This window comes from Cannabis sativa, chromosome 3 (assembly GCF_029168945.1).
Source record: "Cannabis sativa cultivar Pink pepper isolate KNU-18-1 chromosome 3, ASM2916894v1, whole genome shotgun sequence".
Taxonomy (NCBI): domain Eukaryota; kingdom Viridiplantae; phylum Streptophyta; class Magnoliopsida; order Rosales; family Cannabaceae; genus Cannabis; species Cannabis sativa.
The window spans coordinates 45,395,472-45,467,560 of record NC_083603.1 but is presented as its reverse complement, the minus strand read 5'-3'; the positions used below and the strand labels follow the sequence as shown (position 1 = coordinate 45,467,560).

Genomic DNA, 72,089 nt, shown 5'->3' with positions numbered 1-72,089 from the left:
GTTTGTGTGAGGATATCACTTATAGGATAGGTTTTCTACTGCTGGTGTGAGCATAGCACTGCAGGATATATTTTTGGCTGCTTGTATGGGTTTACTTGCAGGTTATCCTTTCATGGGTGAGTACAACTTGTGAAAAGGGATTGCCCTATTGGATGCCGAGTGTGAGAACAGCACAAGGCAGGGCAAGTTACACTTCATGTCTGATCAACATGAGTGGGAGTAGATTATCGTATGTGAGGACAATGTGCGATAAGATACTATGTGTTATGTGTGTGAGTATAGCATGCGTTAAGATTACACTGTGATATGATGTTGTATTGTATGTAAGAATAATATGTGATATGACATGTTGTTATATGTATGCAAGTATGGTATGAATTGATTTGATGTTGTGATATTGTTATACTTATGACTATGTTATCTGGTTGGGGGGTTTATGTCCTACATAGCTCTTCTTACTGGGCGTTAGCTCACGGGTACTCTGTGTGCAGGTAAAGGCAAAACTATATAGTGAGGGTGGCGAGCTCGAGGCGTGGATTACATGTTAGGGGATTGTCAAGATGTTTTGTTTTAAAAATAATGAGATCTCATGCTTAGTTATTTTTCATTAAAGAAGTCTTTTATTGTCTTTATCTTAAATGGTTTTAAACGGACTAGCTAGTGTGACGTCTCGGGAAATCGGGGCGTTACAATATGGTATCAGAGCAATACGGTCCTAAAGGATGTGGTTGACCCTAACATGTAAAGTTCATTGCCACAAGACGAGCTCGACTCACTGTACTGTAAGTTTTAGTTAATCTGTTCATGTTAGTCTTACATATTTTATGTTGCGTTACATCTTTAGTGTAACTAGAAGTTTTCTTTGTGTTTAGAAGAATATGTCTTAAAATTTTATGGGTAGGATTCGATCTATGAGAAATTTTTGGAAAAAAAAAAAAAAAGAATTTAGTTGTTATATTAGTATTTCTAACGAGAGTGTATGTTTCAGGTTTAATAAATTAGACATATATAACTATTGGTACGTTCTTAAGTTTGTTTTTTTTTAAGTGTTAATGGATAGATAATTTTAAGCTCTACTCTTTTATTAGAAATAATTAAGTTGAATTCTCGTTAAGGGTGAAATCTAATCATTAAGGTTATAATAGAAGAATAGATTGTGACAGTCAGTAGCCCCGTGATTCGTAAGGAAATTAGATAGTTTTGTTTGTGTTTATTTGCATAAATTTAAACTCTTTATGTATTGGAATATGGTTTATGCTTTGTTATTATGAATATGTATGTGGTACTGAGAATGTGTGGTATGGACACAATATGAGTTTATGAATTGATATATTGATTAGGGTTGTTTTGACTTGTATATGTTGTATGTTGCATTCATATATTGTGTGTTGTATGCTGCAAGTTGTATGCTAACATCTCAGGTAAAGTGAGGGACCATGGTGGGGTATGATACGGGTAAGGCCGTTGAATGTAGAGATACCCTACCCTGCATTTTTCTGAGTCGTGTTTGAAATTATTATGGTGGGGTATGATACGGGATAAGGCCATTGAATGTAGAGATACCCTACCCTACATTTGTCTGATTCGTGTATGACATTGTTATAGTGGGGTATGATACAGTGATGTTACTGTTGAATATAGAGATACCCTATCTTATAACAATGGTAGGGCTACATAGGCCCAGGTTATTATATGGGCGATTAGGCCCGGGATATTGTAAGGCTGTGCTAGGCCCAGGTTATGTAAAGAATGGCTATGACATGCCAATGTTATGGTAAAGACATGATATGATTGAAATAATTTTTATATGTTATTGCTATGATTGTGCTATGAGTATGATGTTAGGGTTGTGATCCCTACATATATGTAATGGTTTCGTTTAGTACAAATAAATGGTATATGATTAAGCGAGTAAAGAAAAATATATATGAGAATTGGATTAAGCGATTTTCGTTCTCGAGTTATTCTTAGAAAGAGTGATTTTGATAGAAAATTTTATTCATATTTCATTAGTTGGATGGATTAGTAAATGTTTCTTTTATAGTGATATGCATGTAGCTCATTCCTGAGAGTATGTTAACTTGTATGCTTCTAAGCCTATATATTGGCTAGCTCGCATGTGTAAGAAGACCTTTAACGATCTTTAGCTTACATGTAGTTCATGTAATTTATAGAAGACATGTGGTCTCGTTTGAATGACATCGGTTTGTTGATGATATATTGGATCGTTATGTGTAGGGCAACATTCTTAATAATTATGCTACGTAACTATAATAACGGAATTGTAGCTTTATGGAGGAAATTAAGTTAAAAAAAAAATTAACATTCAATGAAAGAATGGGAACAATTAAAGAGAAGTTTGCATAAGTTCTTCTACCCTACTCCTTGTTGTTTGTTATTTTTGTATTGTATAATGTGTTCTCAAGTGGCATATAAGGATGTTCATAAGAGAAGAGTTTTTTTTTATATAAAATTGCGAGCATGTTATTGCAAAATTTATGTATTTAAAGCACGTATATGTAAGTATTGTGATGGAGTATGTTTGTTATTTAAGTAATGTATAAAGGAATAACAATACTTAAATTAGACTGTATATGTTATATGTGTTGTAGTTTGACCAATAAGATAAAAGTTAAGTACATATTTGTTGGGTCCATAAGGTTGATAAGGAGGTCATGTAATAAGTGGTGACAAACATGAAGTCCCTCGTGTATTTGGTAGTTAAATTTCGAGGACGAAATTTCTTTAAGGAGGGTAGAATGTAATACCCGGTAAAAATATACATATATTTTAAATTTTATTTGTTATACAATTTGTGTGAGAATAAATATTCATTTATTTCTACTAATAGTGAATAGAGACTATTGCTTAGAATAGTATTGATAGATTTCTAAACATAGTTGAAATTATAGTAAGTGTCAAGGTAAAATTATGGTGTTTTTACGAATTAGGATAATTACTCAATTAAAGCCCAATATGAAAGTCTATTAGAGTTTTATAAATTATTTAGTGGGTTTAATCTATTGTATGAAGTGCATTAAATAACATTATAATGGAATTAATGTCACAAAAATTCGTAGGTTTTGATAAATTCGCAGGATTAAAAACTGTTTTACTAAAATGATCATATCTAGAGTTTTAGAGCTCCGATTGAGGTGATTCCAGTGGCGTTGGAAAGATAATTCAAAGATCTATAAATTTTATAGAAATAGTTATATCATAATTCGGAATTTTTCTAGGTGAAAACTGAGCCTAAAGTTACGAGATAAAGGGCTTACTTTTAAAATTTAAAAATTAGATATTTGTTGATTTAATAATATTTTAGCATTTTATTATATATTATTATTTTTTTAGTTAACCTAAACCTATCAGAATACGATATCTCATAATCTTTTTATCAAACCCTAAACTATCATAGTTTTATTTTTCCTCTCCAAACCAATTAGTCAAAGCCTCATTCTTCTTCATGTTTGCTCCTCTCAAACCTTCCACAATTCTTCTTATTTTCTACCTTCATTCTTAAAGTTTTGGATTTATAATCAAGGCTTGCGGGCTTAAGACATCGAATAGAAATATGTGAAGAGGTATGAAATATTTTCTTGCTCTATAATGCTAAATGTTATCTAGGGTTCGGATCTATTATATTTTTTTCGTTTTCAGAAAAACAAGTTTCAGTAAAGTGATGATATCTCTCTTGATATTGATCCGTTTTTAGAGATTTTTATATCGTTGGAAAGCTTATTCGATTTCCCATAAGTTTTATGAAGAAACTTTTTGTTAATTCGAAGTCATACTATGTCAAAAAGTTAGTTTTATTCAATATCATGTGATTCGTTTCTTGAATCTTGTTCTTGCAAAACTGTTTTGGTAAAATTGTAATATCTCTTTGAATATAATTCCAATTTCAAAGATGTTGGTATCATTGGAAAGGGAATTTAATTTCCTAAAACTTTGATGAAGATGTTATCTTCTAGTTCTGAACCATTCAATGTCAAAAGTTTGTATTTTTGCTAAGTTGTGTAATTCGTTACTCCATATTCTTTCTCAGAAATAGTTTCAGTAAAACAATCATAACTCCCTCAGTTTTAATCCATTTTTAATGATCTTTATATCATTGGAAAGATAATGAAATTTTCTATAATTTTTATGAAGACAGCTTTCACTGAATTAGTATATTTGTTGGTCAAAAATAGTGATCTTTCTGCTGTACTGTAAGAGTACGAATTTTGATGTTAGGGCCTTGAACCATGTGTTGTTATAGGTAGTAGTGACGAGATAACAAGTCTTAAGCAGTGGGATTTGACGATCTTGTCCTCAACAAGAAAATTTATTGAGGTGCTTGGAGTAGCAAGAAGGTGTTCTTAACAACTGAGGTAAGAAGAGTGGACATCTCAGGCAATGTGGTGTATGTTGAAACATACAACTGTATTATGGGTTTGTATTTACATGTTTTATTCTATGGTAGATTGTTGTTTTATGCTAATGTTATTAGTGTGTGATAGTGATAAGGCTTTTGACTGTTTGTGTGAGGATATCACTTATAGGATAGGTTTTCTACTGCTGGTGTGAGCATAGCACTGCAGGATATATTTTTGGCTGCTTGTATGGGTTTACTTGCAGGTTATCCTTTCATGGGTGAGTACAACTTGTGAAAAGGGATTGCCCTATTGGATGCCGAGTGTGAGAACAGCACAAGGCAGGGCAAGTTACACTTCATGTCTGATCAACATGAGTGGGAGTAGATTATCGTATGTGAGGACAATGTGCGATAAGATACTATGTGTTATGTGTGTGAGTATAGCATGCGTTAAGATTACACTGTGATATGATGTTGTATTGTATGTAAGAATAATATGTGATATGACATGTTGTTATATGTATGCAAGTATGGTATGAATTGATTTGATGTTGTGATATTGTTATACTTATGACTATGTTATCTGGTTGGGGGGTTTATGTCCTACATAGCTCTTCTTACTGGGCGTTAGCTCACGGGTACTCTGTGTGCAGGTAAAGGCAAAACTATATAGTGAGGGTGGCGAGCTCGAGGCGTGGATTACATGTTAGGGGATTGTCAAGATGTTTTGTTTTAAAAATAATGAGATCTCATGCTTAGTTATTTTTCATTAAAGAAGTCTTTTATTGTCTTTATCTTAAATGGTTTTAAACGGACTAGCTAGTGTGACGTCTCGGGAAATCGGGGCGTTACAATATGGTATCAGAGCAATACGGTCCTAAAGGATGTGGTTGACCCTAACATGTAAAGTTCATTGCCACAAGACGAGCTCGACTCACTGTACTGTAAGTTTTAGTTAATCTGTTCATGTTAGTCTTACATATTTTATGTTGCGTTACATCTTTAGTGTAACTAGAAGTTTTCTTTGTGTTTAGAAGAATATGTCTTAAAATTTTATGGGTAGGATTCGATCTATGAGAAATTTTTGGAAAAAAAAAAAAAAAAGAATTTAGTTGTTATATTAGTATTTCTAACGAGAGTGTATGTTTCAGGTTTAATAAATTAGACATATATAACTATTGGTACGTTCTTAAGTTTGTTTTTTTTTTTAAGTGTTAATGGATAGATAATTTTAAGCTCTACTCTTTTATTAGAAATAATTAAGTTGAATTCTCGTTAAGGGTGAAATCTAATCATTAAGGTTATAATAGAAGAATAGATTGTGACAGTCAGTAGCCCCGTGATTCGTAAGGAAATTAGATAGTTTTGTTTGTGTTTATTTGCATAAATTTAAACTCTTTATGTATTGGAATATGGTTTATGCTTTGTTATTATGAATATGTATGTGGTACTGAGAATGTGTGGTATGGACACAATATGAGTTTATGAATTGATATATTGATTAGGGTTGTTTTGACTTGTATATGTTGTATGTTGCATTCATATATTGTGTGTTGTATGCTGCAAGTTGTATGCTAACATCTCAGGTAAAGTGAGGGACCATGGTGGGGTATGATACGGGTAAGGCCGTTGAATGTAGAGATACCCTACCCTGCATTTTTCTGAGTCGTGTTTGAAATTATTATGGTGGGGTATGATACGGGATAAGGCCATTGAATGTAGAGATACCCTACCCTACATTTGTCTGATTCGTGTATGACATTGTTATAGTGGGGTATGATACAGTGATGTTACTGTTGAATATAGAGATACCCTATCTTATAACAATGGTAGGGCTACATAGGCCCAGGTTATTATATGGGCAGATTAGGCCCAGGATATTGTAAGGCCAGGCTAGGCCCAGGTTATGTAAAGAATGGCTATGACATGCCAATGTTATGGTAAAGACATGATATGATTGAAATAATTTTTATATGTTATTGCTATGATTGTGCTATGAGTATGATGTTAGGGTTGTGATCCCTACATATATGTAATGGTTTCGTTTAGTACAAATAAATGGTATATGATTAAGCGAGTAAAGAAAAATATATATGAGAATTGGATTAAGCGATTTTCGTTCTCGAGTTATTCTTAGAAAGAGTGATTTTGATAGAAAATTTTATTCATATTTCATTAGTTGGATGGATTAGTAAATGTTTCTTTTATAGTGATATGCATGTAGCTCATTCCTGAGAGTATGTTAACTTGTATGCTTCTAAGCCTATATATTGGCTAGCTCGCATGTGTAAGAAGACCTTTAACGATCTTTAGCTTACATGTAGTTCATGTAATTTATAGAAGACATGTGGTCTGTTTGAATGACATCGGTTTGTTGATGATATATTGGATCGTTATGTGTAGGGCAACATTCTTAATAATTATGCTACGTAACTATAATAACGGAATTGTAGCTTTATGGAGGAAATTAAGTTAAAAAAAAAAATTAACATTCAATGAAAGAATGGGAACAATTAAAGAGAAGTTTGCATAAGTTCTTCTACCCTACTCCTTGTTGTTTGTTATTTTTGTATTGTATAATGTGTTCTCAAGTGGCATATAAGGATGTTCATAAGAGAAGAGTTTTTTTTTATATAAAATTGCGAGCATGTTATTGCAAAATTTATGTATTTAAAGCACGTATATGTAAGTATTGTGATGGAGTATGTTTGTTATTTAAGTAATGTATAAAGGAATAACAATACTTAAATTAGACTGTATATGTTATATGTGTTGTAGTTTGACCAATAAGATAAAAGTTAAGTACATATTTGTTGGGTCCATAAGGTTGATAAGGAGGTCATGTAATAAGTGGTGACAAACATGAAGTCCCTCGTGTATTTGGTAGTTAAATTTCGAGGACGAAATTTCTTTAAGGAGGGTAGAATGTAATACCCGGTAAAAATATACATATATTTTAAATTTTATTTGTTATACAATTTGTGTGAGAATAAATATTCATTTATTTCTACTAATAGTGAATAGAGACTATTGCTTAGAATAGTATTGATAGATTTCTAAACATAGTTGAAATTATAGTAAGTGTCAAGGTAAAATTATGGTGTTTTTACGAATTAGGATAATTACTCAATTAAAGCCCAATATGAAAGTCTATTAGAGTTTTATAAATTATTTAGTGGGTTTAATCTATTGTATGAAGTGCATTAAATAACATTATAATGGAATTAATGTCACAAAAATTCGTAGGTTTTGATAAATTCGCAGGATTAAAAACTGTTTTACTAAAATGATCATATCTAGAGTTTTAGAGCTCCGATTGAGGTGATTCCAGTGGCGTTGGAAAGATAATTCAAAGATCTATAAATTTTATAGAAATAGTTATATCATAATTCGGAATTTTTCTAGGTGAAAACTGAGCCTAAAGTTACGAGATAAAGGGCTTACTTTTAAAATTTAAAAATTAGATATTTGTTGATTTAATAATATTTTAGCATTTTATTATATATTATTATTTTTTTAGTTAACCTAAACCTATCAGAATACGATATCTCATAATCTTTTTATCAAACCCTAAACTATCATAGTTTTATTTTTCCTCTCCAAACCAATTAGTCAAAGCCTCATTCTTCTTCATGTTTGCTCCTCTCAAACCTTCCACAATTCTTCTTATTTTCTACCTTCATTCTTAAAGTTTTGGATTTATAATCAAGGCTTGCGGGCTTAAGACATCGAATAGAAATATGTGAAGAGGTATGAAATATTTTCTTGCTCTATAATGCTAAATGTTATCTAGGGTTCGGATCTATTATATTTTTTTCGTTTTCAGAAAAACAAGTTTCAGTAAAGTGATGATATCTCTCTTGATATTGATCCGTTTTTAGAGATTTTTATATCGTTGGAAAGCTTATTCGATTTCCCATAAGTTTTATGAAGAAACTTTTTGTTAATTCGAAGTCATACTATGTCAAAAAGTTAGTTTTATTCAATATCATGTGATTCGTTTCTTGAATCTTGTTCTTGCAAAACTGTTTTGGTAAAATTGTAATATCTCTTTGAATATAATTCCAATTTCAAAGATGTTGGTATCATTGGAAAGGGAATTTAATTTCCTAAAACTTTGATGAAGATGTTATCTTCTAGTTCTGAACCATTCAATGTCAAAAGTTTGTATTTTTGCTAAGTTGTGTAATTCGTTACTCCATATTCTTTCTCAGAAATAGTTTCAGTAAAACAATCATAACTCCCTCAGTTTTAATCCATTTTTAATGATCTTTATATCATTGGAAAGATAATGAAATTTTCTATAATTTTTATGAAGACAGCTTTCACTGAATTAGTATATTTGTTGGTCAAAAATAGTGATCTTTCTGCTGTACTGTAAGAGTACGAATTTTGATGTTAGGGCCTTGAACCATGTGTTGTTATAGGTAGTAGTGACGAGATAACAAGTCTTAAGCAGTGGGATTTGACGATCTTGTCCTCAACAAGAAAATTTATTGAGGTGCTTGGAGTAGCAAGAAGGTGTTCTTAACAACTGAGGTAAGAAGAGTGGACATCTGTGCACAGGGTGTATGTTGAAACATACAACTGTATTATGGGTTTGTATTTACATGTTTTATTCTATGGTAGATTGTTGTTTTATGCTAATGTTATTAGTGTGTGATAGTGATAAGGCTTTTGACTGTTTGTGTGAGGATATCACTTATAGGATAGGTTTTCTACTGCTGGTGTGAGCATAGCACTGCAGGATATATTTTTGGCTGCTTGTATGGGTTTACTTGCAGGTTATCCTTTCATGGGTGAGTACAACTTGTGAAAAGGGATTGCCCTATTGGATGCCGAGTGTGAGAACAGCACAAGGCAGGGCAAGTTACACTTCATGTCTGATCAACATGAGTGGGAGTAGATTATCGTATGTGAGGACAATGTGCGATAAGATACTATGTGTTATGTGTGTGAGTATAGCATGCGTTAAGATTACACTGTGATATGATGTTGTATTGTATGTAAGAATAATATGTGATATGACATGTTGTTATATGTATGCAAGTATGGTATGAATTGATTTGATGTTGTGATATTGTTATACTTATGACTATGTTATCTGGTTGGGGGGTTTATGTCCTACATAGCTCTTCTTACTGGGCGTTAGCTCACGGGTACTCTGTGTGCAGGTAAAGGCAAAACTATATAGTGAGGGTGGCGAGCTCGAGGCGTGGATTACATGTTAGGGGATTGTCACGATGTTTTGTTTTAAAAATAATGAGATCTCATGCTTAGTTATTTTTCATTAAAGAAGTCTTTTATTGTCTTTATCTTAAATGGTTTTAAACGGACTAGCTAGTGTGACGTCTCGGGAAATCGGGGCGTTACAGTTAAGCCTAATTTTTAGTCTGGGCAATACATACATTTTGGGAACACGGTAGTGCAATTGAGTGGGGGAGCGCTAACATAAATATGGAATCTATAGCTTCTATTTGGCAAATAGAAGTAAAGGATGATTTCCTTCGAGCTTAACCAAACGAAGATAAATGGTGGAGATCTCATTTCACTTAGGTGAAATATCATTTATACAGGGTTAAGTGTTTTAAGGATAAAATACATTGTAGGGTGTTACGGTAATTTAATCCATTTACAGTGTAAATCATCTATATAGAGGATCATTGATCACATTAGGGTTATAACAATGGATAACTAATGACGTGTCTATATCGTGGAACATATAGAGCGTTTCAATATGACTGAGAGTGCAGTTCCAAGTTCTAAGTGTGGATTCAATGAGGAATTAATAAGTTAGGGAATTTACTTAGTAAATTCGGTTCGACTTATTGGAAGCTCGGTTATATAGACCCATGGTCCCCATACTAGTTGAGGCCATACTGCTTGTAAGACTCAGTTAATTGATTTTAATTAATCAATTATAATTCTAAAAGTTAGACTATGTCTACTTTATGAATTCTCACAGTTTAAGGATGAAATCGTAAATAAAAGGGTTTCTAGGTTTAATTATTAATTAAGAGACTTTGTATGTCTAATTAATCATTATTTTAAATGACAATATTATTTAATAATCTATTTTAGTTATTAAATAATTAGTTTTGGCATTTAAATGATTAGAATTGGAAAAATGACATTTTTGGAGAAATTGAAATAAAATTGAGGAAACTGCAAAATCCAAGTGAGGCCCATATTCCCTCTATGGCCGAGCACTCCCTTTGTGTTTCCCAATTATTATTTTTATTTTTTAATTGTCATGTAATTGTTAATCAAAGCCTAGCTATAATAGGAAAGTGGTGGATCACACTAAATAAGGCAGTTAATCAATTACACAGTAAAAGAGGAAACTGTTTTATTTGGAAAGTTGTGCTCTCCCTTCTCCCTATATAAAGCAACCTTTGTGTCTCTTCTCTTGCATGCTATCAGCCACGAAATTAAGAGAGAAAAGAGAGAGAATTTTCGAAATCCTTGTGAGATGAGTAGTGCCCACACACATCAAGTGGTATCTCAATCATAGTATGGAAGACTATGGAATTTCTGCATCAAAGAAGGAGAAAAGAAGATCCAGGTTCAGATCTTGGTGATGCTCTGCTACAGAAAGGAATCAAGGGCTAGAGATCTGAACGGAAGGAGTCATATTATTCCGCTGCACCCACTGTAAGGTTTTCTAACTTTATATGTGTTTCTTTTCATTGTTTTAGAATTCATATTAGGTTGTTAATCCAACATACTTGTTAGTAAATCTAGATCCTGGTAAAATAATTTCCAACATAAACACCATTTACAGGTAGCTAAGTGTTTTAAGGGGCAAAATACATTGAGGGGTGAGAACGGTTCAGAAATCCCATCTCGATGTAGATCATCTATATAGAGGATCTTTAAATCACAATAAGATTATAACAATGGTTAAATGAGATAGCATATTGATATCGTGAAACATATAATATGCTCTATATAAGTCCGAGAGTGGAATTTTAAGTTCTAAGAGTGGATTCAACGAAGAATTAATAAGTAGGAATTTACTTGGTAAATTTGGTTCACTTATTGGAAGCTCAGCATATAGATCCATGGTCCCCATTCTAGTTGAGAACATTCTGCTTGTAAGACTCATTAATTGATTCGTGATTGATCAATTATAATTCTAAAGTTAGACTATGTCTAATTTTATGAATTTTCACTAAGCAGGGATGAAATTGTAAAGAAAAGAGTTTCTAGGTTTATTTATTTATTAATGGACTTTATATGTCTACTTAATAATTAAATTAAATGAAAATATTATTTAATAATCTATTTATTAAATAATTAGTTTTGGCATTTAAAAGGTTAGAATTGGAAAATTGGCGTTTTTGAGAAAATAGAAATAAAATTTGATAAAACTGCAAAATCAAGTGGGGCCCACTATAACACCATGGCCGGCCAGTAAATGAGGTTTTTTCAAATTAATATTTTCATTATTTTAATGCCAAATAATTCCTAACCTAAACCTAGTAGTTGCCTATAAATAGAAAGTGATGGCTCAGTCAAATCACAAGTTTTCACAAGCCTTTCTGACAGAAATTTCTCTCTTCTGAAAAATTGAGTCTTCCTCACTTTCTGTACCTGGCCGAAACCCTCTCTCTTCTTTTCCCTTCATAAATTTCGACCCTAGTGAAAGAGTAAGTGCCCACACACAGCAAGCAGTAATTCAATCATAGATTGGAAGACTGTGAAGGATCAAACTTGAAGAAGAAGGACATTCGGGCTCAGATCTTGATTATACTCTGCTACAGAAAGGATACTAGTGTTAGAGATCTGAGTGGAAGGAGACATTAATTCCGCTGCATCAATGTAAGGTTTTCTTAACTTTATATGTGTTTAATTTATCGTTTTAGAAAGTTCATATTTAGGGTGTTTAAACAACATACTTGTGAGTAGATCTAAGATCCTGGTAAAATAAATTCCAACACATTTACTAACTTAATTTCTAAATGTCTAATTAGGATTTTTGCCCCCTGAACTTTGACATGTACCAAATCATGCCCCCTGAACTTTTAAGGCCGTTAAAAATACCCCTGAACTATTGAGATTGTTAGATTTAAGGACTTTTTTTTTTTCTAATTTTAGTAAAAAAGTCTGACAGGGATGAAAGTTCAGGGGCCATAATTTAGTACATGTCAAAGTTCGAGGGGCATGATTTGGTAGATATCAAAATCCGGGAAACATGATTTAGTACATAAGCAATCACTGAAATAGTAAAATTGAATGAAATTAGACAAAAGTCCTTAAATCCAACAATGTCTATAGTTCAGGGGGCATTTTCAACAACCTTAAAAGTTCAGGGGACATGATTTGGTACATGTTAAAGTTCAAGGGGTAACAATCCTAATTAGCCTTTCTAAATTAGAGTTATTTTGCATCTCAGCCCATTTTAGCACTACACAGGGCCCTTTCTAAGTATAGGACACATGTTCGGGTTACACTCGGGGGTTACAAATATATGTTTTCGGTAGAAAAAACTAATAAACAACATAAATTCTTGATTTCATATTAATAATAAATAATAATATGAATCTTAACTTTATTGAGTGCTACGAGTGATCTCACTTCAGAACAAGTTAAGAAAATATAACCCATCTATAATAATACAGTTCACCCAACCATATAGAAAATCCTTTATTGTTACCATAAGCAATTTTCAAGAAAAACGAGGCTTGGCAAGGACTTCCAAGCCAACTTTCCTATGCATTGTGATACCAAAAACTTCAGTCATATCTAAATCTTTAGGAGTAACACCAGGAGGAAGTTCCCAATGAAAACTATGGAGAAGCTGAGCAAGAGCAATCTCAATAGAAGCAATCCCAAATGTAATAGCAGGGCATACTCTTCTCCCAGCTCCAAAAGGTATGAGCTCATAATCTTGGCCTTTGAAATCAATGCTGCTATTCAAAAATCTTTCTGGTTTAAATATTTCTGGATCTTCCCAAGTTTCTGGGTCTCTTCCAATTGCCCAAGCATTGACAATGATCCTTGTCTTGGCTGGAATATCATATCCCTCTATGGTGACATGCTCTAGAGATTCTCTAGGGACTAACACTGGTGCAGGAGGGTGTAGTCTAAAAGTCTCTTTAATGACTGCTCTCATATAGTTCAATTGAGGCAAATCACTCTCTAAAACCACTTTTCTTTCTCCCAAAACACTTTGAAGTTCAGCTTGTGCTTCTTCTAATGCTTTGGGGTTAGTGATCAACTCTATCATTGCCCAGTCAAGGACTATGAAGGTTGTATCAGTTCCTGCGGCAAACATGTCCTGCATATGCATTTACAATATTAATTACATGCATTACTTGGTATAATATCTTTTTAAGACATACGCAATCATGCTTAATTAAAAAAAATATACATAAAGATCTTCTTACACAAAACAAAAATGTATAAATATATTTTTAATATTATATATAAATAAAGGATAACAAGTCATGAGTATAAATAACAAGACTGTTGTTACAGATGCACTTATTTACCCTTAAGTTGAATTAATATCACTCACAGGGTTTGACAAATATACCCTTACATCAGATACAACAAAGATCAAGACTAAAGAACATAAAGACAGTTACAAAGACAGTTACAACTAAAGCAGTTACAAAATCAGTTACAAATATTACTCTAGGGCTCTGCCCTAGATCAGAATCACAGATTAGTATAAAAGGAGGTATTTTTCTCAGATACAAAAACAAGAGATGCAAGCAATAATATACAGAGCAAAAATAGAGAGCCACAGCCAGAGAGAACAACAACACAAAATAACAACAGAGAAAAAGTCAGCCTTTTGGCTGAGAGTTGTCATCTCCATGTGAGCTCCTCCTAGAGATGTTCATGTAAAAGAAAAGAGAGTTTTGTTAGTATCAAAAGTGAGAAAAACAGAGAGAAATATAAAGTTGTAAATCAAAGATTGTAACCTATTTTTGAGATGAATGGATTCAAGCTTTGAGGGCTTGACGGAGAAGTAGCCGGTTGTTTTGGGCGAACTCCGAGATCAAAGTTTTGGTGTCATCTACTTTAATCACTGTTTGCATTCTCTCATCTCACTCTTATTATTTTCTGGTATTTGTATTTGTGTGTGTATTGAGTGTTCTTGCTATATTTCGGGTTGTGTTTTTCGGTTTGGGTTTTGGCCGTGAGTGTGTAGTGTTTTTGGGGTTTGTATTTTCGGGTAGAAGCTTAAGTTTTTCTGGGTTCGGTTTTTGAGTGAGTGAGTGTTCTAGGCATAGTTTCGGGTAGAAGCTTTGTTAGTTGTTTGGGTTGTTCTTGGTTCGGGTAGAGGCTACAAAGAAGAAAAGAAATATTTTTGAAGAACCCTAACCTTAGAACCTGTAGCAAGAAAAAAAAAAGGAAAAAAATATTAGAACCCATAGAATCTTAGTTGCTGTAAGAAAAAGAAGAGATAGAAATCTTTACCATTTCGTGGCTGCCATTAGTAGAGATAAGAAGAAGCTTGAAGAAATTAGAACCCCATAAAACTCTAGTTGTTGCTGTAAAGAAAAGAAGAAGAAGAGAAAAGAAAAACATTTAGAACCCTAAAACCCTAGCTGCTGCCGTTTGAGAGAAAGAGAGAATATATTTGAAAAGGTTTGAATTTTTTTTGGTGAAGGAATATTGTGGCTGCCGTAGGTAGTGAATAATAGGGTTAGAAAAGATATCTTTTATATTGAGTTTCTTAGGGTTTTATCTAGGTGGGCTACTTCTCTTGTTGGGCCAAATTATTGAGTGAAATGGAGAGTCTTGTTTGACTCTTCACTCTGACCGAAGTAATTAAATAAACAAAGTGTGAAAAAAGGTTAACCTTTGATTGGAGAGAATATGGAATTGGGTTGCTTTCTCTTGGGCTGATCTTTATTCTTGCTGGGCCGAAATAAAGAGTCTTTGTGACTCTTGTTGCATTGATAGAAATTGGCAAGAGAATATTGACTTGATTGGTTGTTGGGCTCCTTGTTTTTGGGCCTGAAACAAAGTGTGCAAATTGTATTAGTTATAAAATTGACACTATTATTTTGTGGATACATAAAATAATAATTTTAGAAAAATACCAATTTGCATATAATATTAATTTTGCTTCTTAAAGTGTGTTGGTTAGAACAAATAATTTCCAACAGTGGTATCAGAGCCAAATTATTTCCGCAAAGAGATTCAAAATAATACAATCAAGAAGCAAGTTTGAAAGACATTGAAAATCAAGGACACAAGGATGGACATCAAGAGGAGGAATTAGATATTGGAGATTTGGAGAACATTCTAAACCTTTATCTAATTTGATTTTTAACAAATACAATATGAGTAATTTTAAAGTTGATGTTGATAAGTTTGATGGATCAGGTGACTACAGAATATGGAGAAGGAAAATAAGATCTCTACTGGCACAACAGAAGCTGTTGAGGGTCCTTGAAGAACCCATTGAATGGCCTGAAGGAACAACTAAGATACAGCAAGAAGAGTATTTTGAAACAGCTACTGGGATTATCATATTCAACCTAAGTGATGCAATCATTAGGTTGGTTGATAAGGAAGAAACTCCAGCAAAGATATGGAGGAAGTTGGAAGTGCAATTCCAACAAAAGTCACTAACAAACAAGATCTTTCTCAAAGAAAGGATCTTTGGCTACAAGATGAATAGATCTAAAAGTCTTGAAGAGAACTTAGATGAATTTCTGAAGATGCATATAGAGTTGGCTAACTCGGGAGAAGGAGAAGCTTTGAGTGATGAAAACCAGGCAATCATCATTCTCAACTCATTACCGGAATCCTAAAAGGATGTAAAGATAGCAATAAAGTATGGAAGAACTTCGATTACCCTAGATGAAGTCATCTCTGCACTAAAGTCTATGGACTTAGAGATGAAGAATGACAAGTTGGGGAGCTCTAATGGTGAGCTGAACTTGAGTAGAGGAAGGCCTCATGAGAAGAAGCCTTGGAACAATAGGGGAAGGAGTAACAGTAAAGATTCTTCCAAGGGTGGAAGATATGGAAATGGGAAGTCTCCATCAAGAGGACAGAAAGATCCTAAAGGCTGCTATCACTGTGGTAAACCGGGGCATATTAGAAGGGACTGTTATTTTTGGAAGAGAAGTAACAAAGGAAGAACAGATGGTAGCAATGGTGACTCAAATCAGGGAGAAAATCATTTCTCAAAGGAAAAGGGATATAAGCATGAAGCCAATCTAACTGATGTCTATGAAAGTGGAGAAGTTTACATTGCTGCATCTAAATTCAAAGATGAATGGATTTTAGATTCAGGATGTACTTTTCACATGACTAATAATAGATCTTTACTTTTTGATTTCAGGGAATCTAAAGGAGGAAAAGTCATCTTAGGCAACAACCAAACATGCCAAATTGAAGGCTCAGGTAATGTGAGCTTTAAAATGTATGATGGTATTGTAAGAACTCTTACAGGGGTAAGATTTGTGCCTAACTTAGCAAGAAATTTAATTTCTATAAGTATGCTAGATGACATTGGTGTTGTGAGTAAGATTGAAACATGTACAATGAAACTAAGCAAAGGTTCAATGACCATAATGAAAGGCTACAAGGAAGGAGGTCTATACTACCTAAAGGGAGAACCAGTTTCACATTGTCACAACACAAAGGAAACTCTTGAAGATTCTAAGGCAATCTTATGGCATAGAAGGCTTGGGCACATGAGTGAGAAAGGTTTGCAAATCATGAGTGAACAAAATCTTTTGTGCAAAGATAAAGTAAGTAAAGTTGATTTTTGTGAGCATTGCATATTGGGTAAGCATCATAGGCTTAAATTTAAAATTGGGACACATAATTCTAAAGAAATTTTAGAATATATACATGCTGATTTATGGGGTCCAGAAAATACAGCTACTCTTGGGGGGAGTAGTTATTTTCTATCCATTGTGGATGACTACTCTAGGAAAGTATGGGTTTTTCTTTTGAAACATAAAAATGATGCCTTTGATAAATTTCAAGGATGGAAAATTTCAATAGAAAAGTTGACTAACAAAAGAGTTAAGACTCTTAGGGCCGATAACGGTCTAGAATTCTGCAACAATTTGTTTAACATGTATTGCAGGAATAATGACATTCAAAGGCATAGGACTGTAAGATTAAACCCACAACAAACCGGAGTAGCTGAGAGGATGAACAAGACTATTTTAAATAAAGCCAAGTGCATCCTATTCCAAGCAGGGTTAGCTACGGGATTTCGGGGAGAAGTAGTACTCACAGCAGCTTATTTGATAAACCAAAGTCCATCAAGTGCTGTGGAGTTAAAGACCCCTGAAGAGAGATGGTCCGGCAAACCACCAGATTTATCCCACTTAAAAGTTTTTGGGTGTGCAGCATATGCACACCAAGGAGATGGAAAGTTAGAGCCTAGAGTTCTAAAGTGTGTATTTTTGGGATATTCAGAAGGAACAAAAGGGTATAGACTTTGGGTAAGAGAAAAAGGTTTTAAAACTATTAATAGTAGAGATGCAATATTTAATGAAAATATTTTTCCATGCATTGCTACTAACCCAAATGTTTTAGGTTCTTGCCCTAGTACTAACCGTGCAGATAACTCAATCAACGTTGATCTAAGACCTACTACTCCAAGTGATGAACAAGGAGAGAACACTGTTCAGGTGGAACAGGGAGAAGATACTGTTCAGGTGGAACAGGGAGAAGACACTGTTCAGGTGGAACAGGGAGAAAACACTGTTCAGGTGGAACAAGGAGAAGACACTATTCATGTGGAACAGGGAGAAGATATTGTTCAGGTGGAATAGGGAGAAGACACTGTTCAGGTGGAACAGGGAGAAAACACTATTCAAGTGGAACATGGAGAAAATACTGTTCAGGTGGAACAGGGAGAGAACATCGTTCATGTGGAACAAGGAAACCTAAGGGAAAGTCAAGCAGAGGAGTTGGAAGACTACCAGTTCACTAGAGACAAAGTTAAAAGAGCACCTAGATAGAATCCTAAGTATAGCTTCAACATTTGGAATGAAGACATTTCCTATGCACTGTTAAGTGCTTTGCAAGGACAGAAGAACAAACCAGAAAGTTGTGGTGAACCTATGAAGAGCAAAAATGCTAAGAAGTGGAACTGTGCTATGGATGAAGAGACAGACTCTTTAAGTAAAGAGAAGACTTGGGTTTGTGTTCCAGAACCCAAGGGAAAGAGTGTTGTGAAACATATGTGGCCCTTTAGACATAAAGAAAAATGCAGTAAGACAAATAAAGAGTTGGAGGATATGAGTAAGATCCTCAACTCTAATGAGATCGGTTCAAAGATGTATTACATGTTGAGTACCATACCAGATACAACATATACTATAGTTGCTGTTAGCAAGTATATGGTATTGACTGGGAAGATACATAAGTTGATTATCATATGGATTTTAAGATACTTAAAGAAGACAACATGTGTTATACTTGCGTTTAGAAAGTCACAAAACCAAATGGAAGGGCTTTGTGACTTGATCTATGCAAGGGAGAAAAACAAGGTGACACAAGGAGCTGTCACAAGCATGAAGAACAATGTGTTTATCCTAGCTAAGCTCAAACTGAACTTGCTAGGGATAAACAAATGGTACTGACCCTTGGGGTCATTCAAGCCCTCATAGCATCATCAACTATCCTTGGGTAAATAAAAGAATCTGGGTGGAATTTGTTGTTACAGATTCACTTATTTACCCTTAAGTTGAATTAATACCACTCACAGGGTTTGACAAATATACCCTTTTATCAGATACAGCAAAGATCAAGACTAAAGAATATAAAGACAGTTACAAAGACAGTTACAACTGAAGCAGTTACAAAATCAGTTACAAATATTACTCTAGGGCTCTGCCCTAGATCAGAATCACAGATTAGTATAAAAGGAGGTATTTTTCTCATATACAAAAACAAGAGATACAAGCAATAATATACAGAGCAAAAATAGAGAGGGACAGCCAGAGAGAACAACAACAGAAAATAACAACAGAGAAAAAGTCAGCCTTTTGGCTGAAAGTTGTCATCTCCATGTGAGCTCCTCCTAGAGATGTTCATGTAAAAGAAAAGAGAGTTTTGTTAGTATCAAAAGTGAGAAAAACAGAGAGAAATATAAGGTTGTAAATCAATGATTGTAACCTATTTTTTAGATGAATGGATTCAAGCTTTGAGGGCTTGACGGAGAAGTAGCCGGTTGTTTTGGGCGAACTCCGAGATCAAAGTTTTGGTGTCATCTACTTTAATCACTGTTTGCATTCTCTCATCTCACTCTTATTATTTTCTGGTATTTGTATTTGTGTGTGTATTGAGTGTTCTTGCTATATTTCGGGGTGTGTTTTTCGGTTTGGGTTTTGGTCGTGAGTGTGTAGTGTTTTTGGGGTTTGTATTTTCGGGTAGAAGCTTAAGTTTTTCTGGGTTCGGTTTTTGAGTGAGTGAGTGTTCTAGGCATAGTTTCGGGTAGAAGCTTTGTGGGTTGTTTGGGTTATTCTTGGTTCGGGTAGAGGCTGCAAAGAAGAAAAGAAATATTTTTGAAGAACCCTAACCTTAGAACCCGTAGCAAGAAAAAAAAAAGGAAAAAATATTAGAACCCATAGAATCTTAGTTGCTGTAACAAAAAGAAGAGATAGAAAGCTTTACCATTTTGTGGCTGCCATTAGTAGAGATAAGAAGAAGCTTGAAGAAATTAGAACACCATAAAACCCTAGTTGTTGCTGTAAAGAAAAGAAGAAGAAGAGAAAAGAAAAACATTTAGAACCCTAGAACCCTAGCTGCTGCCGTTTGAGAGAAAGAGAGAATATATTTGAAAAGGTTTGAATTTTTTTTGGTGAAGGAATATTGTGGCTGCCGTAGGTAGTGAATACTAGGGTTAGAAAAGATATCTTTTATATTGAGTTTCTTAGGGTTTTATCTAGGTGGGCTGCTTCTCTTGTTGGGCCAAATTATTGAGTGAAATGGAGAGTCTTGTTTGACTCTTCACTCTGACCGAAGTAATTAAATAAACAAAGTGTGAAAAAGGTTAACCTTTGATTGGAGAGAGAATATGGAATTGGGTTGCTTTCTCTTGGGCTGATCTTTATTCTTGCTGGGCTGAAATAAAGAGTCTTTGTGACTCTTGTTGCATTGATAGAAATTGGCAAGAGAATATTGACTTGATTGGTTGTTGGGCTCCTTGTTTTTGGGCCTGAAACAAAGTGTGCAAGTTGTATTAGTTATAAAACTGACACTATTATTTTGTGGATACATAAAATAATAATTTTAGAAAAATATCAATTTACATATAATATTAATTTTGCTTCTTAAAGTGTGTTGGTTAGAACAAATAATTTCCATCAAAGACAAATCTTTAAAGGCATTGGTGCTTGTGAGATCTTCAGAGTATGAAGAAAAGAAGAAACAGAAAAATGCAGAGTATGCAGGAGAGAGAGTAAACCCAGAACACAGTTCTTTATTCACTGAAGGTCTGTTTATATACACAAGAGACAACTAAAATGAAAGAAACAGTTACAAACAAATAACAGAAATTAGTTAGAAGAACTAACTGAAATTACAGAATTAACCATCTATACTAACATCCCCCCTCAAACTAAATGGTGTGGACACCATTTGAAGTTTGGTTTTTAGATACAAAAATCGTTCAGTAGACAAGGCCTTTGTCAAAATATCGGCAGCCTGATCTAAAGATGGAACATATCTAACAGAAACTTTGTTGTCTAAAATCTGTTCTCTAACGAAATGGAGGTCGATTTCAATGTGTTTAGACCTCGCGTGAAAGACTGGGTTGGCAGCGAGAGTGGAAGCGCTTTGGTTATCTACCCAAATGACTGGAGTATGCACCATAGAAACTTGAAGTTCTTGCAGCAGCGACCGAATCCATTTGAGTTCAGCAGCTGCATTAGCCAAAGCTGTGAACTCACTTTCCGTGCTGGAACGAGCAACAACGTGTTGCTTCTTTGCTGACCAGCTGATGAGATTGTCTCCAAGGAATACCAAGTAACCACCAGTGGACCTGCGATCATCAATACAGCTGGCCCAATCAGCATCAGAGTAGGCTTGAAGAGATGTGGAAGAGGATGGCCGCAACCATAGGCCATGTTTGACAGTCCCTTTTAAGTATCGTAGTAACTTTTTACAAGCTTCCCAGTGTACTGTAGTCGGTGCATGAAGAAATTGGCTCAGTTTGTTTATGATAAATGCCACATCAGGACAAGTAAGTGACAAATATTGAAGAGCACCAAGTGTGCTTCTGTATAGAGTGATGTCTGAAAACGGTTCGCCATTAGTTAAAGACAATTTTACACTGGAGCTTGTGGGATTCGGACAAGATTTTGCACCTTCCATATGTAACTTCACAAGAAGGTCAGTTACATATTTAGTTTGAGACAAGTACATTCCAGTATTGTCTCTATAAATTTCTACTCCCAAGAAATAATGCACCTGTCCCAAATCTTTAAGAGAAAAGGACTTGTTCAAATCTGAAACAAGTTTCGAAACCAAGGCTGAATTTGGTCCAGTGATGAGTATGTCATCTACATACACAAGGAGAATGACAAGAATTGAACCTGTGCCATATATGAACAATGAACTGTCTGCACGAGAGCCTTGAAAACCCCAGGACACCAATGTTTGTCTCAGCCGATCATTCCAAGCCCTTGGGGCTTGTTTGAGACCATATAGAGCTTTTTGTAACTTACAAACATGAGTTGGGTGAGTTGAATCTTCAAAGCCAGGGGGCTGGCGCATATAAACTGTTTCATTCAAAGGCCCATTGAGGAATGCATTTGTGACATCCAACTGAGACACATTCCAATTATGAGTAACAGCCAAGGATAAAACAGTGCGAACCGTTGTTGGTTTAACCACTGGACTGTAGGTTTCATCAAATTCAATCCCAGCTTCTTGTAGATATCCTTTTGCCACCAATCGTGATTTTTATCTATTGAGAGAACCATCTTTGTTAAGCTTTACTCTATGTACCCATTTACACCCAATAACATTCATGGAAGAGTCATATGGAACAAGTGTCCATGTTCTTGCTTTCTTAAGTGCACTCATCTCAGTATCCATTGCATTGTGCCACTTTGGATCAGCTAAGGCAGCCTTGAGTGATCTTGGTTCAGAAGGGAGAAGAGATTCGGGCAATGGGTGTTTAGTAGCAATATAAGACTTTGGTTTGTATATCCCACTTTGAGATCTTGTGACCATGTTATGAGTTCTGGTGGTAGTTGGTGGAAGGATATGGTCATTGTTAAGGTGTTGAGTGGAGGTAGTTGGTGGTATGGGTAGGATTGTATTGGTTGTGGAAGGACAAGTCGTATGAGGTGTAACAGGGGTAGGTTGATGAGAGGTATGGGTGGATAATGGTGGGAAAATGTTGTCAGGATGTGGTATGGGGTTAAGTGTGGGTGGGGCAGCTGGAACCGTGTTTTCTGGTATAGGATGGGCAATAGGTGATGTATGTGGGATAGTGACATGTCCTTCATTGTTTAATGGAGTAGGGTGTTGAGTGGGGTGCACAGGAACACGTGAATAATGTCCTTGAATAATAGGTATAGGTTGTATAACAGTGGACTGTGTGGGGTATTGAGATATATTTTCAGTAGTAACAAATGTGGCAGATGGGACAAGAGAGGGAATAGATGAGTGTACCTTTGTTGGCTGATTTTGGGATGTGGCAGGGAACACTTGCTCATTGAAAATTACATGGCGTGCAATAAAGATTCTTCCTTCCATACTTTCACACAAATAACCTTTGTGAGATGATGAGTACCCAAGAAAGACACATTGTTGTGTCCGAAATTCCATTTTGTGTCTGTTGTACGGTCTGAGGTGAGGGTAACATGCACAACCAAAGGGTTTTAGTATTGTGTAATCTGGTACCTGACCAAGAAGACTTTCAGTAGGATTTGAATAGTTGAGAACAGGAGTAGGTAACCTATTTATTAGGAATACAGCTGTGTGAAAAGCATGCCACCAGTAAGAGAAGTCGAGGCCAGAATGAGCAAGTAAAGTGAGTCCCATTTCTGTGATATGACGATGTTTGCGCTCAGCTCTTCCATTTTGTTCACTTGTTTTGGGACAAGGATGTTGAAAGTGAATCCCTTGATCACTAAGAAATGTAGAGAAAGGTCTATACTCCCCTCCCCAATCGGCTTGAACTTTCTTGATAGGTAGATTAAATTGTTTTTCTACCATGGCCTTGAACTTAACAAACATGTCAAGAGCTTGAGACTTTTGAGTTAAAGGATAAATCCATGTGTAGCGGCTATAATCATCAAGGAAGTGAATGTAGTAAAAGTACCCATCTTTGGATTTGATGTGAGAAGGACCCCAAAAATCTGTGTGTATGAGCTCAAGGGGTTGTGAGGCTTTGGAATTTGTGCTAGAGAATGGTTGTTTATGGCTTTTGCCAAGTTGGCAGGCATGACAAAATTGGAGTTGTTGGGTGGTGCCACTGTGGGAAACATGAGACAGGATTTTGTGTAATATGGTAGATGAAGGGTGTCCTAGCCTATGGTGTCAAGTGTTAATATCAGTTTTGACACTAGTTTGCAAGGCAATGGGGTGATAAAGAGATAGTTGAGCAAAATTGTCTTTATTGATATGTATTGAATTACAGGAATCAGTATTCATTACATTTGGAAATTGGAAAGAAGTAGAACAATTAATAGCAGTAGGTTTGTAACTAGTGGACACACTTGTCTTTAAGCCTTCTTTGTGTGATGGGTTTGAACATTCTTCTAGCACATATAAGCCATCTTTAAGTCTTCTTGAGCAACACTGTCCCGGTTTGCTTGTCCTTGACGAAGCAACATGTTTTGTGAAATTCAAGAAACACAAGATTATCATTAGTGAGTTGAGAAACACTAACTAAATTCTTGGTCATTGCAGGAACATGAAGGACATATTGTAAATTTAGATGAGTATTTTTACTAGTAGGTAAGGTAGCTAAACCAATGTTAGAGATAAGAAGCTTCTTACCGTCTCTAACAGCTAGGCCTTCTGAACCAGGATAGGCAACAACAGAGTCAAGATTTTCAAGGCCATTTGTGACATGATTGGTGGCGCCAGTGTCAACAAACCATCCTGAGTCATCGCCAAAATCAGGAATGAAGGAAGTGGCAAAGGCTTGAGGATCATAATCAAATTCATGTTCAGCCATGTAAGCACGGGGAGGATTATTGATATTAGTGGCAGATGAATTATTGGATCCTTGTTTGGGGGTAACCCAGTTTCTGTCATAACGATAATGGCATACTGGTGCGGTATGACCATACCGAAGACATAGTTGACACAAAGGACGGCTTTGTGAAGTAGGACCACGATAGTTGCATCTGCCTCCAGGTTTGGACATTTGAGGAGGACGATAAGTGTTGTTCCTAGGACCAGTGAAGGCAACATTGGCTTGAAGTTTCATAGTGTGATCTGTGACAGAGGAGTGATGTTCTAGCCGACTTTCATGGGAGAGTAACAAGGCTTGAACTTCTTCAAAGGAAAGAACATCACTTCTTGCTGTGATCCCGGACACGATTGGATCATACTCAGGTCCAAGACCATTAAGCAACTGGAGGATGAGATCTTGATCGTCAATTTGAGAACCTGCAACAGCAAGAGAATCAGCAATAAACTGGATCTTGTCAACATAATCGGAGATGGTTTGGCTGCCTTTTCGAATTGTAGAAAACTGATTCTTGAGTTGAAGCAACCGTGCTTTAGATTGACTTGAGAACTTTTGTTCAAGAGCACGCCAGACCGAATGGGAGGAGGAAAAGCTTGCAACGGAGGCAAGAACTCCTTCGGTCATGGAAGATCGCAGCCAAGACAACAAGAGATGATCCTTGCGTTTCCATCGGATGTATTCAGGATTTGGTTCTCCATTGACTAGTCGCTGCAGAGGTGGAGTACCAGCAAGCAAGATCTCGTCCAGTTCATGTCCAATAACAGTGGGGATCACTTGAGATTTCCAAGAAAGGAAGTTAGTTCTATCAAGTTTAACAGTAAGAATAGAGGTTAAAGAGTTTGAGAAGGGGTTCCAGTTGGAGTGCAGCTGGGGTGGATTCGGATTGGCAGCAGCCGTCGAGGTTCTGGGAGCTGGAGCAGGATCGGAAGATGTGGACTCCATGAACGACGTTAGTCTAGGGCGACTGATACCATGTGAGATCTTCAGAGTATGAAGAAAAGAAGAAACAGAAAAAAGCAGAGTATGCAAGAGAGAGAGTAAACCCAGAACACAGTTCTTTATTCACTGAAGGTCTGTTTATATACACAAGAGACAACCAAAATAAAAGAAACAGTTACAAACAAATAACAGAAATTAGTTAGAAGAATTAACTGAAATTACAAAATTAACCATCTATACTAACAGTGCTTAGTACTACTTGAAGTGTCATATCTTTTTATGAGGGAAATTAAGTATCTATATAATTAATTTAATGATTATTAGATCTAGAGAAGAACCCAAATTATTTTACAAAGAATACGAGATAATAATAAATAATTTCTCACAATATTCCAGTAGTTACTATTATAAAATTTACTTTTCATCATTTCGCTTGGGTACATCAAAGCAATAAGACTTAATATCTTTACTATGATCTTCTTTGACTCTCTTGGGGTCACGATGTTCAGCTATATATAATCCGATCAAAAAGTTTATCAAAACTCTTATGAGTACGGATCAATCTCGATTTCATTCCCGTGAAGGTGAGAACAAACTCCATTGAAGGAAAGAAATCTCCAACACTAAGCCCTCCAAGCAACTCTTGATACTCTTCAAGCATTTCCTGAAATCCTTCCCTCTCATACTCTCCTCTCTCAGAAAAGTCCCTTCCAAACGCAACCCTGCAAAGAACATCATTGGCATACAATCCAAGCATCTTGCTCATGTTAACGGTGGCAGGGTACGTAAGGCCCCGAAAGCCGCCTAACCAAACGAGCCACTTCCTCATCTCTAACTAACTTGAAAGATTAGACCCTTTTGCCACTAAAAACCTCTAGTACGCAGACTTTTCGAATGTACCTTAATAAGCACCGTAAGGCGAAAACACCATGTCAGTGCTCTTGTAAAAGAGATACTCGGCGGCTACATTCCGAGGCCGGCTTGCGAAAGCGAGATCATGAGTTTTGAAAGCTTCTTTGGCTAGTTTGGCTGATGATATGATGACAGTAGGGATGTGGCCGAGATTTAAGTAGAATATTGGACCGTATTTTCGTGACAAGTTTAGGAGAGAGATGTGAGGACTACTTGTGGTTCCGAATTGATGAAGGTTTCCTATATGATTGGAAGCTTTGGAGGGCTTGGTGGGAGATTAATGAAAGTTGGTCTCTTCTTTAAGATGAAGTAGTATTTGAGAAGAATAGCAAGGAAGATGATTGATGAGATTTGTAAGAAGGGTGGTTCTCTTAGATATTCAAGGACAGTCGACATTGGAGAAGTAAGTACTACAAATATTGAAATGATAATGAAAATATAAATGACTGGAAATTAGTATGTTAAAAATACATAAAGCAAAAGCAGATGGCTGCTGCAAAATGATAAAAAAGAAAAAGAGTTGGAGATGATTTAATTATTGTTACAAAACAACTACTTAAAAATATTTAACTACATAGGAAATTATATGCCACGAACTTTTCTTTAGTTATTTTCCAATTGCATTAAAACTTTAACGTTAGCTATAGCTAGGGAGATATATGCATCCAAATTTTGTTTAGGACTTTAAGGCCAACAAACACAGCTTCAAAAAGACAAGTTATGCAACTATTTTAGCCGTTTGTGATAAAGGATGATCAGTACAACTTACCTTTAATGTTTTAGAAACAGTTTTCATTTTCATGATTTTTAAATTCATCCAACTATCAAGATACATCCAAAAAGCCTAGGATTAGGATCACCTTTCATTTTTTTTTTTTCAAATATTGGTTATCTTATCTTATCTTCACTATTTGTTTGCTGTTATTATCATAAATAAAACTAATATGTGGGAAGGGATTTGTAATCAATGTATTTAACTTTTACGTTTTTTCTCTAAAGTCTAAACTGCATTATTTTTTATAATAAGTGGATTACATGAAAGATGCTTTTTTTTTCTCCATAAGTTTGATAGATATGGAGTTTTTATTTGTGCTTTTGTTTTTTCCCCATATTTTTCTATCTTCAAGAAAAAAAAAAAAACTATATTTCTACAAAAAAAAAAAAATGTTTATTAGTAACTAGTACCTATATATATTGATTTTTCATTTTATAAGTAGTAATTCTTAAAAAATTAATTAGGGTTGCTTTAGTCTTTTCTTATTCTTTTATGTTAATAGCCTATATAAGTTATAATAACCCTTAATTATTATTTGTGTTATTTACTTTAGTGACTTTGTAATTGAGTAAAACTCTAGCTTCTTTTTTATTCTATCTTTTTGTTCAAATAATTATGTATTCGAGCTTTGTTCATGAGGGTAAATTTATTAATCATATAATTTCGCTCATCTAAAGCTCATCTAGTTCAACAGAAGCAATTTTTGGGTAGGGTGCTTCTTTGTATTATTATTGTCAGCTGACATTGATTATAATTTGGGAAATTTATAATTTTCATACATTATATAATTTTATTACACTATATAATACAAAATAACTTATTTACATTTAATTATATATTTATACATAAATATAATTTTAATTTTTTATACAATCTATATATGATATAATTTTAATTTTTTATACAATCTGATAATAAATTTTTCCTATGTCTTATATACTAAACATACATAATGAGTGGTATATTAAAGATAAGCTCAAAAAAAGGATTTTAAGTTGCAAAAGGTAGATATCTCTCAAAAGCAAGAAAATAGATTATGCTCAAAACGGTTACTGAAGCACTTCCATACTTTGCAATGTCAGTATTTCTTCTCCCTATAGGAACCTGACCTGTCATGAAATTGAAAGTTTAATGAGTAGCCACTGGTAGCAATCTAAGTCAAAACAAAGTAAGGGTATAAGTTGGATGAGCTAGAAAAGGTTGTGTAATACCTTAAGATTTAGAAACTGGATTAGCATTAACCCTAACTAGTTTGATTATATTATATTATATTATTATATAATTTAATATGTGAAACTATACTAATAAATAGTATTTTAAGACCTCGTTAGTTTACTAGGGGTATTTTTGTAATTTTGACCTGAGAAGGGTAAAACTGTAATTTTTATGACATATCGTGCTTATGGACTATATTATTATATAGTATGTTTATTCTGTCTATCTGCATGTATTTTCTAACAAGTCAGCGCAGTATAGTCACAGCCGAGTATTTATGGCCAAACTGGGTTCGGGACTCGAAATAAATTTTCGAGATTTATTTTGGCATTTATTTGATAAAGGAATAATTTGAAAAATATTGTGTGTATGATTTATGATAATTTTGCCTTTGATGTGTGCATATGTAGTTTTATTGGCCCTAAAGACATTTTGGTCATTTGACCAACTAAGACATTTTCAACAAAATGCAATTTTTGAGAAATTTGAAACTCATTTTCTAGTTATCCTTAGCCTTGACCGCTCGCCCCCCTCCCCCCTCTTTCCTTCACTTTCTCTTCAAAAATTCTCAAATAAAATTAATTTGTTCTTGAGGAAGCTAAGGAACTTGGTGTGGATTAGCATAATTGAAAGCTTGTGAATCTTGGTAACCCTTAAATCTATTTTTTCTTTTTTTTTAAAAAAAGAAAATGAATTCTGATTTGGTGAAGTCATGGCTTTTGATTGCATGTGCTTGAGAACTATGTAATTGTTGATGTTTTGTTGAAGGATTGTGTTAGTAGGATGGTTTGAATTGCTTCTAGCATGATTTTAGGAAATTTTAGGGTTGTGCTTTGTGTTTGAATTTTGAGTTTAGCTCTGAATATTTTTGGGAGTTTGTAGTTGGTTTAAAGCTATATGATGTTGAGGAATTGTATTGATTTTGTTTGATCATACCATTAGACAACTACTCTCCATTAGAATTATCTCTATTGACATTGTAAAGTCAAAAGATAATATTGTGGATCCACTAACCAAATGGTTAAATAGAGAGTTAGTTGAAAAATAATCAAGGGGAATGGGGCTAAAGCCTATGAATGAATAAATCAATACAGTTGATACCCAACCTAGTTGACTGGAGATCCCAAGATCTATGTTCAAAAGGACAACTAAAACTGTAAAGACTATGGTGGATCACTGTGGGGGTTATCCTCAAGTCCATTCCTATGATGAAACAATGATACTCGTAAGGAAAGGTTAAGCTATGCTTTTAATGATTCTTATGCGTACGTCAAGCAGAGTAATACGAGTTACTCTTAAATAAGTAATCACCTATATAAGAGAGAACATGGGTCGCTTCTATAAGAATTGATTAAGGATTAATTATTCCTAGAATATCTCTTGCAAAATCAGGAAAATGTTAAGGGCCAAAACGAACATATTAGTGAGAACTAAAGTATGCCATGAGAGATTCTTGTGTGTGGTATATCATCGTTTACATGAACGGTAGAACAGTTCAAAGACATCGCGTCTACTGAGCAGCTAGTAAAGTAAATATACTCACGCGAGGGAAGGTTCAAAGGGTAAGACCTACCTATCCTATACAGGTTTCAAATGTTAAACTCTTTTACAAGGTCTAATCCATTTGTCGGTTATTCTCGAGTCAATTTTCATTCATGTGGGGGATTGTTGGAAAAAGTTGACTTTGTCAACTCTTTTGTTTGAATGAAAAATTTAGTGGATTTTAATCCCACATCATTTTTTAAGTTTATATTGGCATTTTTATAGGCTATATATAGAGCCATTTTACTTTTGATTTGAATTATTGTTTTTGTAATGATAAACCAACAAGCATACATGCCCTCCAAAACTAAGACTTTCTCTTTATATTTAAAAATATAAACCCCGGGATACAAACAACAAAATTACACTATTATTAAAACGAATATATCATTTTCAAAGAATAAGAACAGAAAATAAATAACCTCATTTCTTATCTTACATCATTTCTTCTCTTTTGTCTTGTATTTACTAGACGATGATGATTTTCTACACATTTCCTTAACCCATCACATTCATTTTTAAAAAATGATTTGTGATGGGTCACTTCTTCTTCATTGTTGAAAAGAAGCTTGCAAGAGTTGTATGTGATTGCATTTGTTTCTCTTTTATGTTTATAATGTTGATGATTCAATAGTGTCGTTCATAGCTTAAAACTTCGACTTGCAATAACTGCACGTAAGAAAATTTTGATGATAGAACTGCTCCATAAATTAGATGCAAGAACTAATATTAAAGAATGAGAGAGAGATAGAGAGAGCAATTCCAAAAAGAGAGGGACGAAAATGTAATGAGAGAGAGCAATTACAGAAAGGGAGAGCAATTAAATAGAAAAAGACGAAAATGTATCATATATATAAAGTATATTATTAAGACACATTTTTTAACTAAATATGATTAAATTTTTTAATTAAATTAATTATTTAATTAAAAATAATGATAATAACACATTTTTTTTTAAGTTTTAATTATACACATAGCATTAACAACATACTACAACATTACTACCTAAAGTGCCAAATTCAGCACTAGCCATGTAGATGAAAACCAACAGAAGTGGGCGCATCCTATTAATGTTTAAGCATTGCTATTTATCTTTTTGAGTATATAGTATCTTCAACATGTGATGCCAAACAGTAATACTGCAGGATATGTACTACAAATAGAAAAAGAGATTTTCTTAGTTAGAGAAAAATTCATTCTTCTATAATTAGAGAGTCGGCCAAAGGGTGGAGCGACTAAGGCCTAGGTCTCAGGCTTTACAATTTTGGAGTCTCCAAAATTTTAAATTAATATATATAAAAATATAATATATAAATTTAATTCATATAAATTGCATTAAAAAAAATTATACCTTAAACGGTAAATTACAATATATGTCAATATTGTGGTGGTAGGTTCCATCCTTCACTTTCCCATATTTATTTCAAAAAATAATTGTTTTTTTTTATATGTAAATATAGAGAAATTCTATGGTAGGAACTATGGTTTTGTTCTTATGCTATGCATACATCTTTTTAACCATTGATTTATATGACTTTTAAAAATTAAAATTGTATAAAATGTATATGTTTGTACGTTATTAAAATTTTAATTTTTTTTTTTAAAAACAAAAATCTCACATCCAATTAAAAAAGTGAGAATTAAAAGTATCATTTTTAAAAATCTTTGAATCGAAGATCATTAACGACCGTGAGACTGGAAGATCAAGGGGATTCGTTGCTTTCTCTAACGAAAAGGCGATGAGAGATGCCATCGAGGGCATGAATGGTGGTTACAGCCGCGGAGGTGGAGGTGGAGGCTACGGAGGTGGAGGCTACGGAGGTGGTGGTGGCTACAGCCGCGGGGGCGGTGGTGGTGGATACGGTGGTGGCCGTCGTGAGGGAGGTGGATATGGAGGCGAGAGAGTGGTAGTGGATACGGAGGCCGACGTGAAGGTGGTGGCTATGGAGATGGTGGTGGTTCCCGTTACTCCAGCAGAGGAAGTGATGGTGGCGCCGCTGTAGGCAACTGGAGAAGTTAGATCTTATGGGTTCGTAATGTGTTTTGGTTTTGTTTGGTTGGTTAATGATTGATAGCTCAATATTGTCCAACACTTGATCTGAGATACTTTAGTATCGATTGATGTCACTTGATTTGCTTCTGAATCATTTAATCGTATTTGCCTTTTATATTAATTTTTATCTTCAATGTAGATCTGGGATTTTAATCTCTTGATTTATGTTATGGATGAATTTGTTTTTGATATTTTTTTTCGTTTCAATGGTATTGAAACCACCATCAAGTGATGAAATTTAGAATAATCTTAGGACACCTTCCTACACAGTTTGCCAAAGCTGTGGATGAGAACAAAAATCCATTCTGATGTTGATGTTATGATAATTTTAGCTTTAATTTATTTTTTATTGCAAATTGATTGAAGCTATATTTTTCTATTTTTTTTATGTATCAAATGATGATTATGGATGTCAATTCTCACGACGGTCATCTGAGAACAGTTTAGTTAGTTCTATTTTTGATCTATTTGGTCTGTGATGCTTGCTCTGGTGAAAATAGATGTTCTATCTCGTTACTTCTTCCTGAAATATTAACGACTTTTCCTTAAAAAAAAAAAAAAGTCTACTACCCTGTAAAACGCAGCCTTGCAATCATAAAAGTGTATTTTTATTTGGCTAAAGTTTGCCAAAAAAAAAAAATATCTATTAAATAAATGCCAAAAAACCTATAAAATAAAAATAGTACAATAAGGAGGTAATTTTTTTTTTTTATCTTTTTTTCTTGAAATTGTGCTATTACTATATTATAAAAAAAAATTATACTATTATATATGTTAAATGTATTTTACAAAATTATAAAAATAAAATGTAAGTGGATAAGACAAAAAAAAATTTGGAATATAATTATTTTTTGCAGAGCATAAAAAAATAAACTAATAACAGTTTAAACAAATTAGAATTAGTAATGAGGTTTTTTAATTATTGTATCTAAAATTAATCTTATTTACAAAAATACTTTGATATGTTCTCTATTTATGGTTGTTTAATTAAATTAATATATATGATATGTTCTTTGATTTATGGTTGCATAATTAAGTATTGTACTTATTAGATTTTTTTTATAAACGGGAAAGTTGTATTGCTTAAAAACTAATTTTATTATAAAGAAAATAAATCTAAAAAAAACATAAAATATAATTTTAGAAAATAAATTTTAAAAAGGATCCTCAACAAACTTATTAAAATAAATATTTTTTGAAAGCAACATACTAAAAAAAATATATTTACAAGAATATGAAAATTAAAATAAAAAAAATACTAATTAAGTGTACTAAAAAGTAAAATAAAATAACTATTAAATTTAGTTTTTTTTTTTTTAAAAAAATAAAAATAAAAAAAGAAGAAGAAGAAGACAATAGTGTAAAGACAAAAAATGTGTAAAAATACTATAAGCTAGGTTCCACTATTACTATCATATTTCCTCAACTTTATTACCCTTAGATCAATAATCGAAGGTTAGAAAAATATCCCTACCATAGAGACAAAACCAAGGTCTCCACTATAGACATTTCCTATAAATATATATATATATATATACTAGGTGATTGTTACGTGCCAAGCCACGTAGTGTTAGTTTTATTTAATATTTTAGTTTTTTATTTTAATTAATAATTAAAATAGTATAATTATTTGAACGATTTATTTTATAAAAATAAAATATGTATCAGTATATTTAGTAAGTAAAACATAGTTGTGTTATAATAATGTATGTTATTAATAGTAAAATGTACATTAATCTTCTAATTGAAAAAAGTTCTATTATCTCATTTCATATTTAATAATAGCTACACAAATATATATTTATAGACTTTCACATTCTTTGCAAATTACTAATAAGCACCAATAATATTTTCATATTCTAATATTTTTCAACCTTCTCCTCTTGGTGGTAAAATTAAAAATAAAACTAAAAATAAGCACAAACATATAAGGTAAATACTAATTACAAATTTCATTTCATCTTTTTTTTATTATTATTTTTTTAAGCCCAAGCCCAAAAATCTCTAAGCCAACACAATCAATCTTCTTTTATATTATCTTTTCTAGATATTTTATCTATATTTTTCTTTTTTAAAAAATAAATAAAAAAATTATTAATATTCTCCCATGATAGGTTTGTTAGAGAGATATGTGGCTAAGATGATTTTTTTAATTTAAAAAGAGATTATTAATATTTATGTTTATTTAAAAGATTGTTTAATTTTTTGGGTTTAATTATTGGGTTTATTTTTTAACGGGAGATCAAACCTAATCGTTAAATTTAACAGAATATTCTTTTATTTTTAAGTATATTCTGTTAAACCAAGAATGTTAAACCAAGAAATGCCGTTAGATAGGCACTTTTAATATATAAAGATAAAGATAAAGATATTTGGTTAGTTTTGTATATTAAAAAATTGTTTAATTTTATATATATATAATATTTCTATAAAAATTAACATGATTTCTAAACTTAGTTCGAGTATTTTGTTAGTTTATGCGGTTTTTTATTTTGTTTCTTTCTATATCACTGCCACATATAACCATATACAATGTGTTCTCTTGTTCTCCTCATTTTTCTTCAAATATACAACATTAAATTTACTTTTTATTTGCAAATGCAATAAAACTTGTTGATGCAGTTTTCATCAACTGATCTAAAAAGATCATAAACAAACCAGATGAATACAAGAATTAATTTGTTGATCTGAGTAAAACTGGCTTATCGAAAATAAATTTAGAGAAGAACACAAGATTTTATAGTGTGTCACCCTCTTTCTACGGTAATAATCTAGTCCATTTGTAATTTTATTATTCTCAATGCTTGAGGATTGTTGTACCCGAAACTGAGTGTTTTAATATTTATACTCGCAAGTGCACGAATCGTTTCAAAATATAATGTTCATGTAAGTATGAGATCGAACTCATGAGAATTGACTAGCATCAAAAGAAACTATTTAAACAAATCAAGGATATTCTAACCTAGTTCCAAATATTTGATGAGATTTTAGTTTAGAAAAATAAAAGACAAGCAATAAAAAGATTTAAGATTAAAGATGAGTGAGTATGAAAAATGATTTTCAAATAAGATGTGTAAAATAAGATTATTAAGATATTATAATCCACAAAATGCAAGTTCAATAGTATTTATAAGTATATTAATTCCTAAGTTTAGATATAGTTGAAATAAATCACACTAAATTTTTCAAAATATATTTTTTATTTAAGCACAAGTTATTTTCAAAAATGTAAGATTTTTCTTCACGTAAATAAGATATAATTTTTAAGCATTAAATGTGTTACAATTTAATAAAACTACACAAAATCAAAAAAAAACTATGTGTACGCAAAATATAACACTTATATTTTAAGAATTAGATGTAAACAATTTAATGAAAGATAATTAATAAAAGAGTATCATATTTCTGCATAATAAACAACAAATTAAAAATACATGATATTAAAGATAAAAACATGCTTTAACAATTAAAAATACATGATATTAAAGATAAAAAATGCATATTTTTTATAAAAAAAAAATCATAAACTTTGTAGCATAAATGGAAAATTAACATACAAAAATGTATCCAATCTAGTTACATTTTGCTTCATTATCCTCTTAATAATCTTGAAAAAAGATTAAAAACTCATAACTAGATTGAAATAAAAATTACAAAGTGACATACATGACATACTCTTCAAAATATAAAAATGGTAGAAAGAAAATAGTAAGGAAATGGTAAAAGTGAAGAGTGGAATGAAAGTGAAGAGTGTAAGAGATGAAGAGATGTGTACGGGGTGAAGAGATATATGAAAAATGGTATTCCAATACCATATTTATAGGTAAAATTAGAGAATTAAATTAATCAAAATAAAATAAATAAATTGATTAATTTAATTAGTGTTGGGAAGAGGGGGATAAATAGAGTATGTGTAATGGTGTTAGAAAAAATAAATATTTGTTTCAATGGAAAAATAGTAAAATAAATTAGAAATATTTATTTAGGTGAAATAAGAAAGAGTAAATAGTTATTTATGTGTAAATTGTGGGAGAAAAATATGGATTTTTAGTTTTTTTTTTTAGGCTAATTAGTAATTTTTTTCCCTGAATTTTGGCATGTAATAAATCGTGCCCCCTGAACTTTTTTGGCCGTTGAAAATTCCCCCCGAACTATTGAGATTGTTAAATTTAAGGACTTTTGTCTAATTTCATTCAATTTTACTGTTTCAGTGATTGTTTATGTACTAAACCATGCTCCCCAGACTTTGATATCTACCAAATCATGCCCCTCAAACATTGATATGTACTAAATCATGCCCCTTGAACTTTCATCCATGTTAGAATTTTTTTACTAAAATTAGACAAAAATCTTTAAATTTAACAATTTCAATAGTTTGGGGGGAATTATTAACGGTCAAAAAAGTTCAGAGGGCACGATTTAGTACATGTCAAAGTTCAGGGGGGGAAATTACTAATTAGCCTTTTTTTAAAGTAGAATTTGAGTGTGCACAACACATTTAACAGCTCATTTCTTCTTCTTCTTTTCCTGGAGGTGCCACATGGCGGGCTACGGTTGGAGAGAAGCTGACGGGGAGCACACGTGGCTTGTGCTAGTTCGCTGAGGGCTGACGCTATTAGGGACCATGGGGACGTGTGGCAGGCTAGAGGGAGGCGGAGGATAGGGGCTCACACTCCTTTGGTCGGGGTGTATCTCACATGCGAGCTCGACCTTCGAATCAGGACGCGGACGGCTGCGATGGGCAGGTGACTTTGACCGCAAGTGGGCCTTGCATGAGGGCTGATCAGATTTCTTTTTGAAATTATATTTTTGGGCCTATTTCCTTAATATTTCTCTAATTTAATCCTAATTTAAAAAAATATAAAACTAATTAAAAAAACTAAAATAAAATTAAAAATAAACATTACGTACATATTATCACAAAATAATTATAAGAATACATAAAACCCTATAAAAATTAAAATAAAGCTAATAAATTCAAAAATAATTAAAAACTTACTAAATTAATTAAAAACTTAAGAATTAAACCAATTTTAATTTAAAAAAATATGAAAATAACTCTAATTTTTAGATTTATCACAACTCCAAACTTACAATTTTGCTAGTCCTCAAGCAAAAGAAAAATTAAAAAATACACATTTTTTTGAATTTATTTGGTGATATCAAACATGTCCTCAAAATATACATTAAAAATAACTTATAGAAAATATGAATAAAAATTAATCTTATTTAATTAATTCAATAGTCAATCTTGCTTTGAAAATATATTTTAAGTCTTAAATCAAAAACTATTCCTTTAGTTAATATGTGAATTTTGAAAAGAAAAAAAAAATTGTAACAAAATATTTATTTCACTTAACATGAAGAATAATTTTTTTCCAAAATTTAATTTTTAGTAAAATTTACCCAAGAATTAAACACAAAGCTTAAAAAACATTCATAATTTTATAAACTAAAATTAAACTCAATCAAGAGTATTATCATAAAAAAGGATATCACCAAAGATTTTTTTTTAAGATGAATACATACATATAAAAGAAAGTAAATAAATATATTTTGGGTTTTTTTTACTAGAAAAACAATAATAAACATATGATTTTTTTTTATTTTTTATAAAAATATATATATATATATATATATAATATAACTACTTTATCATCTAAATAATAATTTTTTTAAGTGAAAAATACTTTACCCTTTTCAAGCAAATGAAGGAAATATCCATAGGGACCCACCACCCAAACTTAATTTATGCATTGTTCTCAATGTATCAAAATATAAATTATAAATTGAAAGTAAAAGAGTTGAGAGTTTAGAATGGTCATACCTCATCATGGAGCATGAGCAACAAAATAATAATAATAATAATAATAATAATAATAATAATAATAATAATAATAATAATAATAAAAGATAAAAAGGTAATCTAAAATATAAATAAAAACACACATTACAAATAATTAATGAGAGCAATCAAAGATCATGGTAGATCGGATCATCAAGGAGTATTTCCACTACTACAAAAAGACGAGAATAAATTTTGTCCACCAATGTACTCGTAGTAGAGACAAGAGAATAAATTTTGTTTTGCAGCCTTCTGTCACGGATACTAGCATGAAATGAATAAGTGTCTACTTTAGTATCAGATTTTAAAAAAAAAAAAAGTGTCTAATTTGGTTAGTTCTTAATTCTTTAGTTTTGAGCATAACATAGGCTTAAGTTGGTCCATGGGACTTTGCATATTTTTGAGTTTTTCTTTTAATATTGCTTTCACTTTTTGCCCAATAATTAAAATGGTACATAAATACAAAACTAAAGAAAAATATTAGTATTTGTTGTCTATTATAAGTATCTTAACTTACATAGATGAATTGTGGCGTGTATGGTGTCCCTTGTCCCTTATCCCTTGGTATTTTTGTTATACAAATAATGAGAAGGAGAAAAGTTATGTTTGGATATGGACTATGGACTATAGGGTGAGATAATGAGAATTAGGAAGATAATTTAAAATAAGCAAGTTGTTTGCCTCTGGTACATTGTTGTTATTACATTGTTGTTGTTATGAAAAAAGTTTTATCCATACCCTACTCTATTACATAATGATTAGTATTATTAATCTTATTAGTTTGTTTGATTGGGTTTAGCGAACACTGGATGGTTATCTTAATCCAAACGGGATCGCAGTGTAGCATTTCTAGATTCCAAAAACAAAACCATTCGTCAAGATATTAAAAGATGTGTTCAAACATACGTTCTAGTAGTTCAAAGCTCTAAACATATTGCTCTAATTTTCATTAATGTATGTATTAACTTTATATCATTTATGTGTAGTGCTCTTGAGAGGTACTACCTTGAGAAAAGAAACCGACGCTCAGTAGCAATAAGCTTCACTGAGTACACATGTCCAGAGCAACCAGATGGCATCCGGTGTGGGTTTTATAGCATGAGATTCATTAAATCATTCATGACTGAAAATAATCCTACACGAAAATTGGAAACAGAGGTAAAGACACTAATTATTTTCACAAATATTAAAGTTTTTAAGTACTTTTATTATGACCTATTAAATTAATGATTTGTCTCGTTTGTTGCAGTTTAAAAGGAACATATCATCCTCTTACACTAACAAAGAAATTAATGAAATACGTGAAGAATGGGAAAAGTTGTCATGCAGATGATAGCAGCAGGCAAATGACTAATAACATAGAGTATGATGACCAATATGATCGCTCATGGACGATCCCCATGTGATCTAAGAAAATGATTGATAGGTTTGACATCGATCTCAGTTACTATTGTCTTGTTTTTTTAGTTTATAGGAAGTGATCTCCAGCTATTTGATTAAAGTCCCAAGTGACTACCTGGAGACTTATTTTGTTCTTAGTATACATATTTTTAGATGTATAGAAGATATTCTACAAAAGATTGCAAAATGTTAAAACTTAATTGGATTTCCTTCTTTTGTATTGCATTACTAAACTTTAATGGCATATTATGGTTTTCATAAAGCTTTAATTTGTTTGAAGAGTGTTAAATGTATGAATTTTTTTATAAAAATATTATTATTGTTATATGTTTTTTCATCATCGTGTATTGGAAATCTAAATAATAAAATTACAAGAGGACAATCGAATTAATATTTCTATTTTATACTTTACTTCATATTGTCCATCGGTTTATAACTACCATTTTAAGTAGTGTATTTTGTTAATTATAGTCTGACTAAAATCTTTTCCAACATTTCTTAACTGTCATTTAAAGTAACTTTTTGCCACATTTATAAACCGTCATTTAAAGAGATGTTTTCCATCAGTTACTACCCGATGGAAGTCTTTCCCAACAGTTATAAACTGTCATTTAAAGTGACTTTTTCTGACATTTCTTAACCGTCATTTAAAGTAACTTTTTGCCACAGTTATAAACTGTCATTTAAAGTTTCGAATTTTTATGACACTCACATAGCCAACGGTTTTAGGAACCGTTGGGAAATAATATAAAAGACAGTTATAAACCGTTGGGAATAACCCTTTTGTAGTAGTGTTCATCCACTTCAACATTTTTCAATTCTAAAATTGATTTCAATTTTTGTCCATTAACTTAGAATGCATTGCCATTATTAGGATTTTCAATTTTGATGGCTCCATTTGGGAAAATAGTGCAAATAATGCATGGACCTACCCGCCTAGAGCGTAACCTTCCCAGAAAAAGATGCAAACGAGAATTGTATAAAAAGACTTTTTGACTGGGAGAAAAATATTTTTTCAAAATGTTTTTGTCATGGTAAACTTCATTCGGTCCTGATACTTTTTCGAATAGTCATATGCATCATGCCTAAGCTCTTCTAACGCATTCAATCGAAGTTTTCTTCTCTCACCCGCTTTGTCTTAAGTGGCATATATACCTTCCCATAAATAAGTCTAAAGGGAGACATTCCAATGGACATTTTGTATGCAGTACGATATGCCCAAAATGCATCAATGAGTCTTAAGGACCAATAGTTGGGTTGACGGCTTTCTCTAAGATGTGCTTAATCTCTCTATGTGATATTTTGACTTGGCCACTAGTTTGAGGGTGATAAGGTGTAGTAACATTATGTGTAATGCCAAATTGTTTCATTAAATGCTCAAAAGGCCTATTACAAAAGTGTGTACCGTTGTCACTAATGATAGCACGTGGTGTGTCAAATCGTGAGAAAATATTTTCTTTTAAAAACTTAAGCACAACTTTGTGGTCATTAGTGTGACATGCAATAGTCCATCTAGACACATAATCAACACTAACAAGAATGTACAAATTACCAAAAGAGTTAAGAAATAGACTCATAAAATCAATACCACAAACATCAAATATCTCAACAATAAGAATAGGATTCAAATGCATCATGTTTCTCCGAGCTACACTTCCTAACTTTTGACAACATTCACAAGATTTTCAATACATATAGGTGTCATAAAAGATAGTAGGCCAATAAAATTCATATTGTAAAAGTTTTAAAGCATTTTTCTTACCACTAAAATGTCCACCACATCCGAAGTTGTGCCAAGGTTCAGGTGGGGTTGGGTTCGTGTCAGTGTGTGGAATGTTGAAGTTTTTTTTGGTAAAAAATAATCTAAAAATAATTTTTAGACAACATTAACTGAACGCATTTTGTATTTTGAAAACTAGAAAAAAAATATTTTTTGTTCTCATTTCTGAGAACACACTTTGTCTTGTATTTTGAAAACTAAAAAAAATTATTTTTGTTCTCATTTCTAAAAACAAAATTTAAAAAGAGAAAACAGAAAATAATGGCAAACACCCCATAGTGCTCACACGATTTCTTGCCTACATAAGGATAACTACTAAGAGCTCGTTTGGTACGCCGTATTGTGTTGTATTTGTTTTAAATTGTATTGTATTGTATTGTATTGTATTAGTATTAGTATTATTTAATACAATACTACGTTTGGTATTAACTTGTATTAATAGGTTGTGTAAATTTATAATATATTTTTAATAGACCCAACCCCAACACCAACTCTGGGTCCAAGTTCCGAGTCTGGGTCTCGGGTCCCAGTCTAGATATCAGGTCTCGGTCTCGATCCCAATCTAGGTCCGAGTCTTGGGTCCGGGTCTCGATCCCAGTCTGGGTCCAAGTCCGAGTCTGAATCCAAGTTTGGGGTCTATGTCCGGGTGCGAGTGCAGGTTTGGGTGCGGGTCCGGGGTCCCAGGTGCAGGTCCAGGTCCAGGTCCGTGTTCAAGTCTAGGTTCGTGTCCCAAGTTTAGATCCAGGTTCAGGTCTAGGTCTAGGTTCGAGTCTTGGATTCGAGTTTGGGTCTTGGATCTGGGTCCGAGTCCAAGGGTCCCAATCATGGGTCCTAGTTCAGGTTGGAGATTAGAGTTGACTCCAGATCTTCTGTAAATATTAGTAATACAAGCTAATACAAACTATTTGTTATGTATTAAATAATACAACTTAAATTGTAATAAATTTTTTGGTCGTAATAATTAATACAATATATTATTATATCTAAACATGATGTTATTTATTATTCAAACAATACAACCCTTACACGGCTTACCAAGCGAGCCATAAATGGAGTATAAAAACGAGGAAACAATACATGTAAAACTCTGTAGTAAATAATGTAATTTAAAGAAATACTTCACTAGTTGCAACTTAAGGAGACATCTACATTGACCAAACACTAATTTTGAACAGCACGTGGTAGAAATCTTGGCAGGGAAAGCAGGAAAAGTTAACACTGAAGAATTTACACTAAAACATCTTTGACTTTGAGACAATAATCCTACTGACCAAAATTGACTTATGACACTCAGAAAATTGTGAGTCTTGTCATCTGCTACTGCACAATGTTTTTCCTAAATGTAAAATGCATCAAGTAATCATCAATGTGATCTTATATCCTGGATGTAGATACCTAATCGCTGAGCACCAATGAACAAGGCATCAGCAATTAGAAAGACTCCAACCTGTGTCAAAAGAATAAACAAAGACACTAGTCTTTAGAAAAGCTCTAAAACTATATGTTTTAAAGGTTAATTTGTACCATAAAACAGAATTACCAGACGAGCAGAGAATAATAGTCGGTAACCCCAACCTGCTTTGGCAGCTACAACTCTTTGTTGATCAGTCCAACTGAAATTAACAGAATTAATGTAATTTCATTGCTGATAAAACTGGATCATGTGAAATACTATCCTTTTTTATTTTACTTGGAAAAGTACAAGATCTTTTGCTAATAATTAAAAAAATTTTAATAAATTCTATCAAAAAAAAATGTACCATTGTATGTGCCTTCTTTCTTCTTCATGTATTTAAAAAAAAGAACAAAAAAAATAAACGTAATTACCCAAGGAATTCCGACATCCCACCAATACCAGCAAATTTAAGAGGCTGCGGTCCTTCTATGACAAGATCCTGCATCATATTTCATATTTAGTTAAAAAAAATAAGAGTACATTAAAAATTTATTTCAAATTTAGATGAAACAAGTACCTCATCTTCGGCAGCCTCTAGACCCCCTTGAACCCAGAAAAGGTTTGTATATCCAGCATTGTACAGTAATTCACAAGCAGCAAGAGATCTGCCCAAGAATCAAATAATGGACAAAATAAATGAGATGTGATTTGAGTAGTCTATGCAACAGTCATGGCTGCTATATATAAAATCCAAAGGTGGTTGCCTTTTATGTCCTTCAAAAGATGCATTGCTTAAAATGTGTCTAGTAGGATTAGAAAATAAAATGATTGAGTTCTTTAACAATGTCCAATACATGCACATTGGAGACTCCAAATCTATGCTCAATCAAAAACAGAGATGAGCACTAGAAGTTCCACACTCAATCACATAAGTAAAAGTAGAATCTTCAAACAATTGTGCATTATTGATTATAATGAAGCAATTCATATAGGAATTCCTACTCGAGAACAATAAGTAATGCAAAGAGGTTGTATTGCACAATTTGCATTATTTATAACTGACTGACAATGCAGAACCATAGCGTTAGTATGAACCAATGCAGGTGGATGATTTAGTCAAGTTGGAGGCTGCCATGAAATATGAGATAAACTAATTAATGAAAAATTAGACATGGGAATCAGCTGAATTACCTCAAAGCAAGAAAGCACTACATAGCAAGTGGATTTTCAGTAGGACATGATGGAAACTAGTTACCATAAAGACCAGGTATTAAAGGCTTTGAGCAAAAGGAAAAAATAATATTTTCTATCTAGTATTGACACTAGCTACAATCAAATTGGTACTGATATAATTTTAGGTGTAGAAGAATTACAGCCCGACTAGATATAAAGATAAACTTTCTTTATGGTGATTTGGGGATTTATACAAAACAATGATTCATAAAAGAAAGCAAAAATGACTTGGCTTTTCTATGGCTTCGCAATGCTCATAGGAAATGGTACAAGAAGTTTAATAACTTCATGCGTAAACAATGATCTCAAAAGATGTCAAGCAGATCAACGTTTTTCTATCAATAATTTCAACAAGTAGTAGAAAGAAATTGCAGAGAAGATGAAAATGGTAAAACTCAGCTCAAGGAGGCTGAGGGCATTTGCATTCAATATATACTTAAGGATACAAGCATTGAGCCACTGTGATGAAGACAAGTGGCAGCAAACAATAGGAAAAAGCATAACCGAAAAGATACTCTAGTACAATTCAATGATTACACAGAAATTCAAATAACAGAAAGGAATATTCAAATTCCCTAATGCACGATGCTGACAGCAAGGCAAGAGTCCTCTGTGATGAGTAGCAGGGAAAGCTATGGTGAACTTCAATTCTCAACACCACCCCTCAAACGAAGGGGGGAAGCAATCACACCGAGTTTGGAAATGAGCTGATGAAACCTGGAGTGAGGCAAGGCTTTAGTTAGACAGTCTGCAATTTGATCCGAGGAAGGAATGTATCTCACTTCAAGTTCTTTCTTCAAAATTTTATCTCGAACAAAGTGAACATCGAGTTCAATGTGTTTAGTCCGTGCGTGGTAGACTGGATTGGAAGCAAGAGCGCTTGCACTCATATTGTCGCACCAGGTAACAGATACTCCAGGCAGTGGGAACCCCAACTCTTTTAATAAGGATTCGATCCAAGTAATCTCAGCAGTGACAAGAGCCAGAGCTCTATATTCGGACTCCGTGCTCGACCTTGAAACAACCGCTTGCTTCTTAGAAGACCATGAAACTAGTGTGTCTCCAAGATACACACAATATCCACCAACCGACTTTCTGTCATCTATGCAACATGCCCAATCGGCATCTGAAAAACCAGCAATGTTTAGCTTGTGACTATGGCAAATGTGGAGACCATGATCCATTGTCCCTTTGAGGTATCTCAAGATCCTTTTTGCTGCTCCCCAATGAACTGTTGTTGGTGCCTTGAGATACTGGCTCAGCTTGTTTACGGCGAAGCAAATATCTGGTCTGGTATTACACAAGTATTGCAACCCTCCAATTAAGCTACGGTAGACAGTAGGATTACCAAGTTTCTCTCCATCATTGATAGACATGGCTTTTCCAGTGGCAATAGGTGTAGGACATGGCTTGAGGTTGGTCATATCATTCTTCTCCAAGAGTTCTTCAATGTACTTCCTTTGTGTGAGATACAACCCTGTGACATCCCGTACAACCTCAATACCAAGGAAGTAGTGAAGTTGTCCCAAGTCCTTGAGAGCAAACTGCTTGTTGAGTTGCTGGATAAAGCTTTGGAGTTTTGAGCTAACATTCCCTGTAACAACTATATCATCAACATAAATGAGGACAAAAATAATCAGCTTTTCATCCTTATAGTAAAACAGGGAAGTGTCAGCTCTGGAGTTCTTGAAGTTCCAGTTCAGTAAGGTATTTTTCAGCTTGTCGAACCAAGCTCGAGGAGCTTGTTTCAAACCATAGAGGGACTTGTGCAACTTGCACACATGGTTTGGTTTCGAAGGGTCCTCAAACCCCTCGGGTTGATACATATAGACGTCTTCTTCAAGATGGCCATTCAAGAAGGCATTATTAATATCCAATTGACGAATTTTCCAATTGTTTGAGATAGCAATAGTGAGAACAATCCGAATTGTGGAGGCCTTGACAACAGGACTGAAAGTCTCACTATAATCGAGTCCCGGCCTTTGGTGAAATCCTTTTGCAACCAATCTCGCTTTGAGTCTTTGGAGAGAGCCATCTGCATTTCTTTTAATTTTATGAACCCACTTACACCCAATCACATTGTAAGCATCAGAATAAGGTACCAAAGTGTAGGTTTTCTTTGCTTTGAGAGCACCAACTTCATTGCTCATAGCTCCATTCCAACCAGGGTGACTAAGTGCCTCAGCTACACTCCTTGGTTCCTCCATTTCAAGATTCCATTTTGTCTTATGATATAGCCTGCTGCCTCAATTGCTCAATAACAGATTAACAGTAGAAAAGAGAAGAAAACATCACAGTGAGTGTTATTGAATTCAAGTGAAAAAGATTACAAGATAGAGCCTACAAGGCTCTTGCTGCAGAGAGAGAAATCTCAATACCAGCATAAACCCCATAAACCTCCCAAACAGTACTTTAACAAACTTGCAATCTCACTCACAATTACAATCATACCCTTTAATCGTATAAGACCAAACTACCCTTAAGCATTAACATTTTTACCTCTCCTAGCATAAGTGAACCGCACCTTGGTCCTAACATTACCCCCCCCTATATCTCGAACCTTGTCCTCAAGGTTGAAAGCAGGGAACTGTTGGCGGATGGTCTCAAACTTCTCCCATGAGGCTTCAAACAAGGGTAAATTCCTCCAACGGATCAAAACATCAACTTCATCACCGGGACCATTAGTGCCATGGCGCACATTCAGCACTTCCTCGGGCTCCACTTGCAGTTCCAACTCCGGAGTAAGTTGGGGAGGAAAGGTGGAAGAAGAGGAGGCTGCCCCAATGACGGCTCGGAGCTGAGAAACATGAAAGACGGGGTGTACCGCTGCACTAGGAGGAAGGTCAAGCTTGTAGGCTACTTCACCAACGCGGCTCAAGACTCGAAATGGCCCATAGTAGCGGGCTGCCAACTTCTCATTACGACGGACAGCCAACGTTTTCTGTCGGTAGGGACGGAGTTTGACAAACACCAAGTCACCAACCGCAAAACGGACCTCACGACGGTGGGAATCAGCCGTGGTCTTCATGCGGTGTTGAGCACGAAGGAGATGCATTTTGAGATCATCAAGGAAGGAATCCCTATCTTCCAACATTTGGTCCACGGTCAAGACCGCCGACCCGCCTGAAGGATAACGCACTAAAGGGGGAGGGTCGCGGCCATAAAGCACCTTAAAAGGTGTACACCCCAAAGACGAATGAAAACTGGTATTATACCAATATTCCGCCCAAGACAACCACTTGGCCCACACCCGAGGTTTCTCCGAAGCAAAACAACGCAAGTAGGTCTCAAGGCAGCGGTTAACTACCTCCGTTTGACCATCGGTTTGGGGATGGTAGGCCGTACTATGCTTCAAAATCGTGCCTTGCTGCTTGAACAGTTCAGCCCAGAAGTGACTAAGGAAAACACGATCTCGATCCGAGACAATAGAGCAGGGAATACCATGGAGCTTGACAACATTGTCAATGAATGCTTCCGCCACAGTTTTGGCAGTAAATGGATGGCGGAGAGTAATGAAGTGACTATACTTGCTCAAACGATCAACCACGACCAGTATAGTATCCACCCCTTCGGAACGAGGCAAGCCCTCAATGAAATCCATGGTGATATCATCCCACACCTGGGCGGGCAAGGGTAACGGTTGCAACAAACCGGCTGGAGACATCGCCATAGACTTGTTGCGTTGACACACCTCACAACGACGAACAAAGTCAACAACTTGCTGCTTCATCCCCGTCCAAAACACGTCAGCCCGAAGGCGTTGGTAAGTGCGGGATTCCCCGGAATGTCCCCCGATGGGAGTCTCATGATATTCCTTCAAAAACTGAGGTAAAAGAGAAGAGGTGGCAGCAAGCACTACTCGGCCCTTGTACCTCAGCTGGCCATGGTCAAAGGAGAACCCGGAAACCTCCTTGTGTTGCTCCAAATCAGCACAAATCTTAGCCAAGAAGGGGTCGGCTAGCACTTCTTGATGGACCACATTCCAATCAAGCCAAGAGGATGTAGTAAGGACGGCACAAGTTGCGGGAGGAACTCGCGACAAAGCATCAGCAGCCTTGTTAGCAATGCCCGGACGGTATTGTATCTCAAAATCAAACCCCAGTAACTTCACCAACCACTTTTGGTGTTCCGGAGACACCAAACGTTGTTCCAAAAGGAATTTCAAGCTTTGTTGGTCGGTGCGTACCAAAAACCTCCGACCCAACAAGTATGGCCGCCATTTGAGAATCGCCAACACTATGGCCATGAGCTCCTTCTCGTAAATGGACTTGAGTTGAGCCCGTGGCTTCAAGACTTGGCTGAAATACGCAAGGGGTCGGCCTTCTTGCATGAGAACGGCTCCTAGAGCATATCCCGAGGCATCCGCCTCTATAACAAATTGTTTAGTGAAGTCCGGAAGAGCTAAAACCGGAACTGTGACCATGGCGTGTTTGAGAGCTTCAAAAGCGGTGGTAGCTTCATCATTCCAACAAAATCGATCTTTCTTCAATTGCTCCGTAAGAGGCCTAGCAATGGATCCATACCCCTTGACAAACTTTCGATAATACCCCGTAAGACCCAAGAACCCGCGAAGACTTTTCAAATTGGTGGGCAGCGGCCAATCTAACATGGCTTGGACTTTGCTAGAGTCCACGGAAACCCCTTGGTCAGAAATAATGTGACCCAAGTACTCCAATTTCTGCTGAGCAAAACAACACTTTTTTTTGTTAGCATAAAATTGGTATTTAGCCAAGGTATCCAGGACTACCTGTAAATGTGAGAGATGTGCCTCCATGGTCGGACTATAAACCAGTATGTCGTCGAAGAAAACAAGCACAAAGCGACGAAGATAGGGTTTAAAGACCTCATTCATGTTAGCCTGAAATGTTGCTGGCGCGTTGGTGAGTCCAAACGGCATAACCAAGAACTCATAGTGACCCTCGTGAGTCCGAAAAGCAGTCTTAGGCACATCCTCCGGTCGCACCCGAATTTGGTGGTACCCCGACTTCAAATCCAGCTTCGAAAAGACCTTGGCACCATACAACTCATCAAGAAGCTCATCAATGACTGGTATCGGAAACTTGTCAGCAATGGTTTCTTTATTGAGAGCCCGGTAATCCACACAAAAACGCCAACTTCCATCCTTCTTCTTCACAAGTAATACAGGACTCGAGAACGGGCTCGTGCTTGGCTGACAGATCCCCCCTTGCAACATTTCACACACCAATCTCTCAATCTCATCTTTTTGCACATGAGGGTAACGATAGGGCCGTATACTGATCGGAGCTACTCCGGAGCGGAGGCAAATAGCATGGTCTCGGTGTCGGGGAGGTGGCAATTTGTTTGGCATGTCGAAAACACCCGAAAATCGCTGCAACAACTCCGAAACAGCCGCTGGAATGTCCTCCCCAGCCCCCACGGCAGTGGTATGGCCGAACTCCACCCACAACCCTTCATGTTCTTCTTTGATGGTCTTGATCATCGTCTTAAGTGAGACCCGAGTCTTGTGGAGGGTGGGGTCACCTCGTAACTCCACCATTTGGCCGCCCCTTTTAAACCTCATGACCCCTTCCTTCCAATTATGGTGAGTGTCACCTAACGTCTCCAACCACTGGACACCCAAGATTACATCGGTGCTTCCCAAAGCCAAAGGCAAAAAATCGTCAATTATCTCTACTGTTTGCAATGAAACCGGCACCCCCAAACAAATTCCCGCTCCCTTGACCGCTTGACCCGTTCCCATTTGAACTCCATAGGCCTCCGTAGTTGAAATGGGAAGTTTGAGTTGAGTAACCAAGGATGTAGCTATGAAATTGTGAGTAGCTCCACTATCAATAAGTACCGTCACCTCTTGGCCATGAACGCTGCCCACTAATTTCATAGTTTTTGGAGAAGTCAACCCAACCACAGAATTAAGTGACACTTCCACCACTTGAGCTTCAGTCAACCCTTCCTGCTCATTAACTCCTAGTTCTTCCATGGCAGTCAACTCTTCCATTTCTTCCACTTCCTCTTGCACCAAAATGATTTGTAATTCTGGGGATTTACATTGATGTCCCCTTGTCCATGGTCCATCACACTTGAAACACACTCCTCTAGCTCTTTTCTCTTGCACCTCAGTCTCCGTAAGTCTCTTGAATCCCTTACCAAACTCCATTTCTCTTTTCTGGTTTAAGGGGGTTGATGCACGCTGGAAACTATTTTGGGAAGAAAGACTTTTATTAATTGTCCCATTCAGCCCATTAAAAGTCCTTTGAGTGAGCCCATTTGGATTAAATGAAGAATTTCTATTTGGGCTTACCCCTTTACTCGGCCCACTCCCAAAAGCCCGAACCACTTTAGGATTGGCTTCCACTATCTCAGCCAACTCCGTAGTCTTCTCCAACCCCACCGGTTCAAGGAGACGGAGTGTCCCCTGTATCTCCGAATTCAGTCCGTTCAAGAACGCCGACTCCAACAGCGGCTCCGCCACCGCCCCCAATGACGCCGTCAAAGCTTCGAACTGTTGCCGGTATTCCTGAACGGTGGACGTCTGCTGCAACGCCAAAAACCGATCGTACGCCGATCCTTCGTGCGCAGGGAGGAATCGCCGGAGAAGGAGGTCCTTCAACTCGCCCCAGCTGCGGATTTCACGCCGTCGATTCTCCCATCTAAACCAGCGAAGAGCCGGTCCTTCTAAACACAAGACAGCCGCCTCCAACTGCTCCTCCGCCGTTAACCTCTGCAGTCCGAAATACCTCTCCGCTCTATACGTCCAATCATCGGGGTCCGAACCAGCGAACAGAGGCAGCTCGATATTCCTTGGGCGGAATTCAGGTCGTCGTCCCCCATAACCACCAGTCTCGTCCCGATTATGGCTTCCCACTCCACTAGACCCGATCGGAGGTTGAACGGACCTCCCAATTGGGCTTCGCGGACCATCGGTAAGTTCTGTAGCCATTCTCGCTTGTCCCCGGAGTAGCAGATCCAACTTCTCGCTAATGACAGCAATGCCCCGTTCATGAGAATCAACCTTCTCCCTCATCGAATCCCAATCCCCGTGAATTTGTGACTGTGATTCCTCTTCACCCAATTGAACCGATTCCACCACCTTCTTTGAACTTCTCGTATTCGTCATGTTCCCAGATCAATTGCTCTGATACCAATTGATATAGCCTGCTGCCTCAATTGCTCAATAACAGATTAACAGTAGAAAAGAGAAGAAAACATCACAGTGAGTGTTATTGAATTCAAGTAAAAAAGATTACAAGATAGAGCCTACAAGGCTCTTGCTGCAGAGAGAGAAATCTCAATACCAGCATAAACCCCATAACCCTCCCAAACAGTACTTTAACAAACTTGCAATCTCACTCACAATTACAATCATACCCTTTAATCGTATAAGACCAAACTACCCTTAAGCATTAACATTTTTACCTCTCCTAGCATAAGTGAACCGCACCTTGGTCCTAACATCTTACTGAAGTAGACTTTGGGCTTGAAGATTCCACTCTTGGATCGAGTTATCATGGGATGTGAAGGTTGTGGTGCTAGTTGAACATTCGAACTGTCTGCTGGGGTTTCGGTTGCAGCAGGTGAGTCAGTCACGGGTGTAGAATCAAGTTGTTTATCTGCTGTGTTAGTTTCAGACATGATATCAAAATGGTCATGATCATTGTTCGAATGAGATTGAGAAGAGTGACTTACCTGACTATTGCTTGGTGATGACAAAGCCGACTGGTTAGGTACTACTCCAGGGACATCTTGCCTTCGAGTGGTCCTTTCTTGAGGCATATTATAAGCAAAGGAATGCATATTTGGGAGCTGTGACCAGGCAGAATGTTTTATAATAACAGAGTGTTCAGGAGCAAAATTATTAAGGAAGCCAATTTTAAAAGGAAATTCTTGCTCATTGAACACAACATGTCTAGATATGTACACTCTCCCTGTGGAACTTAGACACTTGTAACCTTTAAAAGACTCACTATACCCAAGGTTCACACACTTAAGAGAGTGAAATTGAAACTTGTGGGTTTGGTATGGCCTTAAACATGGAAAACATGTTGCCCCAAATGTTTTCAGCATGTCATAGTTTGGTTTCTTTTTGTACACAACTTCAAAAGGAGACTTGTCATGAAGTATTGGTGTTGGGAGTCTATTTATGAGATAGACAGATGTTTGAAAGGCATCAACCCAATACTTCAAGGGCATACTTGCTTGGGCAAGCAAGGTTAAGCCCATTTCTACTATATGGCGATGTTTTCTCTCGGCTCTACCGTTTTGGGCTGAGGTGTGAGGACAAGAGTGTTGAAAGTGAATTCCATGTTCTTGAACTAAACTCTCAAAGGCTTGATACTCTCCCCCATAATCACTCCTTATTGACTTAATTTTGGTTTCAAATTGGTTTTCAGCAAAGTTTTTAAATTGGACAAAGGCTTGTAGAGCATCAGATTTGTGTTTTAAAGGACATAACCATGTGAACCTGCTATAGTCATCAATGAAGTGAATATAAAACTTGAAATTTGTATTTGATGCTATAGGTGATGGACCCCATATATCGGTGTGAACTAAGTCTAGCATTTTGGTAGCCCTACTGTTAGAACTTTTGAATGGTAAAGCATGGGATTTCCCATATTGACAGGCATCACAAAAACTTGTATTTAATTCAGAAGAACAAGTTACATTGCTAGACTTTAAGACCTTCTTAAGAACTCTAAGAGATGGGTGGCCTAGGCGCCTATGCCACACATCATTCTTGGAATTTAAAGCTGAACTATGCTGAACAACATTAACAGATTTCACAGTAGTACTAGGAAAACATGGTGACTGATTTTGGTGACAAGTAGACTTGGAAAAAGTGGGAGAGAGTTGGTAGAGACCATCTTTAAGCGTCCCTTTGAGCAGCACCTTCTTTGTGGCTTTGTCCTTCACAAAACAAAATTCAGAGTCAAATTCAATAAGAATATCATTATCAGTGACAAGTTTAGATACACTTATGAGTTTCTTAGCAATCTCTGGAACAAGTAAAACATCTTTTAACACTAAGGATTTAAAGCTGTCATTTGTGGGAATGTGACTGTAACCGATGTGAGAGATGGCAACTTGATGACCATCACCCACAACCAACTTGTCCTTACCACCATAGTCAGATTTTTGACTCATGTTGCTCCCATCAGAGGTAACATGGCTGCTTGCTCCGCTATCCGCGTACCAAATGTCGCTGTCCACAACTTCTGGTGAGGCAGTGAATGCTGATGGAGGATTTTTGGGTTGATTCTGGCTGAGATTAGGATCAGACCCCATGAATGCTTCATTGTATCGGTTGTAACAGACAGCTGCCGAGTGCCCAAACTTTCCACACACTTGGCAGGTGGGTTTGTTATTGTTGTTGTTCGATCGACCTCTGCCTCTCCCACGATGACCATTTCCTCGGTTGTTACCAGAATAGTTTGTGCGACTCGGGTTGGAGCTGTGAGTAGAGTTATTACCACGGCCTCTGCTTGAGTTTTCAGATCTGTTGGCCATATTCGCAGTTGGGGCAGCAGCATGTTTAGAACTCTCATTGAGATTATGAAGGCGCTCAATCTTGCTATCAAAGCTTAGCAAGAGTTCCTGCAGTTCTTGCCAAGTAGTACTTGGTCTAGCCTCAATTTGTAACACAATAGGTAAATAGCTAGCATCAAGACCAGACAACACATTAGATATCAAATGAGCTTCAGGGTACGGGTCCCCTGCTAGAGTTAGAACATCAGACCAGGCTTTCTTTTGTCGAAGATAATCAACCATAGAGGTGTTACCTTTCCTTGTTGTTTGAATGGCTGTACGGGTATCGTCCATCTTGGACTTGGAATGTGCTCCGTATAAGTTTTCGAGAGCCTTCCAAAGTGCAGCAGCTGTGGTGCATCCCATAACTTCAGTGGCTATAGCTTCAGTCATGGAGCTATATAGCCAACCCATTAGGAGTTGATCACTCACGACCCAATGCTCATAATGGGGATTGAGTTGAACTCCAAAACTGACCTGTCCTTCTGGTGCTTCTGCAGGAACGAACTCCGGAGGGCACGCACGAGTACCTTGAACGAATCCGTCAAGTCGATGTCCCCTTATTATAGTCGAAACCATAGTTTTCCAGAGGGAGTAGTTGTTTCGGTCGAGTTTGAGAGGAAATGGCTGGTTTAGTGTGCTAAACGGTTGTGTGAAATTTGCAACATAACTCGACTGAGCTTGTGCGGTATTAGAGGTGACACCTGCTTGGCTTGAACCAGGGGCAGGGCTGTTGTTCGCAGCATTGTTGGCTGCTGTAGGAGTCTGAGGGAGGCCAGTCGACATGGCGTTTGCCTAGGGCGCTCTGATACCAAGAAAGAAATTGCAGAGAAGATGAAAATGGTAAAACTCAGCTCAAGGAGGCTGAGGGCATTTGCATTCAATATATACTTAGGGATACAAGCATTGAGCCACTGTGATGAAGACAAGTGGCAGCAAACAATAGGAAAAAGCATAACCGAAAAGATACTCTAGTACAATTCAATGATTACACAGAAATTCAAATAACAGAAAGGAATATTCAAATTCCCTAATGCACGATGCTGACAGCAAGGCAAGAGTCCTCTGTGATGAGTAGCAGGGAAAGCTATGGTGAACTTCAATTCTCAACAGTAGTTTCCTTGTTTTGTTATTGTATGTGGATGAAAAGCTTGTTGTCAATTCCAACATGCAAGAGATTATCAATTTGAAGCAGTTTGTAACAAAATTTGGGTGTTGCAAAACAAATTCGTGGAATGAGGATCAAGAGATCTATGAAGTCTAAACTTTGATGTTGACACATTTTGAGTACATCAGCAAAGCACTCTACAAGCTCAATATGCAGAATCCTAAGCGATTGAGTACACTGTTAGATGTTCATTTCAGACTATCCATGGAACAAACATCAAAGACTGATAGTGAATACATTGTTAAGGTTCCATATGCCAATGCCATTAGAAGTGTAATGTATGCTATTATTTGTACCAAACCAAACATTGCTCGAGCAATAGATTGCTCCTCTCTCCACAACCGTGGTAGAATATGCTGTCATCACTGAAGTTAGTAAGGATATAATTTAGCTTTAAGGTGTCTTGGAATAACTCGATTATTATTAACACTTTGTATGACTTTCTCTCTAAGTAAAAGATCTACAGCAGCTTGTAGATGTAGCCAAATACTAGGAGAACATGAACATCTTTAAGATTTTGTACTGTCATAGTTTGTTCATTTAATCTGGTTGAACAAGTAGATAAACAAAAGCTCACCTCAATCCTTTTTGACATGCCACGATAAGATCAGTATCTTTCGGGAATTTCTCCATGACTTTTGACAAGAATTGGCTGTCAAAAGAAAAAAATAACAAACAAAATATAAGAAAAGAGAGAAAGAAATTGCATATCCAGTTCAACATTTGCACATATAAACCATGGGAATCATATAGTTTCCAACTTACGTATCATAAGACAATGTAGGCACACCGCTCCACCAGCCACCTACACAAATTTCATGTATAATTAAGAGAACAATAACCAAAAGGGATAAGCAGACACAATCCGTAGTTAGATTTTTACATGTAAGAGATTGGTAATCAGAGTACCCATAACAAACACTCTCCTTCCCTTTGACACGTTATGAACTTATAACTAATAACTGTAAACTAGGCATCCATTAACTTTGATTGAAAGGAGAGTCACATTTGTGTAGTAATATGGAACATACCCATCACAAAACTTGTCACCTTCCTGGAAACTGTCCCAGGATCCGCAGTGTTATCGACTTCGAAAATGGGAATCCAGGTTGATCCTTTTACCCAAGCCTACAGAAAGAATTGAAGACAATCTAGTGAAACCAAGAATGCAAACACCCAGATAACAGACAGGAATGCCGTGATTCCACCATGGAACATACACTATTTTCATAAGATTTTAAAAATGCAATTAAGAACTAAAAAAAATGAGAATGAGACTAGAGATAGTAAATTAGTAATGTACAGTAATTTGATCATTTTTCAAACTGCAACTGGAACATCAAGCCTTTAAGTTCTAACTTCATAAAATTTCAATCTTAAAGAGCTACATCACATTTTATTTGTTTGAAGGAGAAAATGTATAGATAGAAATCATAGAAAGTTAGTTACCCTTTGGCGTTCTGTAGAAGGACGAACATCGAGTAAGGTTTTGTTAGAGAGTTGAATTGCATAGCCAGCTTCTTTTGGTGTCAATAATTTCACCTTTTCATCTCTTACCTATAATTAAAATCAATGAAAGTTTAGAAAAGGAAAAAATAATATTGCATTTATGCCATTTCCATTTACAAAAACTTAGTTCATCAAAGTAATCAGGAATAATTACCAAAGCTTCCCATCTCTTCCTGGCAGCGGCCATATCCTTCACTTGCTTTAACTCGTAATCTTCATTTTCAGCTTGCATTCGAATCCCACCCCTCTTCTTGAAAAACCAAAACAAAAGCATACATAAATCAAAAATGGCAGCTCTGTTTAGTAGTAGAGAAAATTCCACATGCAATCAAATACCCAGATATAATCTTAAATTAAATTAATAAAACGAACAACCATTAAAGGGTAAGTTTGATTAAAGATGAGAGCTTGCATACAAAATGGCGGGTTCTATACGAAGTTGTGAGTTGTATTGAGGAGGAAGATGAAGATAGCTCCCAAGTGGTTTGGCATAGTGTTGTTTTGGAGGAAAGTTGAGAAATTTTTTGGTTATGGAAATGAGGGGAAAGAGTGTTAAGAGAAGGAAGCCCCAGAGCTTCCATTGGTAGTAAGAACCGGCAACAAAAGCTTCTGGTGTATCAAAAGTTCGAAGAAAATGCTTATCCAAACACCATAGTTGTGTTCTGTGCCGGATACTTTGCTGAAATGACCTTCTTAACCCTATAGATTAAAATCATTTCTTTAGAAAATGCCCACCAAATCCAATTATAATTGAAAAATGTTGTAGCCCCTCATATTTTATATATATATATATATACTAGTTAGCAACTACGTGTGAGGCACGTTATAGGATGTTATTAATTGGCAACTTGTTAATTATAAAAACAACTCTTATAAATGTGGTACCTAAATACATTTTACCACTTGTTTATAAAATTAAACTCTAATATAGTGTATAATGTAAGCTAAATGTTGCCCACAGTAAAAATTATATTATATTGGACATAAAATAATGTAATATGAACACTATAATAAATATTATCTTTTTATTTATTATTTTTACCACTTATTAATAAAACCGATTACTTTCATATTTTATTTAAATATCTAATAGAGTTTTTATGCTTTTATTTAAAATTTAAAATCTTTGTTAATTTTTATGGTTAATGTTACAATTTAACATAAATTTTATGGCATAAATTAATTCTAATCAAACTATTAAAAAGTTTGTTAAGAAAGTCATTCGATCTAACTACCTAATATCTAGTTATAATTAGATTATTAGATGTAAATTTTAAAAATATAATTAGATCAAATCCGTTATCGAATAAGACGTCTAATCCAATGAACAACTCATCGATCCAATTCTTATCAAGTTGTCTTCTAATTATAATTATATATATTTTTAAAATATATTTATTAATTTATTTTTAATTTTATATGTGTTTATATAAATAAGTAGATATAACTTTAATTATATATGTGTATATACTAACGCCTATATAAATTATAATAGCATCATTATATATGTTAGATTAGATTTTTGAATTATATTGATGTATGTTGATTATGTGATCATAAAAATTATATTATACATATCGAATTTGTGTTTATCACTAATTATGAAAAATAAGTTTTAAATTGTGTTTATTTTTTTTTTTCTTTTAGTGAAATTTAGCCTTATTAATGGTTAAGACAACCAGTTAATGCATTGAAAGCATTGAATAGTCAGAACGGATTAAATATTATACATTTATTGAATTAATCAAATTAGACAAGTTGATTTGATTCGATTGAATTAGATCAGTTAACTATTCAAAATCTAATAAATAATTGGGATAGAGAGATTTCTCTTAAAAGAAAATTAGAATAGATAGATTGAGTTTAAATCCATATTTGATCCAATAAACAACCCAATAAGAAAAAATACCATCAACAAGGCTAGTTCAAGTGACTATAAGTAGGTGTGTGTGTGTTGGAGGTCCTGGTTTCGAGTCCAATGTAAAACATTAGTTTTAATATATAAACGCTTAATTTTTTTTTTTTTTAAAAAAAAACCATTTACATTAACGTGACGGCTAAACCACCTGAACTTTACGTTTTGTAACACTTAAACACAAAAATCGAAATTTTGGCGGCTAAACTACCTAAGTCCTGGTTCCGTTTTGCTCTGCACACCTCCGTCCAAAAATCACAGTTAAGTGCCACGGTGGACTGTACACGTGGAAAGTCCACCGTGGCACTTAATTATAAATTTTAGACGGATGTGTGCAGAGCAAAACAGAACCAGGTTTACGTAGTTTAGCCGCATTGCAAGAACTTCACAATTGTATTTGAGCTCCTACTCTTTTTTGGCAGATACGTTTTGATGATATTTTATTTTCTTTTAAAAAAAAGGAATATATGGATCAGTGAGTCAGCCTTTGTAATATATATTATATATAAATATATTCTTTAGTACATACATTGCTTCAAGTTCAAGTCGTCGACTTTGTCGGTCTCTGAGGAAGAACAAGACGACATCGTCTCTTCCCTCAGTTCTTCTACCATCAATTTCCTCCGTTTTTCCTTCCCATGATGCTCACCATCTCCACCACCCTCATCCTTGTTTGCCATGTCAACATCTTCGTTTGAAGCCGAACTGGCCCTTCCATCATCCAATATACCACTTGGATCTTGTCGGCTGGGCCGCCACATTACTTTGGTGAAAATTTCTGCATAATCTCTAACAACATAGAATGAATTCCATAACATTAACAATATGAAATATTGGTGTTAAAAGCAATTTTTCATAATTATAATTCACAAACAAATGCATAATATTCATAGTATACTTTTATATACAGGTATATATTGGTACTATATGTACTCACTGATCGAAAAATTTTAGACTTGCAATTTAAAATTTGTTGATTTGCTTTTAGATGTTATAATAAAGAAGGGACATAATTTTATAGTGTTAAAGTAATGCAATGGTTTGAAAAGATAACTACAAATAGCAGAACAGTAATACTTTTATAAACAACTACAAAATTCATATGTTTATACTTGAAGATTTGCAAGTTTGCACGATTTGCAAGTTTGCACGATTTAGATGTTGGTTTACTTTATCATATCAGAAAGGTTAGTTGATGAATCAAAGCACAGTTTAGAAAATTTGTCGCACTTTCATGCCTTTTCAATTTCATTACAAGCATTGCCAACTTTTCAAATGGGTATGTTAAATTTTAACGTTAGTTTCTGTTAGAAGAAAAGCATATTCTTTGGTATATTCTGTTAAGTGCACAACAAAAACTGTTAGATAGGCATTTTATATATTAGGTAAGATATATCTATTCTATATAAAGTGTACTTATATAACTGAAATTCTTGGTTTATGAGAAATTCATGGAAATTTTTTATTTTTATTTAATAACATAATAAAATATTATTTATATATAATAAAATAATAATAAAACAAATCTATTAATATATTTGATGCTAAATATTTGAACTGATATTTTTCATAAATTTAATCTAACAAATTGCTGATATTGTAACCACTACACCAAAAAGTAGAAGGGATTGCTGGCGGGGAGGCTCGATGATGCATTGCGGTCAACCGCAGCAGGGGAGGCTTGAAATTGGTTTAATGTTTTTATGCAATTATATTTTTGCAATTTAATAATAGAATAGGTGATTGTATATAGAGTTTTTTGCATCAGGAACCGTTGTTTTCATTTTAATTAAGAATTTGACATTGTTTTAATTAATAGGGTTTTATACCGTTCCACCATACCGTTTCAATTGTTCCACTTCGCATTAATGAGCCGACCATTCTCATCATCCAAGCTCCCAACGAAACCTTCTCCTTCACCGGCATCGTCATCGTCCGCGGCGACGACCAAGACTCATCGGAGGAAGAAAAAGAATAAGCAGAAGCAGAGTATTCAGAATCCGTTGCAGAATCTCAATGCCGCCATCTTCAAAACCACTATTGAGCCATCTTCTTCTATCTCCATCGAAGCTCCCCGAGGCTGTCTCAAGTTTTTCCTATCTCATTCTTCTGCTGCTTCGTCAAAAATGCATGTTCGTGGCCCCTTAAGTCATTCTGGAACCCACAAATCGGCCCCCTTGTTGCCCACTTCCAAACCCTCCAAGTCCAAGGAGAACCAAAGTAAATGTAATATTTTTCTAAAAAATTCAGAGAAACCCCAAAACCCCATTTCTACAAAAATATATTTTATTATTATTATATTTAGACATTATAATATTAAATAAAAATAAATTTATTTTTATAAAATTATTTTAATAAATTGATAAAAAAAATTATAAATAAATTGAATAGTAAACTTCATATGAGTTACAATAAAAAAAAAAAAAGTAACCTTAAGGCATTTTTTTTTTTTTTGGAAAAGGAACCTTAAGGTATCTTAAGCAATAAAATAACATAATATAGCCTAAAAGTATAAAAAAGAAACAAAAAAGTTACTTATAATATTAGTCATTCTTGTTTAGAGACAGAAAAATATATGTTTCTCACGTATTAAAATGATTATTTTATTATATATGTATAAAATTCTGAAATAAAATTTTTAATGAAAAAGTAACTAATTAATATTTTATTCACAACAAAAGTAACTAAATGGTTACTTTTTTAAAAACTCTCAAAAAGCGAAAATTTCTGGAAACGCGATTTTTCTAGGTTTTTTTTCATTTTCGGTAATTATTTTAAATTTCGGTATGTATGCTGACGTGGCACAACGGTATTTGTGCAAATAATTTTCTTAAAGGCATTTTTATAAATAAAATCAATTTTAAGTATATTATTGAAAAACTATATATATATATATATATATTGGAATCTCACCTTTTTGAGTTGCGTTCATGTCTTTGGTTTTCATCTGAATATTTATAATTATATATGTGTTATACATAATATGTGGGGCTGAGTTTTGGGTTTGTATAGTGAATGTGAAGTTAGCTCTTCAGTTAATTACATACATAGATTTTGTAAGGGTTGCTCTATTTTTATTTTTGTTCTTCTTTTCTACGATTGTGTCAATGTGATATTTGTTTGGCTTTGTAATTGTGGCTTGATTAAAAGTTTCTCACTGACAACTAATCTTAATCAGTTTCAACACATTATTGAGTTTATTAGCAATATCATAAATCAAATTGGTAGACACATAGTATTATCAAATGATGATTTTGAACATATCATATTATCTTACCATTTATGCAATTTAGCTGTTTGAATGAATGTCTCACAAACAACTAATTGATCATTATATATGTTATGTGTTCTTTTATTTTTCAGAATTACCTTTTTTTAAAGAAGCTTTTGTAGGTGTTAGAGAGTTCTCTAATCACCACAATGTATAAATGAAATAACAACTAAAAAATGGTATTTGTTAAAAAAATGTAATAATAATAGTATAGTCACATTTCGTTGATTTGGTTGTTATTTCATTTATGAAATTTGGTCAATATATTTAAGCTTTGGTGAATTCTCATCCCTTCCTTTTGCAATTTCAATATGCTAAGTGTTGTAAGTGTTGTTTGTTGCTGTTCCAACATTTGGTGATGGGCTTTTCCAAGTCATGAATTGAACCATCCCATAGAATAACTTTCCTATTATTACAGATTGACTTATTTTGTGAGACCACAGAGTTTTCCATCATCAAATTTTTAATCTTTATAATATATCACGATGTTAATTAATTTTAAGGATATATATATATAGATATGTTAGTGGTGAAATATATGACTAATAAAGAGAAAGAAGTACGATTTGTTAAACCGTTCCATCTTTGGTGAGTTTTAACTAATTTAAATTGAATGTCTCTCGTTTTGGGGTCGTTGAGTTTGGAGGTGGATTTGGTCTCACCGTTTTGGGGCACAATAGCTTCTCAACTCAACCAACCATGGCAACCGTGATGACATTGCAACCGTGATGCGTGATGCTCACTGTGATGCTGGAAGTGGCAACCGTGAAGCAGAAAGGCGAGCAACTGGTGTTGTTAATGGAGGACAGGGTCGGCACAACCTCACGAACTTGAATACGCACATGTTGAATGGACTTAGTTTGAAAGATCCACCTCCTTTGAGTCCATCAAGTAAAGAAACTAAGGCTTATAACTCACCAGGAGAACCTGTATATGAATACCTTGAAACTAAGGCCATTTTCTTGGAGTTTTATGTATTGATTTCTGCATAATACTTTTTTTTCCTGATATGATATTATGCTTGTGCCTTTAATTCTGCTTTGATTGCCAACTGTATCAGATTTTAAATCTTGCATCTAAATTTCCTGGGCTCAACGTGTACAGAAGCTGTGATATATTGCCGACTACATATACACACATACATATATATATATACTAGGTAGAAATTACGTGCAATGCACGTATTAATTAGTTTTATATATTTAATTAATGTCAAAATTGAATGACTCTAAATATATAAATTTGTATATTTATCAATATATATACAACATATACCCGATATATAATCTCAATCATAAAATTATAAATCTTTCTAAAAAAAAAGATACTCTGATTTTGTTAAAGACTGCGCCGTGAAAATTGACTGGATGGATGTTGCGCGAGATTGAGAGTCGAGGGAGAGCACAGAACCAAAGAGAAAAAAATAAATTTTAAATAAGTGATCATTATGAAATCATAAAAAAGAAGAAAACACCACAATAAGAAAAATAAATTTGGAGCTACTGATATTTTTACTTTTTAAATATTAATAATTATAAAATAGTTAATTAAAATCTATATGTACATATTAACATCTAAACATATTATATAATAAAATAGATGAAGGTATTTGAAGCAATTTTAAAATACATATCTCACCTTTTTAGATGAAGCTTTTACATGACTATCCTAACTATAACACAAACGAACAATTATTAGGAAAAGTTAGTAAAAGGGTAAATATGTTTAATTAATTATGAACGAAAAAAATTAAAGGAGAGATGAATCAAAATTTTAATAATTATCAACTGTTGATCGAAGTAATTAAATAACATTTTAATTTTAAGAATTTTGAACGAATGTACATTAAATCCAGCTATATATACTTATATAATCGTAGTTTCGAGAATGTAATGCATACCTTGCATGTTGTCTCGACTCTACCGAAAGCGGAGTAAATGCCTCTTGTGAACACACTGTGTCTTTTGTTTAAAAAGAGTTAGGGTATCTAATTAAAGTGACACATTCTTGGACTCGTAAGAAGTCAAACAATGAAATAGAAAGTAATGTTAAAACTTCAAACTGTAGATATTAGTTTACTCTTTACTCAGTTATTTCAGCAAATAGATATAATGTTGATACCAGAATCAAATCAATAGACCATACACATATATACACTTAGTCTTACCTTCTTCATTAGTTCCTCCATTAAAGTTAATTATTTGTTTCATAGTTGGATCACTCTGTATCTGTATGTCTTCTACAACGATCGTAAAAGCTCTCTCTATGTTTATTCCACTTCTCCCTAACACAAAACACAAAACTCTGACCTCACAAAGAATTCGATACTTTCTGAACCCAAAAAATTCAAAATAACTATTGTGCTCTCTTCATCGTCATTGAAGGCATTAAGAATTATCGTCATTGAAGGCACGACAAATTATCAAGAATCGTCACAACTGCTAGGAAGAGGAATTCATATTTGGATTGGTTGAGTTCATCGCTTAATTAGGGGCAGGGTATTAGGATTTTATTCGCAAGAGTAGAGAGAAAATTGAGAATCTGTTATTATTTTGAATTTTCCTGCTTAAAGAAAAATAAATGTGTTTGGAAAAATTGACGTGAGAATCTAAATAAATAATAAAATAGTATTAATAAAATAAAAATTTAAAATATTGGGTTTAAAAAAACAGTTTAAAATATTGTTAATTTAAAAAAAGATTGTTTAATTTTTTGGGTTTAATTATTGGGTTTATATGTTAACGGGAGATCAAACCTATTAACATTGTTAAATTTAACAGAATATTCTTTTATTTTTAAGGTATATTCTGTTAAACCAAGAAATGCCGTTAGATAGGCACTTTTAATATATAAAGATACTAGCAAAAACTACGTGCGAGGCACGTATATTAAATTTTATGCTAGTTTTTTTCTATGTCATTTGAAAGTGATACAATAAAAAATTAAAGAAAAAATATTATTAGTTATTAGGTGAGATTATTTGAATAAAGAACAATAAATAATCACGTAAAAATCAAAAATAATTATTTGAATAAAGAATTCGATATACACATTTATATATATGAATCTCATTAATCAAAAAGAATTATTAAATATATGAACAATAATTTGTCACATTATATGTTTCCCAATAAAGAAATCCACATCCTCATAGTCAAAAATAAACAATACATGTAATACAGATCTTTGTAATGAAGTACCTAAAAGAAACAAAACTTCAGTTAGCATAATCGGAAAAGGTTTAAGTGAACTAAATAATGACTAAGAAGATCTAAATTACAAAATAAAAATAACATGTCTATATGAGTATGATTCTATTGCTATATGAGCATAAGAGAAAATAGATAAACTTATAAACATATAAATATACTTAATATTAATTTTGACAAAGAAACAATTCAATTATAAACAATTCTAAATATCAGCTTGACAATTTCAACACACTAATTACTCATTAAATAACCATAATGTATACATCATGATAATTTTATTTTATTTGATATCAAATGATAGAGATTATTGAGGTTTTCAGTCATGGAAAACACACTATGATCAAAAAGTAATGCTCATTAATTGTATATTTCAAAGAAATCCTAATTTCCATGAATGTCCCTAATAATATATAAGCAATAAAATTGTAAATTAAAAAAAAAAAAGTAGCAAAATTTCATTTAATATAAGAAATAAAACAAATTGAAGATTTATACAGTACTGGAATTTGAACTCTTAGAAACCATTAGCGAAGGGGCGAAACTCGTTAGATCTCCTAGTTGAACACTACCTTAAAAAAATTAAATGATGTGGAGGTTTTTTTTATGTGATACTGTTTCGATATGTTCTTTTAAAACACCATAAATTGTAAAACAAGCCTAACAGTTGCTTAATGTTTCCTTAGCTTTAACGTGGCACCCACTTCTTAGATTGGCTTTTTTATCTTGTATATTTATGTATCTTTGAGATTTAACGGAAAAGGCTCTATTGCCTTGAGATTTAAACCACGTTTGATTTTCTTATTATTTACAGGGTCGACATGCTTTGGTCTATGATATAAATACAACAAATGAGACTTGGGAGTGGGTTGACCTTAAGGAGGTAACAATTGTGTTTTAAAATCTTGGTTCCTGAAGAATGTTTCAAGATACAAGTATGATGGGTTTTTTATATTATAGACGATTTGTTCCAAAACATAATAGAACTAACCAATTTAGGTTAATGATCTGGCTTCTGATACGTCCATATTAAAGATGATTAGGGGTGTGCGGTTCTGTAAATGCTATGAAATAATTTTGTAGTTAGTCTGTGAATATTGCAATGAAAGTGTTGGTTTGACCTGGCAATTTTGTGGTTACAACTTACAAGAATTCTTGACAAAGTTGTTGAATAGTAAACCAATATAAAACTTGTTTTACTCTGTTGAATAATATGAAAGATAATTCATTTTTTCACCATGTTTAAAAATAAATACAAATTTGATGAGCATATTACTTTTTTTTTTTAATTGAGAGTCTCAGAGTATCAAATCCCGGGTTGTTTTTTTTTTTAAATGTGTTGTGATTCTCGAATATTTAGCATCAAATATCAGTTCAAATATTAATGGAATTTGTTTTATTATTATTTTATTATATATAAATAATATTTTATTATTTTATTAAATAAAAATTAAAAGTCACCCAAATATCAGTTCAAATATTAATGAGATTTGTTTTATTATTATTTTATTATATATAAATAATATTTAATTATTTTATTAAATAAAAATTAAAACTCACCCATAAATTTCTCAAAAACCAAGAATTTTAGTTATATAGGCACACTTTATATAGAATAGATATATTGGTCATTAGAGAGGTTCATAAGTGGTTCTCTTATTCTCTGGTTTTCTCATCTTTTTTTTTTGGTCGAAAATGGAGAAATTCTTAGTCTATATAGTAATGTTTAGTCTCTGCTTTGTTCCACTCATTCATGGAGGAAGAAAAATTCCAAAGAGAACCCAAGATGGGTCTGAGGATTGGGGTTACGTTGAAGTCAGACCCAATAAGCTATTCTTCCAAAGCTGTAAACTTTTCTTCATTTTCTTTTTTGGGTAAGAAAAAAGATTGAATTTTTATTTTTAATTTGTTTAGAATTGAATTTCATTTGTTAAAATTTTCTCAGAAGCCCACATGTTTTGGTGGCTTTACAAGAGTCCTTAGAGAGTTGAGAATCCATCTAAGCCTTGGCGTATTGTTCTCTGTCTTCAAGGAGGACTTTTAAGTTTATATGTATGATTCAAGAATGGACTCAATTTCATCATCTTCAACAACAGTACTTCAATTGTCAAAAGAGAGTGCATACAAGAGATACTCAAGATATCTTAGTGTATTGGGATCATTATATATTATTGTATTCATTATTTACTTTTAATTGTCAAAATTATAAATTATATTATTTAAATAAAATAAAAAATACCTAGCATAAAATTTAATATACGTGTCTCGCACGTAGATTTTTACTAGTATATATATGGGTGACTATTCAATGGTTACATTTTTATTGTAACCATATGGTTACATTTTTCTTTAACATGTAATAGCAGGTTACTAATATGTAAACTTTCTTTTTTTAGATTTAATTAATTATAATTAACTATTTTCTTAAAATAATTAATTAAATAGACATTCCTTTTTTAGAATTATTTAATTATAATTAACTATTTTTTTTAAAATAATTAATTAAATATTTAACAAGACCTCTTTTAGCAATTAATATTTATATTTAAATCGTTACTTGAATTATTTTAATAATTAAGCCATTTAATTATAATATTTACAATAAAATTTATTTTTTTACAAAAATTAAACTTCTTTTGACACAAATTAAAATTCTTTTCTTATAATAAATTTTCAAATAATTAGTTATTTTTAATGATATTTAATTATTTTGTTACAATTATATGAACTAAGTATGAGGCCTCAACCTAATCAATCGATAACAAGTGCAGCCATAATTTTTCTAAAAAATCCTTCAACTTATTTCATTTTTTACTTTTTAAATATTTAAATAAAAAAATTAAATAATTAAGTGTAATAATTTAAAATTAAGATTATACAAGTATAATAAAATTTAAATTATGAAATTATATGTGTATAGTTTTAAATTATAAAAAGTTTTTGCTATAAAATTTTAAATAATTTAAGTATTAAAAAAATAAATTGCTAAAAGATCCTTATATAGTAATAAATTGTAAAAAATTAATTAATAATTATAATTAATTTAATATTAAAATATAATTAATCTTAATTAAAGTTTTATAAGCAAATAAATGATTAGGTTACTTTCAGGTTACAAGTTATTTATTATTTATTTTTATTTAATTTTTAAATTAATCACAACTATTTAATAGTAATCCAATGGCTTAAAAAAATGTAACCATGATGGTTACAATAAAAATGTAACCATTGAAACCTCTTCCATATATATATATATATACTAGGTGATTGTTACGTGCCAAGCCACGTAGTGTTAGTTTTATTTAATATTTTAGTTTTTTATTTGAATTAATAATTAAAATAGTATAATTATTTGAACGATTTGTTTTATAAAAATAAAATATGTGTCAGTATATTTAGTAAGTTCTATTATCTCATTTCATATCTAATAATAGCTACACAACTATATATTTATAGACTTTCACATTCTTTGCAAATTACTAATAAGCACCAATAATATTTTAATATTCTAATATTTTTCAACCTTCTAAATTAAAAATAAAACTAAAAATAAGCACAAACATATAAGGTAAATACTAATTACAGCCCATTTTATCTTTTTTTTTTTATTATTTTTTTAAGCCCAAGCCCAAAAATCTCTAAGCCAACACAATCCATCTTCTTTTATATTATCTTTTCTAAATATTTTATCTATATTTTTCTTTTTTAAAAAATAAATAAAAAAATTATTAATATTCTCCCAAGATAGGTTTGTTAGAGAGATATGTGGCTAAGATGATTTTTTTAATTTAAAAAGAGATTATTAATATTTAAAAGATTGTTTATTTAAAAGATTGTTTAATTTTTTGGGTTTAATTATTGGGTTTATTTTTTAACTGGAGATCAAACCTAATCGTTAAATTTAACAGAATATTATTTTATTTTTAAGTATATTCTGTTAAACCAAGAATGTTAAACCAAGAAATGCCGTTAGATAGGCACTTTTAATATATAAAGATATACTAGGTGATCGTGTCAAGCCACGTACTATTAGTTTTATTTAATATTTTAGTTTTTTATTTTAATTAATAATTAAAATAGTATAATTATTTAAACGATTTGTTTTAAAAAAAAAATAAAATATGTGTCAGTATATTTAGTAAGTAAAACATAATTGTGTTAAAATAATATATGTTATTAATAGTAAAATGTACATTAATCTTCTAATTGAAAAAAGTTCTATTATCTCATTTCATATCTAATAATAGCTACACAACTATATATTTATAGACTTTCATATTCTTTGTAAATTACTAATAAGCACCAATAATATTTTCATATTCTAATATTTTTCAACCTTCTCCTCTTGGTGGTAAAATTAAAAATAAAACTAAAAATAATCACAAACATATAAGGTAAATATCTATATTTTTCTTTTTTTAAAAAAAAAAATTATTAATATTCTCCCAAGATAGGTTTGTTAGAGAGATATGTGGCTAAGATGATTTTTTAAATTTAAAAAGAGATTATTAATATTTAAAAGATTGTTTAATTTTTTGGGTTTAATTATTGGGTTTATTTGGTAACGGGAGATCAAACCTAATCGTTAAATTTAACAGAATATTCTTTTATTTTTAAGTATATTCTGTTAAACCAAGAAATGCCGTTAGATAGACACTTTTAATATATAAAGATATATATATATCTTTATATATTAAAAGTGCCTACTTAACGGCAATTCTTGGTTTAACGATTCTTAGTTTAACGATTTTCTTTTTATTTAGCACTTAACAGACTGTTAACGTTAAACGTTAACAAATAAATAAACTCAATAATTAAACCAAAAAATTAAACAATCTTTTTTAAAATTAAAAAAAATATCTTACCCACATATCTCTCTAACAAATCCTACAATTTTTGAAATTTTTTTACACAGCCTCATTCAAATTTCAAAAAATAAACTCAATAATTAAACCTATAAAATTAAATAATATTTACGATTAACTTACATATCTCTCTAACAAACTACAATTTTTGAAAATTTTTTACACTGCTTCATTCAAATTTCAAAAAATAAACCCAATAATTAAACCAAAAAAATTAAACAATCTTTACGATTAACCCATTTATCACCCATACAGGCAAACACAACAAAAGCCTTGTTGCGAAAATTATTAATTACTACGCAAGTGCACGCAATCAAGTAGTATACTCACGCAAGTGAGGTCGAACCACAGGGAATTGGATTAATTACTACTAAACTATACTTATAATTCTATTTGGCAAATCAAAAGTATTTATGATTGAAAAAAGAAGAAAGAAATTCAAGAAACTTAAAGAAACAAGTGAATATTAATCAAGATGAGAGATTAGGGAGACGAATCCTGTTGTTAAGTTACCAATGTTAATGTCTAATTGCTATCCTTCTCTTGAAGTGAATGACATATTATAAATTAACCTAGCTCTTTTCAGATCTTCTAGTAACTAAATTTCATGCTCTCTAATTAATCTCTTAATTAAACTAACATGAAATCAGCATTAAGCAATAATCTAAATGTCACAAAGGCTATGTAAATACTTTCATTTCACATCAAAACCTAGACTATCCAATTTTAGCATTCTCAATTCTCACTTTTCATATTTTGAATTGAGATCATAAAACATGTAAAAGGTGATCAATCTTGCACATGGAAATTAAACACAAATATGAATAGCGTTCACAATCAAGATGGAGGAATGACAATTATTCATTAACTAGGGAAAACTTAAACAACATTCATCATTCTTCCTAAATAGAAGTTTAGTTCAAAACATCCATAATCAAATCCATAATTAACATTGAAACAGAAAATAGCATAGAAAAATTAAAGAGAAGAGAAAGAACTAGTTGAAGCAATTGATCCGGGTCGCCGCAAGCCACTATTCTAGCCTCCTCCTTTGTTTCTAGGGCTCCAATTCTGAATCCCCCCTAATTTTCACGAACTCTCTCTATTTAAACCAAGTCTCATCTTTAAAATTCGTGAAATTACGAAACTGCCCAAAAAATCCCGTCACTGGGGTCCCCGTCGCGACTGGCAATGCCCCCGTCGCGACGGGGTTAAGCAACTTTGTCTCGAACTTCTCTCTGCCAATCCCCGTCGCGACGGGGATATTGTCCCGTCGCGACGGGATTTGGCAGCAACATATTTTTTTGGTTTTTCTTCTCAATTCTTTCACCACTTGTCCTCAATTCTTGTAAATACTTTCTTTAAACACCTAGGGACCTGAAACAAAAGAATCAAGCGTAAAATAGTCCTAAAACTAGAAACAAAGAGTGAAAACTAACCGAAACTTAGACTAATTTTAGCCTAACAAATTCCCCCAAACTAGATTCTTACTCGCCCTCGAGTAAGATAAATACTACTAACTACTAATCCACTAACTACGCTATCAGATAATCACAATATTACTGCCTCATGTTCTGTTTTCTTCCACTGCTCAAACTAGAATTTCAATTCCACCAACTCTAACAATTAATTTAGATGCTCAGTTTGTCACATACTGCACAAACACAAGATGACTTCACAATCGAAACAATGTTATAATGGTTTTACTCTTTCCAGCCATTCCACTACCCGATAACTCATATGCTTGCAAGCTTACCTCTCTCCACTAATGTTGACAACATCCTTTCAGAATCAATAGGGCTTTTTGAGGTTTAGAAAGTATGGCTTAGATATTTGGAAAATGAAAAACAATTTTGGCTAAAGATATCACATGCACAAAAATAACCCACAAGCTCACTCTAATTTCAAATTTCCCAAAGTGTTCCCACAACTAACCATGATTGAGAAAAATTATTTTCTTTCTTTTCTTAACATCACTGAATTTTTATTATTTTTCTAGAATCATGTTTCTTTTCTTCTTTTTTTTTTTTCTTTTTCATTATTTTTATTTATTTTTTTTTTGTTTTGTTTTTTTTTTCAGTGATATTGATCTTACCAAATATCTATTTTTTCTCAATCTTACAAGTTTTTTTTTTCTATCTTCTCTAACACCATGTATTTTGCTCCCCCAAACTAATTGTATAGCTTATGATGTCATTGATAAAATAGTGAGGACAAAATTAACAGTGTGGATACATGTATTTCGGTTCAACAGGTGAAGAACAAAACAAGTTTAGGCTCAAGAGGGTTAACTAAGGATAATCATTTCATGGTAGGCTTGAAAGGCTCAAACTATCCAACAAATGCCTAAATCATATTCCTATTGAATGTTGTCAAGGATTTCGCCTCAAAAGAATAACACATGCAAGTTCTAAGCTATCCAATCAATCTTACCACAAACCATAGTAAAACAATTATAACATATTTCACAGATCGTGAAATTGCATTCTTACACACGTTTCTAAGCATCCAAACTAATCCAAAGAGTTAACAGAATTAAGCACACAGTTATTTTGCAATTTTAGAGCACATTACATTAAACAGCAGCACACAATTATCCTCTAGCTTTTTGCCCATTCCTAACTAAAAACAGAAAATTAAAAAAAAAATGCAGAAAATAAATTTTTTTTAAATCCTTCCCCCCAAACTAAAGATTCACATTGTCCCCAATGTGATATAATATTCAAGGTGAGAAGGACTTACCTGAACCCCCATCAGAAGGGGTTTGGCCTTAATACTGCTTCAAATTGGATCAAGTCCACCTCTTGCATCCAATAGGGTCCTTGTACCGAATGAAGAAAATTGACCTCCAATATTGCGAATTTCAGAGTTTTGCACAAGAGTAAGTTCACATTCAGAACTACCACACATCAATCTTTTCCAACGACGCCGAATCGTTCGAAGTCGCTCTTTAGGCTTTGCTCTCCTCTTATCAGCTTTAACAAAAGAACCCTTCACCATCTCAATCTTGCAACAGGTAGGAATGTCGGTTGGGGCAAAAACATTAAA

The 72,089-nt window shown here is 33.6% G+C and overlaps 3 protein-coding genes and 2 non-coding genes across 7 annotated transcripts; 3 read left to right on the top strand and 2 right to left on the bottom strand.

Moving 5' to 3' along the window:
- Positions 1 to 12,853: 12,853 nt before the first annotated feature.
- LOC115709022 (cytochrome P450 71AP13-like) lies at positions 12,854 to 13,652 on the bottom strand. Its single transcript, XM_030637054.2, has one exon. It carries the CDS (start codon positions 13,650 to 13,652, stop codon positions 13,029 to 13,031), a length of 624 nt encoding a protein of 207 aa, XP_030492914.1. The 3' UTR covers positions 12,854 to 13,028.
- A 15,866-nt stretch (positions 13,653 to 29,518) lies between these two features.
- LOC115714982 (glycine-rich RNA-binding protein GRP2A) lies at positions 29,519 to 32,328 on the top strand. The gene is given in 3 exon segments (XM_061112588.1): positions 29,519 to 29,588; positions 31,534 to 31,793; positions 31,796 to 32,328. Coding segments are annotated over 3 exon segments (450 nt in total). The 3' UTR covers positions 31,916 to 32,328.
- LOC133036406 (small nucleolar RNA snoR31/Z110/Z27) lies at positions 32,169 to 32,264 on the top strand. The gene has a single exon (XR_009687063.1). It is a non-coding gene; the product is annotated as a small nucleolar RNA snoR31/Z110/Z27 (small nucleolar RNA).
- Positions 32,329 to 32,337: 9 nt separating the features above from the next.
- LOC133036404 (small nucleolar RNA Z161/Z228) lies at positions 32,338 to 32,430 on the top strand. Its single transcript, XR_009687061.1, has one exon. It is a non-coding gene; the product is annotated as a small nucleolar RNA Z161/Z228 (small nucleolar RNA).
- A 21,515-nt stretch (positions 32,431 to 53,945) lies between these two features.
- LOC115709020 (rhodanese-like domain-containing protein 11, chloroplastic) lies at positions 53,946 to 56,540 on the bottom strand. Of its 3 annotated transcripts, none has more exons than XM_061111961.1 (7): positions 56,198 to 56,540; positions 55,936 to 56,031; positions 55,722 to 55,829; positions 55,304 to 55,400; positions 55,038 to 55,077; positions 54,850 to 54,924; positions 53,946 to 54,637 (listed from the first exon to the last, which is right to left on the bottom strand). In XM_061111961.1, exons 1-7 carry the CDS (start codon positions 56,360 to 56,362, stop codon positions 54,559 to 54,561), a joined length of 660 nt encoding a protein of 219 aa, XP_060967944.1. In that variant the 5' UTR covers positions 56,363 to 56,540; the 3' UTR covers positions 53,946 to 54,558. The 3 variants fall into 3 exon arrangements, with proteins under 3 accessions (XP_060967944.1, XP_060967943.1, XP_060967945.1); XM_061111960.1 differs by having other exon boundaries at positions 53,946 to 54,432; XM_061111962.1 differs by having other exon boundaries at positions 54,457 to 54,628.
- Between the last annotated feature and the right edge of the window lie 15,549 nt (positions 56,541 to 72,089).

What these genes read in the sequence shown, in the direction of transcription:
- LOC115709022 (XM_030637054.2), bottom strand. Translation starts at nt 13,652, where the DNA reads ATGCATATGCAGGACATGTTTGCCGCAGGAACTGATACAACCTTCATA.
- LOC115709020 (XM_061111960.1), bottom strand. Translation starts at nt 56,362, where the DNA reads ATGGAAGCTCTGGGGCTTCCTTCTCTTAACACTCTTTCCCCTCATTTC. An exon ending in GGAAGAGATGGGAAGCTTTG is followed by an intron (nt 55,830 to 55,935) that starts GTAATTATTCCT and finishes TTTTAATTATAG; the next exon opens with GTAAGAGATGAAAAGGTGAA. An exon ending in CTTCTACAGAACGCCAAAGG is followed by an intron (nt 55,401 to 55,721) that starts GTAACTAACTTT and finishes TTCTTTCTGTAG; the next exon opens with GCTTGGGTAAAAGGATCAAC.